The sequence below is a fragment of the Anomaloglossus baeobatrachus genome, chromosome 3 (assembly GCF_048569485.1).
Source record: "Anomaloglossus baeobatrachus isolate aAnoBae1 chromosome 3, aAnoBae1.hap1, whole genome shotgun sequence".
Taxonomy (NCBI): domain Eukaryota; kingdom Metazoa; phylum Chordata; class Amphibia; order Anura; family Aromobatidae; genus Anomaloglossus; species Anomaloglossus baeobatrachus.
Window position 1 is genome coordinate 358,525,838 of NC_134355.1, and position 72,089 is coordinate 358,597,926.

Here is a 72,089-nt window from a genome sequence, read left to right on the forward strand (position 1 = left end):
ACTGTGGGGAAAATGTGTGATCTATGTTTGGTCCTATTAGTGCTGGGATGGTTGCAGTCAGCAATTCCTGTAATGCTAATGCTAGTGTTGTCTACATTTTCACTCATATTTTTTGACTCATGCATTACCATATCAGTTAGCAACGCAACTTTTTTAATTTAACATACACTTTGGACAGAGGTAGAAAATTTACAATGTAGACAAAAGTTTTCTACTACGCTCATCCAACACTAGAAAAATATGGAGCAACCAGAAATGCTGAGTAAGGTACACATGATAGGCAAAAAAGCTAATTCAGCACCAGCTCCCCTTGGCGTGGATGTGTTTCCAATTTAATTAGGTGTTCCAAACTAAGACTAAACAGTTAAATACCTACATTTAGTGCCAAATTTATTTTTAAATTTTAGTAAACCCGATTAATTTTCTCTGCAGAATATGGGTCACGCAACAACAAATTCCAGGAAGTTGGAACACTGCATCAAAACAATGCACCTGCCCACACTATATGGTAGTTGTGGCATATATGGTTACCAAAGTGGAATTTTAAAACAGAAATGCAAAAAGGAAAAAGTGCATATAAACCTATATGTATAAAAATGTGGTTTAAAACTATATGTAATTTTTAGTGATGAATGAGTGTGCTAACCTCATTGGGGTGCTTACCTCGCTCGATAATCAGCCAAGTATTTGGCTTAAGTCCATGCTCAAGTCCCCACCACACATGACCCCGCTAAACAGTAACCATTTGGGGATTGGCTGCAAATCATGTTAATGCCACAGTGATGTTGGCTACTGTCATTGCAGTGATTATCAGGCCACATAGCGTCATTATGTCTATATAAGACCTGTTGATGCCATACTCTGCACACTGTTCCTGGATATAGCATAGGGGGAGCTTCTGCTGGAGAAGTAACAGTGTGTTACAGCATTTAATAGCCTTACAGTCATTGCTGGTGCTATTTTAAACTAAGAGTCGTTTGCAGGGCCAGATCAAATAGATTCTATTGTCTAATAATACTGCTCTTAGTATGCAATTTGGGTAGGGTTAGCTTTTTGAGGGTTTCATCAATTGCCCCAGAGTACCCATAGTGTCTTTTCACAGCAGTCTGGCATGGGCCATGCACTACACAGATAAGGCCCATCATCTACATTTTTCAAATCAAGAGGTAAGTAGATGAGTGACAGATGTAGGCCTCTTGCTCTGAGATCCCCGCCACTACAGGCAACACACAACTAGGAGACCCGGATAAGAGTCTAAATGAAAAAAATAATTAGGCTTGTAGTGACTCAAAAGGAAGGAAAAAGAGGAGGAATAGTAAGTGCTTCATACATAACAAAAAGCCAAGGTGTAAAAGTAAGAGCGATTGACACACCACTTGACCCACCAAGGCACTTGTTAGTAACATCAGCAACAAAAGCCACGACAAAGGTGTCACAGACTGTAATGACGCAATATCAATGCAGCACACTAAAAAGTACAACGTTGCCTGGTCTGCACAGTCTGCAAATGAAGTAGAAAAGTCATTGGAGATCCATGACTTGTTCATCTTTATAAAATTTAAGCGTTCTAGACTTACAGGGAACAGCCAGATGTGCTTATCCATCAGGACACCACCAAACCTCTACTGCATGTCTGGTGAGCTCAGGCCGTCTTCCATTTTTGAAATCCAAAATAAAAAAGGATCTGACCAACCCCTGATGGCATCGATATTGAGCTCGAAATACTCCTGCATAATCTTCTCCAGTCTTTCACTGTGTCAGACTTGTCCTCTGTTCTGCTGGTGCATGAGCACATGAACATAGACATCGGATGAGTGCAATGAAAGAAAATCTTCCATTGCACTCAGACCAATGTTAGTCATAAGGCAGAGCAGATCTGCAATTTTTTTTGTTATACCCTTGTAGGAGGTGGTTGTGTTATTTCCCCCCACTTACCATTCCATGCATGTGTCTGTGTTATGAAGATATTTTGTTTTTTGGTACAAAGTATGGTGCTAATGTATGTAATAAAATTACTGCTGCTGCTAGTGAAATACAGGTCTACAATGTAGCAGAGCCAGGACCATGTAGCAATCGGAGCCAACTAGTGGTCTGGTAGGATCAGTGTCAGGCTACATGTTAGATAAGATAGGAGGAAGAGGAGTGTTAGGTAGCCAGAAGGGCTGGTTCGAGAGATGGGTGTGAGGAGAGTCAGTTCGGCTAAAGGGTTTGAGGACTAAAGATGCGGCATGGAGTAAGGGCTGGTTAGGGAACCCTGAGGTTACCTCCTAAAGGTTGTCAGGGCCAGGTGGACGGGCAGACCCAGGAGGTGGATCCACTGGGCCGAACTCCTAGATGGTGGTAAGGGGTCCGGTAGCTGGAGCACTATAGGCAGCAGAACAGTCCGTGCACACGAGTATAACGGAGAAGTCCCTGGGACCACGGAGTCACTGATGGTAGTCCGGGTGACGCAGCTCAGGTTCGGAAGCCGAGAAGATGTCAGGCGGGGTCCGGAACCTTTGGAGCGAGATGACGGGTCACCGCAGGGATCCGAGATGGTACGGACTGTCAGGATGGCAGATGGACAGCGTTCGGGGTTCGGGATTCGGCAGGACCGGATGGCGAGGCAGGCACGGCTCTACAAGAGAGATAGGTGAGTATATCACAGAGACACCAGGAGACCTGACTCCTAGCTTAAGAAACACGAAGATCAGGCCCCGCCCCCTTGGACATTAAACCCCTTTATACCCTGTACCTGTTTGCATCATTTCCTGTTAATGGACGCTGGCCCTTTAAGAAAGGGTCAATGACCGCGCGCGCGGCCTAATGCGCATGCGCGCGGCCCGAGTGCCAGAAGCCAGAGCAGGAAGCTGCGAGGAGGAAGCAGCAGGGCCGGGCTGGGGCTGAGAAGCCGACGGGCGCCGGGAGCGGGGACCAGGACGCTGGGGACGCGCCGGCAAAGGGTGCTGGAGAGCGGGGAGCGGCGGTGACCGGACCGAGGAACCGGGAAGCGAGGCAGGGGAGCCGGGGAGCGTGACAGGTGAGCCGGAGGGCAGCGCAGGGGACCCGGGGAGCGTGACAAAGGTCCAGAGACTACTGGTCACTTTGACATGTTCTGGGAAGCCATCAGGCAAGACAGCTGTTGCGTCCCAGAAGTGACCAGCAATGAGACGAAGAGTGGGGAAATGGAGAAAAAGGTGCCCGGCAGGCTGAGGACTAATTCCAAGATGGCGGGGAAAGGTCGAGTGAGAGTACCCCAAATAAACAGTAATCACAGAACCATCAGGAATGAGGTCATGTCTGCCATAATTTGGAAAGAATAAATTGTTTAAATTTTCGTTTGTCAAGAATACTCTGGTGTCACATGTTTGTCTACTGCATCTATGATGGGGACCAGCTACAGGGTGAGGGACAGCAACCAAAAGAAAATAGTAAGTGTACATGCCGTCTGAAGGCATACACACACTGATTCTCTCTGGAGAAGGAATGCAGAGTCCCCGTGGCTCGGCCTCTGTAACATTCTTTGCTGTTTTGGCGTGAGAATGCTATGAGTGCCTCCACAAATCAGATCACGCGCATCCATACAAGTCTATTGGCGCGTGTGAAACATCAGACTGCACTCGGATGTCATCATACTGCAGTCCGATATACTCAGACAAACAATGGAGAAGATGGAGAAATTAATCTCTCCATATTCTCTACAACTGTGCTCCAGTTTTTGCATGTGAAAGAATCAGATCACATTTGGATCAGCCTCACAGCAGAGTTTGGGCTGAGTGTCATTAGTATCCAATTCTCTCGCTTTGAATAAAATACGCTAGTGCGACCCCAGCCTGACTTAGAGGCTACTCTTACTGGTCTCATCTGTTTTCTTTAGAGTTCTTTTCTAAAGCTCTTTATTTGTGACATGGTAGTATTTTTACATTTTCTTCTCCACTACTCCAATCATATTCTTGTCATATGTTACATTATCAGTAACCTGTTTGCAATATTTATATTTGCTGAGCTTTTAATTTTTTAGGCTTTCCAGACCAAAATCATGTTATAGATAATACTTGGGATTATTTTATACACAAAATAACATGGAAAGCAGAAAATAATCTATGAAAAATGTAAATTTTATATTATCAATGATCAATGCCTGAAACGAATGTTCAAAGAATAAATATATTTGTTATGCTTCTTCTAGTGAAGAGGTCATGGAGAGGACAAATCAAATGAAAAAAAAAATAAAGAATTGAATGTGCAATAGCATTAAAAATTCACTGAAATCTAAAGTACATTAAAAAAAATCTGTAGGGCATCAGTCTTTCATCTTATTTTATCCTGGCTCCTGAACTAATAATTAAACCGATAGAAATACTTCTTTATCCATTTCTTTGTTCTGTTTAATCCTTATGTTCTGCCCATCATATTTGGACCATCTTCAAAGAAAACATATCTAAGAAGACAAAACAGCAAAATTTTGAAATACTATTGTGTGGTACACATTATTAATTCATAATTAATTCAGAATTCATATAAACTAATGTTGGTCGAGAAATTCCCTGTGCCAAATCCCATATAGAACTAATTTGAATAATATAAAATAAACTTAAAATGCTTTATGTCATTAATGGATTGTCCTCTTTAGGTAATTTTAGTTAGAATGGCCCCTCACATTAAGCTGAACACAAGTTGTGGTGCTATTAATTCTAGCATTTGTAGTCAACCTATGCAGGTAGAGCATCGCAATATTCCTATGGAACTCAATGGGCTGTCTGTCTTTTAAATGTAAATGCTGAGACCTTAAAAATGATATAATTTTATTATAGCTGCTCACTACTATTTAGTATGCAAGAGTTTTGAACAGGATACCCCCACAACCTCCATTAATTCAAAATTATTTATTACAATGTTCAAGAATGCCTATTATAGCATTATTAAGATTGGACCCATTAATGGTATATTTACCAACATCTAAGTTTGTAAAAATGTAAGTGCCTCTCCCAGGATTGCAGCAGAAACCAGCAAAACGGATGTAAATTCCCACTTTTCGGTAGCGTTTACATAAACTCGCAGACCAGGACCTGACAGTGTTGTTTCTAAAAGTCTATGACGATCCTGGTAAATCTAATATATAAAGCTCAGTGTATGTATGTGTGTATGTGTGTATATCCGCTAAAGGAATCCACACTGTCGCATTTACAATCACAAGATTTTGCACAGATGCTCCATGTGACTCAGGGAACATCATAGACTATGTTTTGACAGGAAAAAGTAACCCCGTGCTTTACAGTTACACTCAAAAAAACATGTCTCCATTTAACCCTAGAACGCGCAAGCAATTCAATCTACCATAGAAAACAAATGACCTAGCAGACCTGCAAGGCCCCAGGTATGCGTTCTAGGGTTAACTGAATGGAGGTGGGAGCTAAATGTCATTAATAGCAACTGTCAGTGGTTGCTATAGGAACAAAATAAACTGTTAGTATAAGAGGCTTATGTGTGAGGTAATATGATGTCGGTGGGGAGATGAATAGAGAGAGACAGAGACAGACAGACAGAGACACAGATAGAGACAGACGGGGAAAGAGACAGAGAGATAGAGACAGACATAGAGACAGACAGAGACAGACGGGCAAAGAGACAGACGAGCAAAGAGACAGATGAGCAAAGAGACAGACTTGGAAAGAGACAGCCCTGGAAATAGACAGACGGGCAAAGAGACAGCCAGGCAAAGAGACAGCTGGGCAAAGAGACAGAAGGGCAAAGAAACAGCCAGGCAAAGAAACAGCCGGGCAAAGAGACAGCCGGGCAAAGAGACAGATGGGCAAAGAGACAGATGGGCAAAGAGACAGCCCTGGAAATAGACAGCCCTGGAAAGAGACAGACCTGGAAAAAGACAGATGGGAAAGAGACAGCCCTGGAAAAAGACAGACAGGCAAAGAGACAGCCCTGGAAAGAAACAGATGGGCAAAGAGACAGCCCTGGAAAGAGACAGCCCTGCAAAGAGACAGACGAGCAAAGAGACAGATAGGCAAAGAAACAGACGGGCAAAGAGACAGACCTGGAAAGAAACAGATGGGCAAAGAGACAGCCCTGGAAAGAGACAGACGAGCAAAGAGACAAATCTGGAAAGAGACAGACCTAGAAAGAGACAGCCCTGGAAAGAGACAGACCTGGAAAAAGACAGATGGGGAAAGAGACAGCCCTGGAAATAGAAAGCCCTGGAAAGAGACAGACCTGGAAAAAGACAGATGGGGAAAGAGACAGCCCTGGAAAAAGACAGACGGGCAAAGAGACAGCCCTGGAAAGAAACAGATGGGCAAAGAGACAGCCCTGGAAAGAGACAGCCCTGGAAAGAGACAGACGGGTAAAGAGACAGATGGGCAAAGAGACAGACGGGCAAAGAGACAGACCTGGAAAGAAACAGATGGGCAAAGAGACAGCCCTGGAAAGAGACAGACGAGCAAAGAGACAAACCTGGAAAGAGACAGACCTAGAAAAAGGCAGATGGGGAAAGAGACAGATGGGGAAAGAGACAGATGGGGAAAGAGACAGCCCTAGAAAGAGACAGCCCTGGAAAGAGACAGACGGGCAAATAGACAGCCCTGGAAAGAGACAGACCTGAAAAGAGACAGACGGGGAAAGAGACAGATGGGGATGTAGACAGCCCTAGATAGAGACAGCCCTGGAAAGAGACAGATGGGCAAAGGGACAGCACTGGAAAGAGACAGCTCTGGAAAGAGACAGCCCTGGAAAGAAACAGACAAAGACAGATGGGGAAAGAGACAGACTGGTAAAGAGAGTTACAGAAAGACACACATATAGAGACAGACACAGAGATAGAGACAGACAGACACAGAGATAGAGACAGATAGACTGATAGAAATACAGACAGAGAGATAGAAACAGACAGACAGAGACATAGACACAGAAAGACAAAGAAAGACACAGACAGAAAGACAGACAGACAGAGACACACAGAAAGAGACTGGGAGAGAGACAGAGAGATAATTACTATCCCGGGCAATGCCCGGGTACTACAGCTAGTATGTTTAATAAATTATGAAAATAAATTTCATTTTCTAAAATAGGTGTAGGAATGTTAACATTTGACACTTCTGGCTCAAGTTTTGTCATTACCTGTCTGTCATGGAATGCTAAGCTGGCCCTTAGACTGTGGGCCCAGCGCTCACCCTGACCCTGGAGGTACCCTTGATGGTAGGGTGGTCCAGGTCACCACCCTAGGCCCTGTCTCTTATCCAGCCTTGTTCTATTACCTCTCCCTGAACCACCAACCCAGGAATGGGCAGAACACCAAGTAACAACCTCCCAAAGACACAGGCAAAAAGATAGAACTGAGATACACTCACATCGCAAATAACCACAGAGGAGAACCAAAATGACACCGGTGGTAATAAATAAAAAAAGGGAAGTAGTAATTTCCACCGGGGAACTATCAAGCTGAGCAAACAAGGATTCGCTGGTCACCAAATAGAGGAATGCCACGGATACCGGGATTTCGCAACTGCAAGCAGAGACGATCTTCGGCAATGGTTCAAAAACTTCCCAAAATTAAGTAGGAGGAGACCAGCTGGAAATAGTGTTTAGCAAACCTGGTTTGAGAAGTCAGCCACTGCTCCAGGAGGCATTAACTCGTAAAGTGCCAGAAGCAGAGATGAATAAAACAATTGACGCCTGACAGAATAGAGCTACTTACAGAAACCAGGCTGCTTGTTGGAAGTGTGTCCAAACCAGTAGTGGTTCATAATCGTGGATCTAAACTGTGCATGACACTGTATCATTAGCTTTGTTTTATTTTTCCCTATTAGTCATCATACAGTGTTTCACTTCCTTGCAGGGCACTGAGGAAGCTGCAAGATACCTCCCTGAAAAGAACATTGGTCTTAGACATGCAATCCGTGAGCTGTCCTTAAGGCTGTCATCTGCCTAAACTGGAGTTCCCGAGATATCTTCTGGACAACAGAGCGAGACCCAATGGATGAGCTTACCAGTGCCTCTTATCATTCTGGAGCCCAGTGTTTCAGAACATAGTAAATCAGAGATGAAGTACCTCTTTCCAATATTGCTGAATGGCAACTAGTAGGTGAATATGGATAGGAAAATTTTTTCTAATCCCTTCCCAACAGCCACAGTACATGGATAGCACAGCAGGAGGTGACTTCATGCAAACTGCTAAACATGTGTCGCAGGCGGAGGAGGGGACGCTGCGCTCACCCACTGCTCGAGTCCGGCTGCTGCTGCTGCTCGCTCGGTCGGTGGCTCGAGCGGTGGGCCGGATCCCGGGGACTTGAGCGGCGCTCCTCACCCGTGAGTGAAAGGGGGGTGGTTGTTTGGGTTAGGGATATTGTCCGTGATGCCACCCACGGTTGTGGTGAGGTTGTGACACCACCGCTGCTCTGGACGGGGATCCCGGGAGCGGTGACAGGGAGCAGCTTGGATGTTGTTTTCTCCCCTCTGTGGTTAGGGGGTTGGTTGTCCCGGGGCCCGGTGAGGGAAGGATGGCAGGCGGGTTATGGGGCCTGGTGAGGTGCAGGGTCAGCCAGTAATTTACACGGAGTCTCTGGTCAAACAAACGGCTGGATGGACGGGTCCCACAGACGGCTGCGGTAGCTCTCCCGGTAGGTTGGTGGTGACTGCCTTTCCCTGCACCTGTGTTGTGTTTACGGTTCCGATGGGTTCCCACTGATAACCCACTCCCCAGCTTGGATGGATGCTGAGGGAGCCCCTTTTGCCTGCAGGCTCTGGCCCTGGGAACTGTAGCCTTGGCGGTGACTGTGTTTCCCTTCACGGTGTGAGCTGTTGCCTTCAATCGGGTCTTGACTGCTGGGAAACCCCGAATGTTCCCTTCGCAAACAGATTTGACCAGTTTTATGGCAACTCCTAGCCTGGTCGGGGTCCGTAGGCCCTGCCGAATGGTGCTGGCTTCTCTTCACTCCCCGATCCGGTACCGGTGGGCCATCGCCCATCCCCGGTCCTTACGGGTCACTCCAATCAGCCTCTCCTGCAGACGGTCACCACCGTCTGCCAACCTTGCTGTATGTGCCCGGGCCACGCACCCGGACACGGTCAGTCTCCTCTACTGCCACTTCACTCTCCAACTTCCTAACTAAAACTCAACTGATCCCTTTTCCCTCCTCCAGGACTGTGAACTCCTCGGTGGGCGAGGCCAACCGCCTGGCCCACCCCCTGGTGTGGACATCAGCCCCTGGAGGGAGGCAACAAGGATTTGTGTTTGACCTAGATGTGCCTAGCCGGGGTGTGGGGTGTGTTGTTGTAGTACCTGTGACGTCCTGGCTTGTCCAGGGCGCCACACATGTACAGCTAGATGTTGGTGCTATCTCCGAAACAGAGCTAGCATCACCATCAGCGGGTGTAATTAGCACCGATCGCGGACAATTAATAGTGCCAGCAATATCTTGAGAGTTATTTGAGGGTGGGGTCTCTCACTTTAAGCATTTCAGCACCCCATGATTTTGGGATTAAAATAGTTGACATGGTAACCCGTGGTTAAAGCATAACCATCATTTTAACTTTTATTTCGTAAATCAATAGTATATATGAAATAAAACAACTTTGTTATGTATCTTAGCAGACAAATTTTTGTTCATTCTCCCCCAGAAACGATCAGTCATTAATATTCTGAATTTTGAGGTAAAATCTGTATCCAGTGAACACAAACAGTCCTATTAATAAGATAGGCGATGGCAGTTGTTACTAATGAGATTCTATGATGATAGAAAAGGGTGGGCTTAGAGGCAAATGGAGGAGGTTAAAGAAGAGCTCTGCCCCTTTTTGACTTCATAGAATCTCATCAATAATAACTGCCATCTCCTATCTCAGTAATGGGAAAGTCTGTGTGTACTATTGATTTATGAAATAAAAATTAAAACAACCGTTAAAACTTTAAGGCTAGGGAAACATGGAATCATTATTTGATCTATGGGAAGTTACACAAAAGTAGTTTATGCTCTAAAAAGTGTATATTTTGGGGGTTGAAAGTTTCATGTGATTTCCATTTTTTACCCATTACACAGTGAAATAAATAGCTAAGTAGCTTAAGTTGTTTACATTTTCCTAAAGGGACATGTTTAATCCTAGTGAAAGGTGACAAAGGTCACCTGAAATATTGTTATGGTCCTGAAATATTTGGTCATGTACATAATAATGTAATTGAAAAACCAAGGGAAAAATTATGAACATATATACCCTGCTGTAACTGAATAAAAGCATAGTGCATATAAACATAGGGTACTTAGTAAACACTGTGTTTGATCAAAAAAAGCATAATGGCATCCCACCAACGACAAGGTATACCCAGTTGGGACAATACCCACACTCTCTAACATTAAAACCTTACCATGGGTCTAAAATAGGCCTCAATGTGAATAAGGGCTGAGTGTGTCTTTAGGTAAAATTCCTTTTGTCCTGATGAAGGAGATGGATATATCTCTGAAACGCGTTGACCTGTGAAAATAAAAATGAATGTAATCAAATCTTTTGGATCCTGTGGTTATAGCACGGCTTATACCCGTATTTCTTTTTTTCTGTCCATTTTAAAGCTACGTCATTGGGAGGGCCCGATTATTACCATGGCAACCCAAGATGACAACTTCTTAGTCAGCCAGCTATAGCAACCGTTAGACCATGCCAGGAACATGGTTTAAAAGGCTACTGTCAACGTCTCACTGACAGGTATAATGTATTGAAATGCAAGTGCATTGCAATATAATGTACCAACGATCAGATGAATAAAAGTTAATTTCCCAAATAGGGGCTAAACAAAAACATTTAAAAAGTTTAAAAAAATGTAAAAATAGTTTTACAAAATTAAAAAATAAAGTACAAAAAATTCAACTCAGCCCACAAAAACACAAGTCCCCACTCAGGTTCATCATCTGTTAATAGAAATATATGGGGCTCCCACATTACTGATAGCACAAAGGCTCTGGAAAGTGCTACGGCTCACCCCTTAAAAAAATGAAATCCAGCACTCTTAAATTAAAATCTCCCCCTCCTTTCTGAGCACCAAGATGTGTCTAAACCACAATTATTGTGCACATGTTTGGCATTGTTGTAGTGAGGATGCCCACTTAATTTATGGGGTATGTGTCTCCTGCGGCATGAGCTGAGCACAATGTACAGGCACTACAATGTACTGGGCATTACAAGGGCTTATTTGCAATATTTAATGCTGCAACAGTCACTATGTTTGACTCCATTGGACCGCAGGCCAGTTTTTTAAATTATTTATTAAAGTAATTAAAAAAGCTGCATGCAGTTCCTATTATTTTGATACACAGCCAAGATGACCACATGGCTGGGGGTTGCAGCCTGTAGCCGTATGCTTTATCTGTGATGGATATCATAATATGCGGGGACCCTATGACAATTTTGTATTTAAATTAATTTATTTTTAGACCACGATATAGACCCGCAGACAGGGACTATGATTGTAATCAGTCAGACGCTTTCACACAGGGTGGGGACGCATCTGACTGCAACCAATCACAGACACCAGGACTGCCAGTGGGTGGGGAAGCAGAGCATTGGATGGATTAGCGATAATGGGAGGCACCAGAAGAAGTTACAGCCGCACCAAAAACTCTGTAAGTATGAAGCGCTTGCTTCATTTTTATTTTTTTTATTTTTTTGTCTTTCCAGAGTTCTCGGATCTGGATCATTACCTGAGAATTCGGGTCTGGATCCGGCACTTGAGTATGATTGAAATTGTGATGATCCGTACTTCACTATAGTCCACCCATCACAACTTAATTGATTAAAAGAATACAAAAACATTTCTGCTGCATGCTACAAGCCAAATGTCAAGTAGGAAACCGGTTTTGAATCCCACCTCTTTCTACCACCTAAGTTCAAAGTAGTTTTAAAAAAAAAAAAGAAATCCAGTATATACCCAAAATAGTGCATTATATAAAAGACATTGCATTTGAAGTGCCTATCTGTTAGTTCATATAGTTTAATTTTGAAATTATGTGAATTGAATTGAATATGAATTTAAATTGAATTATCTCACTGTACAGTAATTTCCGCTTTTTCATTTTGCAGATACACTCTTTTATTCCTTTAAAGCTCATCTTAGCTAAATGACTTTTACTATTAATACTTATTAATATTTCAGTAAGGTACCCGTGCTGACAAAGGAGATCTCTTACAGCTCTTGTAAGGGCATACTTACATTCACATTAGCTTTTTAAGCTGTTCTTTTTGGATTAAAAGAAAACTTTGCACACAAAAAAATAAAATGATATTATTTTAGTATAGTAAATGCAATTTACAATATGCATGCACATTAGACATATGTTCACACATGTTTTGATTTTACTATGTTATGCATTAACTTGAATAGGTAAAAATTGCTGCAAAATTGCTAAAAAAGTTGAGATGCTGCAGTTAAAAAATATTACAACTTAATATATGCAAAGAAAAACAATACACTATGAGATTTTAAGGACTTCATTCATTTTGCTGGTATTATAAAATGCAGCAGTTTTTATACAAAAAAAATAGCTGCAAAAATGCAGCGTGTGAGCATACCTTAATAGGGATGATCAAATACTTTGATTATTCGGCTTCGCGAATATTTTCCGAATACCCCGTCGCTATTCGACTATTCGATGCGCAATGTAAGACTATGGGAAGCCCGAATAGTTCCAAATAGTTATTATTCGTGTTTCCCATAGACTTACATTGCACATTGAATATTCGCGAATAGTTCAATAGTGGCAAAGTATTCGGAAAATATTAGCAAAGCCGAATAATCGAAGTATTCGATCATCCCTATACCTTAACTGTAACAGATATTTTCTATGATAAAATCTTTTCAACCTTTGATTGAAACATTGGCAGTTCACTGAAAAAGGACAAATAATTATTAAAAATGTCACTGAAGAAAAAAACAGCCATACTCACAATGCCAGACACAAATGCCCAACAGGGCGCAGCAGACCCTCATTGCAAAAAAAAAGCAGGGGCAACAGAAGTGCAAAGATACTAATGAACAACCACTTGCTAACCCATTAAAATCTGTGGGGCAGCAGTTTAGTATTCAAGAGACACACGTCTGTCAAGGGTGCCATTAACACTATTGCAGGAGATGCGTCTCTGTCCATATCACAGCCTGTTACCAATGCCAATATTATTACATCAGGCATGCTACCAATACCATTTGTACACCCACAGGACATACACCCCACTTTATCAAGCCACCACTGAAGGACCTGGCCAGCACCCTCCATAAAAATGTGCAATAAAAATGTATATAATGAATGAGGTAATGGTCCATATTTTGGTCAAAATACATAGGCTCAAAATAATACCAATTATCTTGCAAATCCCTTTACCCAGTTCAAACATAATTTAGTAAAAAAGGACAAAAATCAATTAAAAATATCACTGAAGGAAAAAAAGCACTAATACTCACAATATCATATTTAGACACAAATTCATGCATCACTTTTCAGGAAAGATGATTCAGAAAATACTTTTTAGAATCAACTAGTCGCCAGACTCATCATACTATCAAAGCCTTCCTACTGTCATGTCTATTGGTTTGCAAGTTCATGGGCTTCATGGCGGGTCTCTGGGGGTCAGGGGGTTTATTCTTCCCATACTTCTGCAACCAAGTGGGTCCTTTGCACTCCTGGGCATACTTCGGCTCTCTGTTGGGTCACCTATCACCCCTCACTGGCCAACCTTCCTCACCTCATCCATTGCCACTCTGGGGTGAAGGTGGAGACTGGACGTTACCTCAGCAGTGTCAGCTGATCCATAATAGGGATATTTAAACCTGCAGTACTGATTATTTTCAGTTGTCCTTGGGTAGTAGTTAGTAGTACTACTACGTTAGTAGTAATTGTGTTTCTTCTGGTTTGTTCACTTGCTCTGTTTTTTGGTCCTGGTTTTGTCCCTAGCCTTACCTAACACTTGTTTAGTTTTCAGAATAAAGGAAAGAAAAAAAGAAGAGGACAACGGGGCACCAAATCTAAGTGTAGATGTATGTAAACACAGATTGCGATGATCGTACGAATTTTACACTCACCGTGCAGATTTCTTCTGTTTTCGCTAGTATGATCCATGTAGTGGATCAACTCTCTTATTAATCCTCCAGTATGCAGCACGAATCCTCGGGAAAAACAATGAGAGTCCTGAACAGGTGCTCCCACATGGGTAATGGAGTAAAGAAAAAATCCCTTTCGGCGCTTCCGGAGGATAAATGGGATTTTTTTTTTTTTCTTTACTCCACTTGTTTAGTTTTACACTGCTTCTTTTATATTGGTGCATTTGATCCAACTGTTGCCTGTGTGCCCTGCCACCGGCCACCCGTTATTGTCACCTGTGAAGGGATCTGACTTAGTCTCCCCATCTAGGACCGAAAGGCGGATGGAAATTACCCTGGACCTTTTAGCTGTACAGTTGCGTAATGACGAATACAAATGTGTCTGGCATTTTTCTAACCTGCAGTCCGACCATCCCATCACTATCCTTGCATTACACCTACATAATGAGTACACTAGGCTTATCTACTCTGATGATGAGTGAGGCAGCTGTCATCTAAAACAGACATTCTATGAGGGGGTTATGGCAAGCAATCCAACAAATCTGCTTTTGTTCAAGCCAAAATTTAATTCATGAATACTATACTTTACAAAGATAATGCTAGAAGTATAAATCCAGATTTACGTATCACTTTTTGCACTTCATTCGGTTTACAATTCTATAAACTAAAGGGTATCATTTCTAAATATTCAAAATGATATTTTACAACAAGTGATTCACAAGGATTACAGATATGTAGCTAGTAGTAATGAGCGAGCACTTCCATGCTTAGGTGATCAGTACTCATAACAAGCAGTTGGATGCTCGGATAGGTGCAACTTAAGTATCTGAGCATAATGGAAGTCAGTGGGAGACTCTATTATTTTTCCAGGAAATCTTCCAGATTAATGCTCAAGTCCTTTATTACCTTCCACTATACTCTGGTACACAAGTCCCGCCCATCCAAGCATTTAACTGTTTTTAACAAGAACCAAAAACCTGAGCATTGTAGTGCTCACGCATTACTAGTTGCCAGTAGTGATGGTTTTTGGGCAACATTCTTTACCCCAGTTTGTTGCAAACAAATTCAACATCAAAGGGATTTTTAAATGTGCTGGCAACTATTGTAATGATTTTCCTTTTACTGTCAATGGAAAATGTACAGCTTTTTTGTGTCACATGGAGGGAGCCACACCTTTAATTAATTGTGATTTGCATCATGAATTATATTGTATCAAATGCACTGTCTGCAATATGCTATATATCAGATGCACTACCCGCAAGCTCAAAAGACGCATTCACTGAGTTACTGACATCACCGCACATGAGAAATTCCGGATCTGGAGCTGACCAGGAGTTACCTATGAAGCCTCTTTCTCTGAACAAGGCTCCATGCGTTGGAGTACAGATTTAGGGGACGTTGTGGGACCACTACATAATGAATTGCAGTGGATTTTCAATTTTTTTTTTTTAATAAATTGATGAACAAAGGATACTGTATGGGGAGTCTTTATTCAAATAAACTTTTTTTTGCTGTGTGAGTGTTTTTTAACTTTACACACTGGGTTAGTAATGAGTATGTCTAATAGATGCCTGTATATTACTAACTTACTAACCCCTGGGCTTGATATCAGCTGACAACTCACAGCTGACATCAATCCTCAAAAAAATTACCCAAATTGCCACTGCATCAGGACAATCAAGAAATGCTGGGGCTAAGGGATGTGCCAATTTGGGATGGCTGAAGGGTGCTGTTTTTGGGCTGGGAAGGGCCAAACAACCATAGGCCTTCCTAGCCTGCAAATACAAGCCTGTATCTGTTCGCTTTACCTTGTCTTATCAAAAATAGGGGGGACATGCAAGACACTAAAGGGTGCAAGTGTAAAATTCTGCCTAAATGACTACTCTGATCTCTGCTTTTTTTCTTACATCAACTCTCCCTGAACTCCAGTGAGCCGAGCACTGCACCTGTGGGTCTCATATAAGACGCGATGATGTGATGCAACCAGCCAACCACAGTAACCAACATGGATATGACATTATCTGTGATTGTTAGGCAATCTACTATTACAGGTTAATGTGCTTGGTATTCACATTTAATAAAAATGTCTCTCATTATTAATTTTTGTATGTTATAACTAAGGGATTTGCTGCCAGAAACACATCTGGTTTTAACTATTTTGTTGGGATGAATCCATTAGTTTTTAACAATGTTTAAATAAACTAAAAAATTACCTGGTGGTTGTGCCATGCAACTTCCTCTTCACATATGGTATTGGTAGCCCATTAGATGTAATAGTAGGAGCATTGGTAATGGACTGCTATAAGGACAGGGATGCATCTCACGTAATGGTGTGAATGGCTCCTTATGCAGTCATGTGCATTTTGAATACCAAGCAGCCACCCATGGATATTTTGGGGGTTAATAAATGTGTGATGTTTGGTGGATGCAGTCGCACAGCACCACGAGATTGGCTTGTCCTGGTGGGGCGTATCTAAGCAAATACATTGTCTTCACCAGGGCCTCTGATGGTGAGGAGAGGTTAGGCCGCAGGTAGTCGCCAGATACCACTCCAGGGAAGTCCCCGAGTGTTCATGCATCTGAAGGACGGGTCAAGGCAGACATATTATGTACAGGTGGACAATGGCAAAAGTTATAGTTGAGCAGTCCTAGGTCAGGGCAGGCAAGACAGGTTTAGGATATAGTGCCGAGGACAGGAATGGACAGATCAGACTATATTGGTAAACAAGCCATGTCAATAACAATAAATTAGAAGAGAACACAGCCAGACAGGGCAAAATACAAAGTCAGACTAAACCTATTAACAGACAGGTAAAGGTGTGGATAGTGGAGCTATTTAATATTCCCACTAGTGGAAGGGGATATGACCAAAAAGGAACACTCACAGGAGACAGGGTATTACACTCCTACAGAGTTTGACCATGCCTTCTTACAGCCAGGCGGAGACTCTTAGGCCAAAGAAAAGAGGTATCAGTTCTGTATGTGTTGCAAGGAGGAGCTCACAAGGCTAGATAAAGGCATGAGTTTCCCCTTCTTTTATGCCCCCTCCTAAATTGGTTAGAAATCAAAGTTACAGATAATTGAACACAGGATTGCATGAGACCACTGGCAGACAGGGGCAGAGTTATAGACGAGACTGAAGACAGGCAGCAGAGTTAAAGACTGTAAAAAGGATTTCTAGAGAAAACTGGCAGACAGGTAATTATACTCCAGAGCAATAGGGAAGCCACATGGGACTGCAGGTGGACACAAACAGATGGTTCAAAGACCAAGGGCAGGGACAAAATGTCCAGAGACCAAGGACAGAGGCAAAAGGTCCAAAGACCCAGGTCAGGTAACAAGCAGGATTCCAGAGTACTGAAACCATGATACAGTGCACAAGTCAAAGTCAAAGTCTAGTCTCATAGAACTCATACAATCACAGTCAGTCTCCATAAAAAAGAGGGTCACAGAAAAAAAGAAGCCACAGCACTCCATGGGGTCTCCATCATAATGGGACAAAAGTGGAAACTGACTCTAGCAGATCTACCAGAGATTGGAGCATTTGTTGGTTCTCTCAGAGAGACATATTGACTAGAGGGTAATTGTCCAGACACAGAAGAAGCAGAAGACAGGAAGGACATTAGATTTGGGGACCAGGAGTTTTAATTTGTCAGTGGGAACCCATGGCCTGATTGTACTGTGATGTCTAGTGGATTTGAACCCACTGCGCCATGGGCAAGGCTTACTCTAGAGGGGCATAACTAATTAACTACCTGGTCTTCACTAGGGCCTCCAATTGTGAGGATAGCCTGGGCTGCAATTAGTTAGTCTTTATTGATGTTTTTGAAATCCTGATAAACAGTAAGAAATGCAGTGTTCTAAATCTCTGAGCACTGTGCCACATATTAGAGGGCTGCAGGGACAGTGGCAGGACTGGACATGCTATCTCCTCCAACAGGCAGATTCCCGATGATCCGCTCTGCTTTTCTACATAGTGGAACGTAGGCTACATCTTTCCAGTCACCGCCCCCCTTGTATTGTATTCCTTGTGTGTACATTGTCCCGTTTGCAGGTTAATCACCCCCTGTCATGCTTTTGTCCCTAAGTCTGGAGGAGGAGGGCCTGGGATCCACCTAAACTCTCTGCTTACCTGGGGGATTATTCAGTCTGGCTGGGAAGGAGAAGAGAGAAGCAGAGGGAAAAGCTGTGGCTACAGGCAGCACCCTAGAGAGCCATTGAGAAACCCTGATTTCCCTGGAAAAGGACTGCTGGAGGATTGTGACTGATGGCCGGGACATTTATCCCATTATTGGACTATTTTACCCTCTGTGTGGTGAATTATTTTATGGACCTTCTGTTTTGCTTGTAATAAATGTTCTTTTGATTATTCAATGATCTCTCGCTCTGTTGATTGTGCGATATTGGAGAAGGACCCTGTGACACCCTCTTTCACCACTTCATTAACCCCAAAATACCCCTTAAGATCTGACGTAATCCACACGAGGTCCCACTATGATTATAGCAGTTCTATATCTAAAATTACAGAGTGCAATCATGGAACATGACCAAGTGCTGTAACTGCAGGCAGAGAGTGAGAAATCATCGATGACGTCACTCAGGTTAGTGACGGTCACAGCTGGACGTTCACATGTGACCGCAGGTAACCTGAGTGATATATCAAGGTGAATCACGTCCATGTCAGCAGATCACCAGGGTTTCCTGCAGATCCACCAGCATGAACATCACCGGGTTTCCCTGCACCTATGTCTCACAGTCTTTACTGCGAGACTTTGCTGGAGGGAAGTCCAGTGACATAGGTGCCTTGGTCTGTGAGGCGATCCATAGTTCAGTAAGCCTGGGTTGTCATGGTGATGACCTGGGGATACTACGGCAGCGATCGGGCCCTTATGATCACTTTCCAGGAACCCAATCTTCCAGGTAAAGGTAAGAGATCCTTCTCCCTGCTGCGATCGCACTGATTGCAGCATTCAGGGGGTTAAATTGCCGGGAGCGGCATGAGCACCGCTATGAGCAGAGAGAGCTGCATCCTGGCTGTAACATCAGCCAGAGACCTGGCGGAGAGCACGGGATACAATGCCTGACGAAAAAAGCACAAAAAAGCATGATATAAAGCATGTGAAAAAGCATTATAAAATGCAAAAATGTATGAAAAAAAAAACATTTTTTCAGCAGCTTTTTTTTACTGCCATGACATGCTTTTTTGTGCTGAAAAAAATCACCATGGGCACATAGCCTAATGTTGTGATATCCTTATTCCCAGAAACCATATGTGAGTCAGAAATGCATGCAAGCATATTCTCCAGGCTCTCCCCATTCAGTTTCATCACTTTCCTATCCATTTCAGCCTTTTCCTCAAGCCCACAGACCTCTTTGTTGGGTCCAGCAGAAAATTACTCGCATTTCCCATTGACTTGCATTGTACTCACTATTCGGACTGAATACGCGAGTATTACAAAGTACTCGTTATGAGTATAGCGATTATGAATAAACTGGTACTCGCTCATCTCTAGTTATTAGATATACATTAAAAACTGTGCTCTGAAACAAAAAGGTCTAGAAAGGTGAAAGACAAAGGTCCGTATGATATATAGTGCATAATGATACCAGGCAATAATGGCCACTAACAATAACTTAAAGATATAAACTATAATTAGTAATGCTTGACCACGGAGGTTGGCACCCTATATGATGGACAAAATTACGGCCCCCACTCACCGTTGGCTTATGCTAGACCGCCCTATAAGTCCTTACCATATAGTATCAAAAGAAAATAAATCAATAGCTATAGATACCTCAATTGTCAATACAACCAACATACCACTGGATCTAGTTTTAGTGCATACCACAAAGGCGGTAATTGCACTATAACTAGATCATAGAAAATGTTCCTCTTGATAAGGGTGTGTGTTCGTGAATATTTATCTATCCACACTTAACGCCTCTATGATTTTTCCCCTCTGGATATGGCTCATGAAGCCAACAGGAAGAAGGAATGAAAGATGTTCATCACAGGCCAAGCAGATGATGTGATCATTTAAATAGATACTGCTGCACACAGCGATCATGGGTGTCAGTGCATTACCATTGGCCTTTTGAAGATCCCTGTCATCATCATGGTACAACTATGAAGATAAAGGAGATGTAGCGCTTTGCATAAATGAGTGCACCCCCTTTGAAAAGTAACATTTTAATCACTAAACACAAGTGTTCAAAATTTTGACAATACTGAGTTCAATAAATCATTGTATTAGTCCATAACATGAAAGAAAGGTTAATAATATAAATTTCATTAAACAAATCCTCAGTTTTGCTTAAATTAGGTAATGTAATAATAAATATTGTTTAGTGGTGAGGTGAGTACTATTGTATTTTGAAACCTTTTGCTAGCTCTCAAAAATGGGATTTCAGATAAATTTTTTCATCTCTAATTGTGAATTTCCAAAAAATCTAAAAAATTCCTCTTGTGATGAATTTTATCCACAGGTTATAAGTAGCGCTGAGAGGGCTCACAGATATCCAAAACTGGAGGGTCCCTGTTATCTTTTTTTTTAAATCCCATATATGTCTATGGGGACCAGAATCCGGGGATAAATAATGTTGGTAGAAGGGATGGAAGATAGGAGCACACGCACTGTACTTACTGAGCATCTGTCATGGCAGTACACTGCTTAAAGGGTGTGCATTCACTTCTGGTGCCGCTCATTAAGCTCATCACATATGCAGTGCTTTCCCTGCTTTTCTTACCCACCAGCCGTCCTGGCGTCTGTGATTGGTTGCAGTCAGACGTGCCCCCAGCCTGTGTGACGGCATCTGACTGCAACCACTCACAGGCGGTGTGGTGGTATAAAAATAAATAAATAAAACAATTTGGGTCTTCCCATATTATGATACCCAGCACAGAAAAAGCCCATGACTACAGGGTGCAGCCTCAAGCCCCACACTTATCTTGGCTGTGTATCAAAATAAGAGGAACTGCATGTGGCTTTTTTATAAATTGTTTAAATAAATAATTTTAAAAGACAAGTTACGGTCCCCAAAATTTTGGTACCCAGCAAAAATAAAGCCCAATGGCTGGAGGCAGATATTCTCAGACTGGAGAGGTCCATGCTTATTGGACCACCCCCTGGCCTAAAAATAGCAACCTGCAGTCATCAAAGATTGTCGCATCTATTAGATGCGACAAGCCCGGCACTTTACCCAGCTATTCCCAATTGCCCTGGTGTGGTGGCAATTGGGATATTGAGGGGGTTAATGGCAGCCCACAGCAGCCACTAAGTTCCAGATTAGTAATGGCATGCATCTTTAAAGGCCCAGTCACACTAAACAACATCGCTAGCAACATCGCTGCTAACGAACAATTTTTGTGATGTAACAGCGATGTTGCTAGTGATGTTGCTGTGTGTGACATCCAGCAACAACCCGGCCCCTGCTGTGAAGTCGTTGGTTGTTGCTGAATGTCCTGGGCTATTTTTTAGTTGTTGCTCTCCCGCTGTGAAGCACACATCGCTGTGTGTGACAGCGACAGAGCAACAACTAAATGTGCAGGCAGCAGGAGCCGGCTTCTGCGGACTCTGGTAACCACAGTAAACATCGGGTAACCAAGAAGCCCTTACCTTGGTTGCCTGATATTTACCTTCGTTACCAGCCTCCGCCGCTCTCAGCTGTCAGTGACGGCTCCTGCTCTGTGCACATGTAGTTGCAGTACACATCGGGTAATTAACCCCATGTGTACTGTAGCTAGGAGAGCAGGGAGCCAGCGCTAAGCAGTGTGCGCGGCTCCCTGCTCTCTGCACATGTAGCTGCAGTACACATTGGGTAATTAACCCCATGTGTACTGTAGCTAGGAGAGCAGGGAGCCAGCGCTAAGCGGTGTGCACTGGTAACCAAGGTAAATATCGGGTTGGTTACCCAATATTTACCTTAGTTACCAAGTGCAGCATTGCTTCCACGCGGCGCTGCTGGCTGGGGGCTCGTCACTGGTTGCTGGTAAGCTCACCAGCAACTCGTGTAGCCACGCTCCAGCGATCCCTGCCAGGTCAGGTTGCTGGTGGGATCACTGGTGTGACATCTCACCAGCGACCTCCTAGCAACTTACCAGCGATCCCTATCAGGTTGGATCGTTGTTGGGATCGCTGGTAAGTTGTTTAGTGTGACTGGGCCTTAAGACACCCCATCACTAATCTGTAAGTAAAAGTAAATAAACACAAACTCAGTAATTGTCTCTTCTGCCACATTTCACTACAGTATCTTATGTACATTTTTATTTTATAATGTAAACTATATTTATTTCCACAAAGTATAACAAGACATAACATAACATCTATGTCGAATACAAGAAGCGGATTCTGTCTTGACTCTTTAACGTAAAGAGTACCATTCAAATATTATTAATAACAACCATATGCATAACGGAGGGAAAGAGGAAAGTAGATGAGGGAAGGAGAAGAGAGGATAGAAGAAGCAAAGAGCAGAAAGGCAAAAAGTGAAGACCAGCGAAAAAAAGAAGAAAAGAAAAAAGAAACAGTACCATGAGATGAATGCAAATTAAATTTCTTACGTTCTTGTATAAGCTTACAACTGAAAAAAACATTTAGTAGGTTCTTATGCGGGCGTCATACGATATGATCTATCGTGCGATCGTACGAGCGATCGTACCCGCCCACGTCGTTTGTGCGTCACTTGCAATTAGTTGCCCGTGGCGCACAAAGTCATTAAAACCCTGTCACACGTACTTACCTGCTGAGCGACGTCCCTGTGGGCGGCGAACATCCACTTCCTGATGGGGGTGGGACTTTCGGTGTCACAGCGACGTCACACAGCCGCCGGCCAATAGAAGCGGAGGGGCGGAGATGACGTAAACATCCCGCCCACCTCCTCCCTTCCACATTGCCGGCGGGAGCCGAGGGACGCAGGTAAGCTGTGTTCATCATTCCCGGGGTGTCACACGGAGCAATGTATGCTGCCCCGGGTACAATGAACAACCAGCGCAAAGAAAAATAAACGACTTTTTAAAAATGAGCGACATGTCAACGATACACGATTTGTTACTGATTTGCGAACCTTCAGAGTCGTTTGGAGGTGTCACACGAAATGACGTCGCAAACGATGCCGGTTGTGCGTTACGAAAGCCGTGACCCCGACAACATATCGCACGATAGATCGTCTCGTGTGACGCCCGCATTAGACAATTCACAATGGAATATAGCAACTGATCCAGATACAATAAAGAAAGAAAGATAAATTAATCACAGGAGTAGTTGGATTACTGAAACCACTTTGCCCACTGAGACTTAAAATTGTTCAGACTGCCTTTACGGCTAGCAATCGTGTGTTCCATAACGCAATTGTTGTCGATTTTACATATAATTTCCTGCATTGAAAACAGTTTAGCCGATTTCCAATTAGATGCAATTTCAGATTTGGCCACCATAAGCACATGTGAAATAATCACAGTGCCTTCTGTCAGGATTTTGTCTAGATCCAGAGATAAGAGATCTGTGGCAGGATCCTACGTATTTCACGTACATTTTAATATGTAGCTACAGTAACAAAATAGATTATGTAGCTAAATAGCTAAATCTGCAATCTTTCTAACTGAAGCTTTCTTGGCTCTTTTTGTTCTGGTATTAGTCACTGTCTCACTTTCACTTGCTGGGAGTTTATATTTTAAAAATTATGTGTAGAATAGCATAAGAGTATAACTTGCTATTTTAAGCATTTTGCACCAGTTTCCCTTTTAAAGGCTCTGATTTTCTTTCACCTCTTATTTGCTTGGTGGAGACTAGCTGCTAATATATTTCCTACTCAATGCTCACAGTGTAAAGAGAAGATTATATTCCCATTCCTATGTTAAACATGAGCAAACCTGTGTGATAAAGGTTCGCCAATTTCAAATTTGGTATGAGCTTTTGCCTATTCGGTTTGTGCTCGGCAACCCAAGCACTTTACCCAAAAGTCAGTAATGTTCGGTTTTGTTCACTCACTGATTGCTGTTTTAAAAAATGCTTTTCTAATAACATGTTATGCTTTTAGATAGGGTTGTGGTGCTGTATGATGAATGGGGGATATGTTTAATGAGTAGAGGGAGAGGGGACTCAGGAGAAGCCAGACGCGTCCATTTTTTTCTTAATTTTATTTGCAGATGTTCCTGCAGCCAATCACGGTGCAGGAAACATCCACAAAGTTTAGACACAAGGGCTTGTGTCATTGGCTGCCTAAGCCACTTATCTATCTGCATATAAAAAGCGGACATGGAGCGTTGTTGCATTTTGTGAATGTAACACATTAGGAAAGTTGTTGCTGTCAATGCTGCTGGTGGGGCTGCCAGATGGTTAGCTTAGCTAGTGGTTAATATATATATATATATACAAATCGTCATTTAATGATAGAAATAGGGATAGGTACTTGTCAGTGCCTGCTATAGAGTTGCTAGTGAAGGTTCTAAATAGTTAAATAGTTATTGCTACTTATTACAGTCTGCTCCCAATTAGCCAGTCAATCAAATTTCTAGGTTTTGTTATTTAGCAGTGCCTGCTATTAATTTGGTAGTGAACTAGCTATAAAGGTCTTGGCAGTTTTCATTGTGTACTCAAAATTCTACAGTCAACCAAATTTTTAGGTATTGTTAGCTAGTACTTCCCGCTGTAAATTTGTTTGTGAACTAGGTAAAAAGGTCTTGCCACTTTTCAGTGTCTGCTCAAAATGGCGCAGTGAACCACATTTCTAGTTGTTGGTACTTTTTAGTGCCTTCGCAATACTGCCAACTCAGGCAGAAAATAAATAATTTATCTTTTGTGTCAGGTGTCTGACAGGTATGGCCATAGGGTTGCGAAACATCTATTTAAAATGGGAAGGGTACATCAACTATGATTGGTAAACCACGTCAAGGTTGTGGCGAAAGAGTGAATAGGCAGAGTGTTGTTGGTGTACGTGTACAAAGTTCTGTTAATTAAGACTTTAGTTTATACGCCAGATCATCCTATCTGAAGAGAAATGAGAACAACTTCCGTTACTGGACAGCCTACTCCACTAGATTTCTTTGGCAGCCACAGCAGCCGCATAATCGTTTCAACTTCCAAACGTGGCTGATAAACAGCATGTGCTAGAGTGGATGGCAAGCGCTGCATCAAGTGGTCTCTTCTCCTCTTCCTGCATCTCAACATCACAAATAGTTCATTTCTCAGACGTGCCACCCAAATTACACTTGTTCGCTCCATGTCACGAATCTGTGGGTAACCACACATTGGCGAGTCTGCTCAGCCATGAAATACATATTCTATCTATTTCATTATCTAAATAGTATCCATTTTGTGATTGAGCTCAAAATTGTTGTTTAATTATGTAAACAGTGGAAAATCAGTCTTCCAGATAAAATTATTTCCTTATCTAAATAGTGTTCATTCTGTGCTCCAGCTAAAAATTGCTATTTCATTATCTAAATTTTCTTCAGTACTGGATAGGAGAAATGGGGTTAATGCCAGGCTACTGCCAAATTTAAATACTGTTTATTATGATTAAACTTCTTTTATTTCATAGGTCTACGCATTTCAGGGATCCCGTTCCCTTCTTTAGGACAGGAGAGAAAAATCAACAATATCAATATTGTTGATTTTCCTTTCTTGTCTTGAAGAAGGGGACTGGATCCCTGAAATGCGTAGACCTATGAAATAAAAGAAGTTTAATAATCAGTATTTTTATTTGACAGCAACGCGGCATTAATCCCATTTCTCCTCTCCAGTGCTGAAGTTTAACCTACGTGGGGCTGCGGCAGCCGTCATTTCCTTAAGCTTTCATAGGAGTTGTGACTACCACAATCTTAATAGGTGAGTGGAATATCGTGGATTTTGCACTTTATTAATCAGTTAAGACCCTATTTGCGCTCTTTTGTCCTCAGCTTATTATCTACATATTGCAAAATCTGTGCTCCAGGTCAAAATTGTCATTTAATCACCTAAATAGTGATTGTTAATTTAGTAATAGGTGACTGACAAGTGTGGGACTAGGGCTGTGAAACAGCTGGTTAAAACAAAAAAGGGTACTTCAAACATGAGTGGCAAATACAGAGGTCATGAGGAGGCACTAAGTGTGGTGTTTGAGGTGTACGTGGGGTAGATGCTAATGTCCCTGAAAGCTCTATTCAACAAACACTGTTCATTCTAGCCAAAGACAACTGACAACTGGCTACTTACATTTTTTCACATATTCTATTCCATGGGCTTCAGAGGTCTGGTCCAAAGATTCCCAGACTTGAGAGGACGAAACATCTGCACTGATGCCCAAATTCTTTGTCAGTTGGATCCTGGACTGGATGAAGTGTTGTCCAAGCAGGAGTGAGACCCTTTGGTACCTGAGGCACACACATACTGTTATGTTATGTCAGGTCAGGAAGGGGAGGATTGGAACAACATAGAGCCTGACGATGAAGTTTTAGATCGTACTTTGTGTGAACCCAGAGGCACACAGCTGTGTAGCTCAGCAGATGAGGAAGAGGAGAGGGAGGAGGAAGACAAGGAGCTTACATTGGCAATTCCCATACAAACACAAAGTGATTCAACCATAAGAAGCACTGCATCTTCAGCCACAACTCTGGCTGTGGCCAGCAGTGGCCATGGTTCTGAAGTTCTCATGATGGGTTGCCTAACCTGCACCTTTTTGGAGAGCGCCAAGGATGACCCAATTTTTCTTCATCTGCCAACGTTGTAATCGACTCAATAGAGGCAAAAATTCAAATAATTTGACTACTACATGCATGAATCAGCACAAGCATGATGCATTACTGTCAGAATTTTACTGTGCTAAAATGCAAACTACTGGGACTAACCTCCACTTGTTTACTGGCTACAGTCGGGGTGAGTAAGAGCCCATCAGCTGTTATGGAAGTGACCATGCCTGGTGTTTTTGACTCATGTGAGACACCGAGGTCACATCCTATGTGTTCTATGCACTATACCTCCCTGCTGTGCAAACACACTATGAGGAAATGGAGGGGCAATATATGCCACTGTCCTGCTGTCTGCCTGAAAGGTTTTTAATCTCAAGACTCCAAAATGGGTCTCCAAATTCTTTTGTCTATATTGCCAGTGTTCTGGGATCAAAAGGCCTATGCCTGTCACTCATGCATCTCTTCACTTTTAAAATTAAAATGCCAGCCCACATCCTGTGTGTGGCAGGGACCACACTTCACTTGTCTGCAAACATACTATGGGGAAATGGGGAAGAGAATTGATGCCACTGTCCTGCTTTCTGGCTGCACCTTTTTAAATATCAAGACTACAATATGGGTTTCCAAGTTGTGTCTTGACTGTATTGCCCGGGTTCTGAGAGCAAGAGGCCTACACCTGTCACTCATGCATCTTTTGATTCTTAAAATGAAAATGCCAGCCCACATCCTGTTTGTTGCATGGAGCATAATTCCCTGCTGTGCAAACACACTACATGGAAATGGAGGGGGGTGGAGGGGGTGGTGGCAATAGATGCCACTTTCCTGTTATTAAATATCAAGACTCCAACATTGGTCTCCAAGTTGTGTCTTGTCTGTATTGGTAGGGGTATGGGAGCACTACACATGTCTTTCATCCACCTGTATATTTCTTATGGCAATAGTCTAGGAAGCTAATGGCTAGGCCAAAACAGTGGTGCTGCACTCTTACACTATTTTTGATGTTTTGGAAGCTTCTGCACCCCTGAAAGTGTTTTCTCGGCCTTATGTCTGGCCTGCCATTGAATTCAATGGGGTTTGAAAAGGTTAGGTAAAGTTTGGTATTTGTTCAGCCAACAGTGAATGTAGCATTTGTTCAGTAAGGCTCGGCTAAAGAAAACGTTGAAACGTTGAAAGGATCGCTCATCTCTAATCTCTATCTATCACAGCCCAGAAACTTTAGCAGCATGAAAGCTATTATACATCAATACTCAGTACTCAGCAATGTAGCTGTGAATGGATCTCTGCACTAGGATAAAACCCTTTCTTAAAAGCAGCACTACAGTATCTTTATGTATTTCTTTGCAGCTTGATTAATTAATCTACAGTTGCCTCATCCTTCTGCCACTTCATCCCCCTTCTTTATTCAGTATAAGTTTACACTATGTATTTAATTATTGTTAGAGTACGCAGGGGGTTGCTGTACCTAAGTGTTCCACTCAATATATTCATTATTAAGCTGGGACTATGTGTGGCCCAGTGTTCCTGTGTGTAATTACGTTTTACTAGGTTTTTCTTTTTATTTTAAATGTCCTTCAGCTTACTAAGTTTATTTTATAAAATTGATTAGGTATATAAAATAATAAATTATAGCGTTTATTATACTGAGTGTAGGTAGCTTAAACAAGTGACAAATAAGCAGACTATATAAGGGAGAAAAAAGAAAAATAAAACATACATTTAGCATCAAGCCCTTATTTAAACAAAAAGTAATTTCATTTTGTAATGACACATTGTATTTAAAAGTTTTTGCTGATGGAAAAAAGACTATACCATCAGAGGTCGAATCACTAATGCTTAATCATTGTATTAAAGTGGTTGTTCAAGAGAAATGGGACTTTGGTAGAAGCCAAATCCTCACCAGATTCCCTCTGGGCTATTCCCTATTGTATCTACTGTATGTAGTTAGGTCTGGGTCGAATTTTGACGAAAACTGAGAGTGTTTACAATCACAGAATACATCCCCTTTGCAGATGCTGCACCTGCTGGGCCTCAGGATTCCAGTGTGTATCTATGCGTTATTAGGATGGGACTATGTGTGCCTCTGTATTACAGGGCATAAGATAAGTCTATAGACAGCTAGATCTATAAGTAAGTAACTGAGTTTATAATAGTGAGTGTGGATAGAAAAATAAAGAGCAAATAGGCAAAATAAAAACTGTAAAAGTCATAGAATAATTAACTGCTCATAACATACAGAATTTATGAGTAATGAGTAGCTATTACCAGATTTATCATGTGTCACATAATCAACTTTTTTATTTTAATTGAATATTTAATATTCTAATATCAAGAGAACACTGAAAAGAAGTGAAATGTAAGAACATTGAACCATTTCCCTCCCCCCCACGAATAATGAAGCAGTTACAGTTGCAATAAAAAATTTTCAACCCCGCTTGTAAATCTGGTTTGTAAGCAAAATTTACAAATGTCCTGTTTTCTGCAATAAATCAATCAAATAAGAGAAATGTTAAAACATCAATGTAAGTTATAGGGTTTTTTCTAAATTCAACACAAAATATCCCTTTTTCTACAAATTAAAGGCAAAATGTCACTTTTATGCTGGGGCTTAACTATGATTTTGTCTGTGAAACCTGTCACATGGCCAAAATTCAAAGTGTATTTTGACTCTGAATACTTCTAAGTCTACAGTAATCATTGGCTGCAACACCTGAGCCATGGCCAATGTTCGCTAGATGTTGCTGCTACATTCAATAAAAAGGAATGAAATTGCATTTGTGACCCGAACGGGACTGTGAAAATCAAGTCAGAAGAAGTCCATATGAATCAGATGTACTGTAATTTGCATGTAATTGCAAGAAATTTGATTCATTTAGACTTTTTCCACCTTTAAAGTCACAGTCCCTTTGGGGTTACAAGGCAACTTCAACCACTTTTATTTAATATAGAAACAACAACTTTGGCTATGGCTGAGGTGTGGTGGCCAATTATTCTGTAGACTCAGAATTATTCATCCCCTTCATGACAAGCATCTTTATTACTTAAATAATTATTTGGTTGTTATGAAATTGCCACCCTGTACAAAAGCTATTAAGACGTAGTACAGCGTAATCCCCACTAAGTCGCAGTCGAGTAATGAAGGTGAGATAAAGAAACACTGTAATGGAAAGGCAGCTGAAGTACAGCAGAGTAACTTCAGCAGGCATTTAACATGCAAACCACCAGGGGGCAATAGAGTAGTCAAAAAGTCAGGGTCTAGCCAGGAAAGTCAAGTCACTGCAAAGGGAGGAGCAATATCAAGTCAGAAAACAGAACCGAGTCGGAAGCTTGGAGATCAGGTATGCAGAGGGAAACACAAACAACAGACAGGAGCGGGAAGTCAGGGACCGGGACAGGCAGACGAACATGGGAGGGTCAAAGTCAGAACAGAGTAGCAGGGAGGCAGAACAGATCAGGAACACTCACCAGAGCCAGTATACACTCTGCACGGCAGAAATATCACTGGCACTGAGTCATAGGTAGAGAGGCAATATATAGCGTCCTGGGATCCAGAACGAGGAAAGGGAAGTTAACCCCTGACATGACCAGGCCAGAGCTTGGTGTAACCAGCAGCAGGGAAAAAACGGCCTGGATCATGACAGAAATGCTGTAAATTTAAAGCATCACAACTATAGATATTCAAATTAATTTGATCAGAATTAAATTCAAGTAGAATTTTATTAAATCCACAGATCTAACAATAGTTCAAAGTTCAAACAATAAGCTTGCCGCCATTTTACACACTGAAGAATATCATATCAGTCTCAGAAAGCTATCATGACTTAAGACACAACCATTTGCATTTCCACAAAATGCGTTTCAGCCTTTATATCACATCATGTAGCACAGTCTATGAGAAGGGACTATCACAGCTTTTATAAAAGCCTAAACAGAGAATGCAGCAGCCATTTTAGAGTAATTTTTGGATAGTGAGAGTACATTAGAGGTCAACGCTCAGCAACTGACATAGGAAGAAGAATCCTTAAAATGTTGAACAGATGCTCAAGAAAGTAATATGTTGAATAAGTGCCACACTGAAGAAAATGAGTGTATTAACCTGTGAATAATGCAGATATACAGCATGATAAATTGAGGAAACATAGCAGCAATACCAGATTGCTCGGTGAGAAGATATACTGTAGGTGGCATCTATCATGCTGCAATTATAATTACACATTATTTTCTTAATTCTTAATACACTAAGCAGTTGCAGCAAGATAAAATACATTTTACAGAAAAGGAAATCTAAAATCAATGTCAAGTGACTGTACTGAGTATTTGCATTTTTTGTGCTTTTTGTGAATAATTGTTTTTAAAAATAAAAAGGGAAATTCTCTAAAATCCAGATATTGTACTGTGAATTACCTTACAAAGAATATATGTCATAAATAATATATATTTTTTTTGCACATTTGTTTTTTCCAGTTAAATTTTACCTCCATACAAAACAACTAGTACAACAATCTGTTGTAGGTGCTGACTTTCTAGTCATATAAATAAAGCATTACTTATGATATTTTTAGAAAGGAGACTGAATTTTGTTGACAGAAATAATGGAGATAAATATAGACATGTAATTGTCAGTGCCTGTTTTTGCACATCTGTTTTACTAGTCCAATTTGACAACCATACATGTCCGTGATCTGCTGCCACGTTTTGCTTTCTGTATTTGTACCTACCTACAATTTCTTGTTGATTGTCAAAAGTTAATCATAGTGTTGACCAAAATGTATAAAAAAAAGGTATTTTCTTGGTAGATCATGATTGTTGAGGGATATAAGAATCATCAGAGCATATTTTGCCATGAATCTGTGTCAAATCTGCAGCAAAATACCTAAATGTTATATTTTATAGTAAATCATGCTGTAAATTTGCCTTGGATTGCATTCTTTACATTACAATGCAAAGGGTCGACTGTGTAAAGCCATAGCAATCTACTATGCATTTATTGGCTCTCATAAAACTCTATTTACCAGCATTGTTAAGTAAATTTAATGCAATTGTTGAGGAATATTTAAAATTTTGATTTAGAAATATTCAAAATATACAATAAAAAGTTATAGCAAAATTACTCATGAAAGAAGCTAAAAATTGCCTTATTTTCTTATGTATCGCTTGAGATAACTTTTAGTATGAGTTATTCATTAAAACCATTTATATTAAAGAAAGTGTTATACTGAAAGACACACATAGAGAATTTAAAAAAAAAAAAAAAAGTTCTTTCTGCTATTACACTAATGAATCAGGAAGATAATTTAAGTTCACAATAGTAAAGCTGTGGAAATCAGTCAGCAGTCATTCTTTTTCCTCATTCCATAATAGGAGGATTTGGACATATTCTCTCTGTAAACTAAGTTCACAGTTGGTATTGGAAGGGCCCTTGCCCTAAAAGTGGCAACCCAATTGTCAACCAACTTTCCTCTGATAGTAAACCCTATGTAGAGATTAGCAGACTGATGGATCTTCAGTTTCGCCGGGTTCAAATGGACTTTGAAAAAAAAATTTGTTTTGGGATCCGGACTTGACCCTGGACCCTGAACCCCATTCAAGTCACTTGGGACCTAAACCTCTGTGCTGTAAGTCTCTCTCTCCTCCACCCCGCAACCTTTCAAGAAACTTTGTTAGAATATGAACAGCTCTTAAACTCAGGCAGAGACTTTTTAAAAAAAAATAAAAAATGTGTTTGGGTTCGAGTTCCAGACTCCGGTACAAACCACAAACTTTACCATTTGAGTTTGCTCATTTTTAGTCCTATATGGTGTTTCGCTTTCTATAGCTCACCAGAGAGACAGATAAATCATAGCAGAATCACCCTCAAGATGTTCTTATACTTCACTCCTTCATTTTTATTCTTTTACCATATCTGTTTCCCCAGCAAAGCACATAATTCCAAAATTCATCCAGTCTATTCACTATGCAGCAAGAACTTAGATCAAAGCTGTCAATCATACTGCCTCAGTCCCAGCCAGACCTAGATTATCACATTAAAAATTGTACAGGCAACATAACAGTGTCTAGTACAGAAATTTGAGAATTTCATTGTACAATTATCCTTCTTTTATTATATTACGACATATTTTGCATATACTCTATGTAAATAGAAAATTAAATAAAATGAAAAAGATACAAAAATAAATTAATATTTTTTTTTTAAATGAACTTTATAAAACAAAAAGGTCCGAATAAACAATTTAACAACATTTTCAAATAGTAATCCATGAAATTATAATGATTTCTTACATTTTATGATGAAAAATACCATACAAGGATTTGAAAAAAATGATTTTGTCAGTTAAAGATAATATCACAACAAATAATATATCTTCTAATTACCTTATATCCATGCATAAAACTATACTTTTATGCTTAAAAAAGGCAGAACAGCTGAACAGGTAAATGTACTGCGGAGCAGAACAAATTATAAGATATATTTCATGTTTTTTGCTTAGCAACCAATTATATTTAGGTCTACACTGTTTATTCTAGGGCTCATGGGACATTGTAATAATGACCACCATTTGTTTTACAAGAAATAATAGCTGCAAGCTTTTTATGTGCAAATATTTCTAATATGTTAATTTAATTAGGTATCTGTCAAATTTAATTAGAATATTTTATGGAAAACAACCCACTAAATCACAGAATATCAGATTACAATGGTAAGGCTTGTAGTCCAGAGGTCTACAGCATTTATGGCAATATGCTGTATAGGACATAACTGTGATAATATTGTTTTTTATGTCTTTGGGATATTTTTTATATTGTTTTTATCTTATTAGCAATGCTAGGGAATGTTGTGCTTATTCATGTTCATCTTTTCTGTTCAGTAAAAAGATAAAGCAGTGTATCAAGTGACCTATTTATTTTCACACTTGAATATGATTCATAATTTGTCATTAATTAGTCAATTAATAAACATATTTAACACATATTCACGATCCAGTATCATCCAATATATTTATCTCTCTTTCTATATATTCTCTCTCTCTATATATATATATATATATATATATATATATATATATATATATACAGTATATACATATGTGTTTGTTTATACTCGTGTGTATATATATATATATATATATATATATATATATATATATATATATATGTATATATATATATGTATATATATATAAAAAGCTGAGTGTATGTGTGTGTGTATGTATGTGTGTATGTCCGCTAAAGGAATCCTCAGCGTCGCATTTACAATCACGAAATTTTGCACAGAAAATGCATGTGACTCAGGGAACGTAATAGATTATGTTTGGGCGGGAAAATTTAACCCCGCGCTTTACAGTTACTCTCGAAAAATCCTGCATCCATTAAACTGAATGGAGCTGGGAGCTGCAGGCTTTTAGTAGTAACTGTCAGTGGTTGCTATAGGAACAAAATAAACTGTTAGTATAAGAAGCTTATGTGTGAGGTAATAAGATGTCGGTGGTGAAATGGATAGAGAAAGAGACAGAAAGAGACAGACAGACAGAGACACAGATAGAGATAGACGGGCAAAGAGACAGCCGGGCAAACAGACAGCCCTGGAAAGAGACAGACCTGGAAAGAGACAGACGGGCAGATGGGCAAAGCGACAGACGGGCAAAGCAACAGACGGGGCAAGAGACAGACTGGGAAAGAGACAGACCTGGGAAGAGACAGACCTGGAAAGAGACAGACAGGGAAAGAGACAGACGGGGAAAGAGACAGCCCTGGAAAGAGACAGCCCTGGAAAGAGACAGACGGGCAAAGAGACAGCCCTGGAAAAAGACAGCCCTGGAAAGAGACAGCCCTGGAAAGAGATAAACCTGGAAAGAGAAAGCCGGGCAAAGACACAGATGGGCAAAGAGACAAAGGGGCAAAGAGACAGACCTGGAAAGAGACAGAACAGGAAAGAGACAGAACGGGAAAGAGAAAGCCCTGGAAATAGACAGCCCTGGAAAGAGACCAACGGGTAAAGAGACAGACCTGGAAAGAAACAGACCGGGAAAGAGACAGACCGGGAAAAAGACAGTCGAGGAAAGAGACAGATGGGGAAAGAAACAGATGGGGAAAGAGACAGACGGGGAAATTGACAGATGGGGAAATTGACAGACCTGGAAAGGGACAGACCTGGAAAGAGACAGACCTGGAAAGAGACAGACGGGCAAAGAGACAGATGGGCAAAGAGACAGATGGGAAAAGAGACAGACGGGGAAAGAGACAGATGGGGAAATTGACAGATGGTGAAATTGACAGCCCTGGAAAGAGACAGAGGGGCAAAGAGATAGATGGGCAAAGAGACAGACGGGCAAAGAGAGAGACAGAAAGACACACACATAGAGACAGACACAGAGATAGAGAGAGACAGACAGATAAAGAGATTGAGGCAAACTGATACAAATACAGACAGAGAGATAGAAACAGACAGAGACATAGACACAGACAGACAAGGAAAGAGACAGACAGAGAGACAGACAGACAGCAACACACAGACAGAGACTGGGAGATAGACAGAGAGACAGTTACTATCCCGGGCAATGCCCGGGTACTACAGCTAGTGTATATATATATATATATATATATATATATATATATCAGAAAATGTGTGTGGTTGCCCGTTGAATACAAAATCACAATTTTGACCAATTTGAGTAAAATTTTGCATGGCCCGTCTTTATCACCAGGCTAAAATTACTGCGAACATTAAAACTAAAAATCTCCCCCTTCATTAGATTTGTCCCCCCCAATGTAGGTTCTATAGAAATAAAAGAGAAAATCGGTGTCTGTGTGCTAAATGCAAAACCATAGGATCTTAAAAAATTAAAGCAATGGCGCCCAAACAGTCGCTCTTAAAGGGGCAGCAACCATCTAGTCACTAAGGTGGGGCTACCTGATAACTCACCCTAAAGTCTTTAATAGAGTTCAGCAAGTACCTAACTATTTGTACTTGCTATACTCATAACGTGTAGGGATGATCGAATACTTCGATTATTCGGCTTCGCGAATATTTTCCGAATACTTTGCGGCTATTCGACTATTCGCGAATATTCGACGCACAATGTAAGTCTGTGGGAAACCCGAATAACAACTATTCAGAACTATTCGGTCTTCCCATAGAGTTACATTGTGCATCGAATAGTCGAATAGCGGCGAGGTATTCGTAAAATATTCGCAAAGCCGAATAATCGAAGTATTCAATCTTCCCTAATAACGTGTACTGTAATACTCGCATATTCGTTCTGAATAGCGTGTGCAATGCAAGTCAATGGGGAAAAACTCGCAAAGTAATGAGTAACCTGAATGCCGTATTATTCGTGTGAGTAGCGAATAGTGCAGAATTCAGGTTACTCGTTACTTTGCAAGTTTTTCCCCATTGACTTGCATTGCACATGCTATTTGGAATGAATACACAAGTATTAGACAGTACTCATTATGAGTAGAGATGAGCGAACCGGTCGCGGTTCGGCTCGAGTTCGGTTCGCCGAACGGGGGTCCCGTTCGAGTTCGGTTCGTCGAACGTTCGACGAACCAAACTCGAACCTATAGGCTATAATGGGAGGCAATCACAAACACATAAAAATGCATTATAAATGTACACAAACAGTTAATAAACATTGCCATAACACTTACCGGTCCCCGCGATCCCTTCTGCACTCTGTCTCCTGCCGCTATTCCATCCGATGATCGCTGAATGCTCCCGGTGACCGGCACTGCAGCAGTGAAGCAGGACCTATCGTGATGTCAAAATAGCCATGTGACCAGTCATGTGGCTATTATCTCATTGGCTACAGACTGGTCACATGACTATGACGCGTCATGTAGGACCTGCGAGTGCATCTCTCCAGTACACGGTGCACATATGTGTATCGCCGTGTACCGGCGACATGCTCTAGCACACGGTCGACTCCCCATTCCGTTAGGGACCGGCTGACACAGCCGGTCATTAACGGAGGTTGCCATAGCAACGCAGTTAGCGGTGACGTCACCGCTAACCGCGGCTCCGAGAGCACCGTTGCTATGGTAACGCGTCTATCAGCGTTACCGCTAGCAGCACTGATCACTCACGGAGTGAAGGCTGCACGCTGCTTCCCGATTGTAGTGAGGATTGTAGTGAGGATGGAGGTTCCTCAGCCCCAAGTGATGAGCTGGGTAAACTCATCCTCACTACAATCGTCACTACTACTACACTAGTGAGGATTGTAGTGAAGATGAGGTTCCTCAGCCCCAAGTGATGAGCTGGGTAAACTCATCCTCACTACAATCGTCACTACTACTACACTAGTGAGGATTGTAGTGAGGATGAGGTTCCTCAGCCCCAAGTGGTGAGCTGGGTAAACTCATCCTCACTACAATCGTCACTACTACTACACTAGTGAGGATTGTAGTGAGGATGAGGTTCCTCAGCCCCAAGTGATGAGCTGGTGAACCTCATCCTCACTACAATCGTCACTACTACTACACTAGTGAGGATTGTAGTGAGGATGGAGGTTCCTCAGCCCCAAGTGATGAGCTGGGTAAACTCATCCTCACTACAATCGTCACTACTACTACACTAGTGAGGATTGTAGTGAGGATGAGGTTCCTCAGCCCCAAGTGATGAGCTGGGTAAACTCATCCTCACTACAATCGTCACTACTACTACACTAGTGAGGATTGTAGTGAGGATGGAGGTTCCCCAGCCCCAAGTGATGAGCTGGGTAAACTCATCCTCACTACAATCGTCACTACTACTACACTAGTGAGGATTGTAGTGAGGATGAGGTTCCCCAGCCCCAAGTGATGAGCTGGGTAAACTCATCCTCACTACAATCGTCACTACTACTACACTAGAAAGAAAGAAGACAGAAGAGCAGGATCGTGGAGGGCTGACAGGGGGTAATAAAGATGGAGTCTCTAATGTGTCTGTGTATTTATTTCTATTAAAGTATTTTTTCTCTGTGTGGTGTTTTTTTTAACCCTTTATTGGAGATTCTTAATGGCCGGGTCAAACGTGCCTGACATTAAGAATCTCTGGCTTAATACTGGCTAGTAAAACAAAGCCAGTATTAACTCATGATTACCCAACAAGCCACCCGGCTCCAGGGCTGTTGGAAGAGTTGGATACAGCACCAGATGATGGCGCTTCTATGAGAGCGCCATTTTCTGGGATGGCTGTGGACTGAAATTCGCAGCAGAGGCGCCCAGAAACCTCGGGCTAACCTGTGCTGCGGATTCCAATCCCCAGCTGCCTAGTTGTACCCGGCTGGACACAAAAATGGGGTGAAGCCTACGTCATTTGTTTTTTAATTATTTCATGAAATAAGTGAAATAATTAAAAAAAATGGGCTTCCCTATATTTTTGGTTCCCAGCCAGGTACAAATAGGCAACTGGGGGTTGGAGGCAGCCCGTGGCTGCCTGCTGTACCTGGCTAGCATACAAAAATATGGCGAAGCCCACGTCATTTTTTTGGTGGGCAAAAAAATTCTGCATACAGTCCTGGATGGAGTATGCTGAGCCTTGTAGTTCTGCAGCTGCTGTCTGCTCTTCTTCATACAGACAGACAGCAGCTGCAGAACTACAAGGCTCAGCATACTCCATCCAGGACTGTATGCAGAAGTTTTTTGCCCCCTGAAAAAATTATGTGGGCTTCGCCATATTTTTGTATGCTAGCCAGGTACAGCAGGCAGGTACGGCTGCCCCCAACCCCCAGTTGCCTATTTGTACCCGGCTGGGAACCAAAAATAAAGGGAAGCCCTTTTTTATTATTTCATGAATTTCATGAAATAATTAGAAAACAAATGACGTAGGCTTCGCCCCATTTTTGTGTCCAGCCAGGTACAACTAGGCAGCTGGGGATTGGAATCCGCAGCACAGGTTGGCCTGAGCTTTCTGGGCCCCACTGCTGCGAATTGCAGTCTGCAGCCGCCTCAGAAAATGGCATTTTCATAGAAGCGCCATCTTCTGGCGCTGTATCCAACTCTTCCAGCACCTGCCTGCTATACCTGGCTAGCATACAAAAATATGGCGTAGCTCACGTCCTTTTTTTGTAGTTTTTTGGCAAAAAAAATAAAAAATGCTTCCCTGGATTTTCCATTGCCAGTGAAGGTAACACCAAGCAGTGGGGGTTAGCAGCCAGTAGCTGCTTGGATTACCCTTACCTAGCAATACAAAAAATGCAGCGGGAGGCCATATATATTTTTTTTAATTATTTATTTAAATAACTAAAAACAAAATGGGCTTCCCTGTATTTTGATTGCTGGACATCACAGTGCTGTAAAAATAAATCTTTAAAAAAATGACGTAGCGGTCTGCGGTATTTTTGATTTACAGCACAGATAAAGCAGACAGCTATGGGTTGCCACCCCAGTCTGCCTGCCGTTACCTTGGTTGGCAATCAAAATACAGGGAAGCCCATTAATTTTTTCTATTTAAAAAATAGTTAAAAAAAAAATGACGTTGGGTCCCCCCATTTTTGATAGCCAGCTAGGGTAAAGCAGACGGCTGTAGCCTGAAAACCACAGCTGGCAGCTTTACCGTGGTTGGGGATCCAATGTGGAGGTCCCCTCAGGCTTTTTTTTATAATTATTTTATAAATATTAATAATTACACAATAAAAGTAGGGTCCCCCCCAAATTGGATCACCAGCCAAGGTAAAGCGGACAGCTGTGGTCTGGTATTCTCAGGGTAGGAAGGTCCATAGTTATTGGGCCTTCACAGCCTAAAAATAGCAGGCCGCAGGCACCCCAGATGTGGCGCATCCACTAGATGCGCCAATCCTGGCGCTTCACCCCAGCTCATCCTGTGCCCTGGTGCAGTGGCAAACGGGGTAATAAATCGGGTTGATACTAGCTGTAAAGTCACCTGAGATCAAGCCCAGCAGTTTGTGATGTCATGGCGTCTATTAGATACCCAACATCATAAACTGTCAGTACTAACAAAAAAAAAAAAATCGACAAAAGAAATTTATTTGAAAAAACAGTCCCCAAAACATTTCCTATTTCACCAATTTATTGTAAGAAAAAAAATAAAGGGGTCCCACGACGACACTGGACCATCTAGAATATGGGGGGGAGACACTCAGGGAACGTATCAACCATTTTCTAGGAGTGCGGACCCTTCATGTGAGGAGTGTGGGTGCAATGAATCTGCACTCACTCTCCCCGGGTCCACAGCAGCAGAGTCCATGTCGTAATGGTTGCTACCAAAGCTGCAATGCCCTGCTCATGAGGTAAGGGCATGCCTAATCAGGAGAACTACTGTAGAGGAAGCTCTGCTCACTGGTATATAGGTGCTCAGAGGTAATAATAGATAAAGTTAGTGAGTAGCCTCGGCACTCTAAATCTCCCAGACTAAGTCAGTAAGTCACAACGGATAGTAATGCAAAATCACTCTTTATTGGTCCGTATTAAGAAAAAAAATTTTTTCATAAGCATATATGTTTTTGTCCAAAACAAGTTACAAATGACGTTTCGGCCTGAGCCTTCGTCAGATTGGACTTATCTGCATGTAATCATGAAAAATGACAATAATCAGTATCACATAAGACTGAGAGAACAATAACATAAACTCGAACAATGTAGAGGTACAATTGGGATGCAGCAAAAAAATTGCAACACAGCAAGAAATGAAACACATGATACAAATGTCATAATACAGTACAAGGACAATATAGTAATGACAAATATGGGGTCAGAGTAGGCTTAGACAGCTCTGGTACGAAAGAGATGTCAATCATAAAGTAACATGTGCAGTAGGTGTAGAGCTACACTATGCATGGCAGAGCTAATGGGTAGACCGACCATAGAAAAAGAACGGAGAAAAAGTGGAGAAAAAGTGGAGAAGAAGTGGAGAAGAAGTGGAGAAAAAGTGGAGAAAAAGTGGAGAAAAAGTGGAGAAAAAATGGATAAAAAGTGGATAAAAAGTGGATAAAAAGTGGATAAAAAGTGGATAAAAAGTGGATAAAAAGTGGAGAAAAAGTGGATGAAAAAGTGGAGAAAAAGTGGAGAAAAAGTGGAGAAAAAGTGGAGAAATAGTGGAGAAAAAGTGGAGAAAAAGTGGAGAAAAAGTGGAGCACCCTTTGGTGCCTTTCATGTGGCACTAAGGGGTGCTTAGCTTTGTAGTTAGCCAAAAAAATGAAAAAAAAATGACGTAGGGTTCCCCCTAGTTTTGTAGCCAGCTAGGGTAAAGCAAACGGCTGCAGCCTGCAGGCCACAGCTGGCAATCTCACCTTGGCTGGTAATCCAAAACTGAGGGCACCCCACGCTGTTATTTTAAATTAAATAAATAATTAAAAAAAAACCACGTAGGGGTCCCCCAAAATTGGATTACCAGCCAAGGTAAAGCAGACAGCTGAGGCCTGATATTCTCAGACTAGGGAGGTCCATGGTTATTGGACTCTCCCCAGCCTAAAAATAGCAGGCCGCAGCCGCCCCAGAAGTGGCGCATCCATTAGATGCGCCAATCCTGGTGCTTCGCCCCAGCTCATCCCGCGCCCTGGTGCGGTGGCAAACGGGGTAATATATGGGGTTAATACCAGATGTGTAATGTCACCTGGCATTAAGCCCTGGGGTTGGTGAGGTCAGGCGTCTATCAGATACCCGACATCACCAACCCAGTCAGTAATAAAAAAAAATAGACGACAAACACATTTTTATTTGAAAAAACACTCCCCAAAACATTCCCTCTTTAACCAATTTATTAGAATGAAAAACAAATCCAGGTCTGGTGTAATCCAAGGGGTTGCCATGACGATCCACACTGTCCCAGTCAATGAAGAGCAGGACGTTCCCCATTGGCTGGGAGAGCAGTGCAGTGACCTGAGCTAACATCAATGGGTCAGCCCAGGTCACTGCAGGGCATGACAAGTGCTGCTGTCAGCGAGGTACATTACCTGCGCTGATCTCCAGCACACTGACAGCCCCTGTCACTGAGTTCAATGACCGCCGCCTTCACAGCCAAGAATCGCGAGAGGCCCGTGACGTCACCGCTAGTCAGTCTCGGGTCGGAAGCGCGAGAAGGTGATGTGACAAGCGGCGGCCATGGAGGACAGTGACAGCGCTGAGGTCGGGATGGCGGGACTTCATCACTGCAGGCAGGGCCGGCTCCAGGTTTTTGTGGGCCCCGGGCGGAAGAGTCCCAGTGGGCCCCATAAACACACAGACACACACATACACAGATACATACACGTACATATACATATTTAAAGACAAACTCACAAAAATACATATAAACAGACAAATCTATACAGTCATATACACTGACATACATAGATACACATCATACATGCATACATACAGAGACACACACTGCTATGCTGCATACATACATACACACACATACTGCTCTGCATGCATACATACATATAGACAGACACACACACACTGCTCTGCTACATACATACATATAGACAGACACACACATACTGCTCTGCTGCATACATACATACAGACACACACACACACTGCTCTGCTGCATACATACATACAGACAGACACGCATACTGCTCTGCTGCATACATACATGCATACATACATACAGACAGACATGCATACTGCTCTTCTGCATACATACATACATACAGACAGACACGCATACTGCTCTGCATGCATACATACAGACACGCATACTGCTCTGCTGCATACATACATGCATACATACAGACACGCATACTGCTCTGCTGCATACATACATGCATACATACAGACAGACACACATACTGCTCTGCGGCATATATACATACATACATACAGACACGCATACTGCTCTGCTGCATATATACATACATACATACAGACACGTATACTGCTCTGCTGCATACATACATGCATACATACAGACACGCATACTGCTCTGCTGCATACATACATGCATACATACAGACAGACACGCATATTGCTCTGCTGCATATATATATACATACAGACACACATACTACTCTGCTACATATATACATACATACAGACACGTATACTGCTCTGCTGCATACATACATACAGACAGACACGCATATTGCTCTGCTGCATATATATATACATACATACACACATACATACAGACACGCATACTGCTCTGCTGCATATATACATACATACACGCATACTGCTCTGCTGCATATATACATACATACAAACAGACACGTATACTGCTCTGCTGCATACATACATGCATACATACAGACACGCATACTGCTCTGCTGCATACATACATGCATACATACAGACAGACACGCATATTGCTCTGCTGCATACATACATACATACAGACACGCATACTGCTCTGCTTCATATATACATACATACACGCATACTGCTCTGCTGCATATATACATACATACATACAGACACGCATACTGCTCTGCTTCATATATACATAGATACACGCATACTGCTCTGCTGCATATATACATACATACATACAGACACGCATACTGCTCTGCTGCATACATACATGCATACATACAGACAGACACGCATATTGCTCTGCTGCATATATATATATATACATACAGACACGCATACTACTCTGCTACATATATACATACATACAGACACGTATACTGCTCTGCTGCATACATACATGCATACATACAGACAGACACGCATATTGCTCTGCTGCATATATATATACATACATACAGACACGCATACTACTCTGCTACATATATACATACATACATACAGACACGCATACTGCTCTGCTGCATATATACATACATACATACATACAGACACGCATACTGCTCTGCTGCATATATACATACATACAGACACGCATACTGCTCTGCTGCATACATACATGCATACATACAGACACGCATACTACTCTGCTACATATATACATACATACAGACACGCATACTGCTCTGCTACATATATACATACATACAGACACGCATACTGCTCTGCTGCATATATACATACATACAGACACGCATACTGCTCTGCTGCATATATACATACATACAGACATGCATACTGCTCTGCTGCATATATACATACATACAGACACGCATACTGCTCTGCTGCATACATACATGCATACATACAGACACGCATACTACTCTGCTACATATATACATACATACAGATACGCATACTGCTCTGCTACATATATACATACATACAGACACGCATACTGCTCTGCTGCATATATACATACATACAGACACGCATACTGCTCTGCTGCATATATACATACATACAGACACGCATACTGCTCTGCTGCATACATACATGCATACATACAGACACGCATACTGCTCTGCTGCATATATACATACATACAGACACGCATACTACTCTGATACATATATACATACATACAGACACGCATACTGCTCTTCTGCATATATACATACATACAGACACGCATACTGCTCTGCTGCATATATACATACATACATACAGACACGCATACTGCTCTGCTGCATATAAACATACATATAGACACGCATACTGCTCAGCTGCATGCATACATACAAACACACACCTTGCTCTGCGGGGCCCACACACGCGGCTCCGGGGGTCACACACACGGCTCTGCGCGGCCCACACACACACGGGGGGACAGGGAGGGGCGGGGAGGGAGTGATGTCCCACATACTGATCAGGTCACGGTGCAGATGGGGCCCACACAGCGCCGGAGGGAAGCGATGTGCTGGGGGTCGCTGGCTGGCACTGTGACTCCTTCATCTGTGCGACCGAGCAGGACGCCGGGCGGTAGCTCCGCCCACAGATGATGCTCAATGCAGGAGAACACAGTGAGCTTTAAAGGGCCGGCAGGCACAGTTTCCAGTGCCAAGGACTGCTGCCCCCGGGCCGACCGCAGGTAAGCCGAGCGGGACCATGTGTGTGTGTGTGTGTGTGTACATGCTGCGGGCAGGAGGGGGCGGAGTGAGCTGAGCGGGGAAGTGTGGGCTTCCTGCACGTAACTAGGATAAACATCGGGTTACTAACCAAAGCGCTTTGGTTGGATACCCGATGTTTATCTTGGTTACCAGCTTCTGGCAGGCTGCCAGCGATGGCTCCTGCACACTGTAGCTGTAAAAAGCCCTGCTTTTTGCTGCTAGAACCGTTCTAGAACGTATCTAGAACTATCGAGCTTTTGCAAAAAGCTCGAGTTCTAGTTCGATCTCGAACAGCCCCCAAAATCACTCGAGCCTAGAACTGGAGAACCTCGAACCTCGAACCGCGCTCAACTCTAATTATGAGTATAGCGTGTACGAATAGTTAGGTACTTGCTCAACTCTAGTCTTTAACTATAGCAATGGCTGTCAGCATCCAGTGTACAAGTCACTGGGACCTCATTTATGAGAATTACATCAGATTAAGAGCAATCTAGTTGCCTATAGCAACTAGAGTGCAGCTTTCAGCATTGAAGTTGCTTACACAAATTTTGCCCAAAGAATCTTAAAGAATTAAAGCTACAATGCCCAAAGAGTCACTCTCAGAGGGGCAATACCCATATAATTGCTAAGGAAGGGCAAATCGGAATAGTTTCTCCAAAGTCTGTAATTATAGCAACGGCTGTCAACAACCAGTGCAGAAGTAACTGGGGCCTCATTTACGAGACTTGTCTCACAGTAATATTGCTCTGGTTACCTATAGCCACAGCCAGGGCCACCATTAGGGCATTACTACCCTTACTGGTCAACAGAAGCAACAAGGTTGTCTTGGACCAGGCCCCGATCTGGCCCTCCCTTTTCTGCTTCCACTCACTGTGCCCCAGAGGCAGAATTCAGCAAGTTTTGTATTCAACTGGACATGCAGATGGACATTTAGTTGAAATATATTGCTTCTTACCAGCCCAGGAATAGTTAACCACCGCTAGCCAATAAGAGGCTGGCAGCTGATGTCAGTGCACATGATGCCAGAGTGACTTCACTGTCATGCACCAGCGTATCTAGCACCACATATGAGGAAGAAAGAGATCATCGCTGAACCACAGCTATGTGAGAAGGAACTCTTTTTGTCATGATTGACTCCTGGCTCAGCTGGAGCTGAGCCTTTTTTTTAGTTTCCCTTCTGATGCAAGTCACGTTAGGGGTTAATCCTTTCTGCCTCGTTCTGCAGATCAGGCTGCTTTATTAGGGCACTGTTTCTCTTGGACTTCGCCAGTGATATTTCTGGCTCTGCTGTGTTCTGCTCTTGAGTGACCTGTTGTCTGCCCTGCCCCCTCCGGACCTCCGTGTTCACCTAACCTGTTAACCTCCTCTGTTGTCTGTTTCCATCAGTGGCTCTCCCGCTATCTCCCTGTTCGTTCCTTATCTGTTTACCTTTATTCTGTCTTGTCTTCCCACTCCCCCTCGCTTCTAGGCTCTGATTTCCCGGCTACTGACTATTTGCTTCCCTCTGACTACGTTTAGACTTTGCCCTTGTGTACTTACAAGACTTCATGTTGTGACACGGCTTTCTGACGATTCTACTGCCATCTGGTGGGCTTGACTAGTATTACCTCTGCTAGGGAATTCCCTGCTCATAAGTTTCCTCCACTTTTATGCCCCCTAGTGGTTTACCAGTTAACTACCTTCACAGATAGTTTCAGGAATCCTCTCAGTCCCACATTACTGCGCTGTACTGCTATTGTACATCTTAGAGTGCAGCGTGACAGGTTTTTTTGTACAAAAGGCCGCATATTGGGACAGACAAATGAGGGCAGGATGAAGAATTATATGGGGGCAGGATGAAGAAACATATGGGAGCAGGATGAAGAAACATATGAGGGAAAGATGAAGTAACATTTGGGCAGGATGAACAAACATATGGGGGCAGAATGTAGACATATGGGGCAGAATGAAGAAACATGGGGGCAGGATAAAGAAACTTATGGGGGCAGAATGAAGAAACATGGGGCAGAATGAAGAAACATATTGGGGCATAATGAATAAACATATGGAAACAGGATTAAAAAAATATGGGTGCACAATAAAGAAACATATAGGGGCAGGATGAAGACACACAGGGGTAGGATGAAGAAACATATGGGGACAGGATGAGAAAACATATGAGGACAGGATGAAGAAATGTATGAGTGCAGGATGAAGTAACATGGAGGCAGGATGGAGACATATGGGGAAGGGTGAAAAACTTGTGGAGCAGGATGAAAAAATGTATGTGGGTCCGATGGGATAACATAAATTTGTGGAGGCAGACTGAAGACATGAGGGCAGGATCAAGAAACATGTAGGGGCAGGATGAATAAACATATTTGGCAGGAGGGGAAAACATATGGGGCTAGATGAAGAAACATATGGGGGCAGAGTGAAGAAACATATGGGGCAGGATGAAGAAACAAATGGAGACAGAATGAAGAAATGTATGGTGGGCAGGATGAAAAAATGTAGGGGGGCAGGATGAAGAAGCATGGGAGAAAAATGAAACTTATGGGGGAAAGATGAAGAAACATATGGGGCAGAAAGAAACATATGAGGGCAGGATGGAGAGATATGGAGGCAGGATGAAGAAACATGGGGGCAGGATAAAGAAACATATGGGAGCAGAATGAAGAAACACGGGGCTAAGATGAAGAAACATATGGGGGCAGAGTGAAGAAACATATGGGGCAGGATGAAGAAACAAATGGAGACAGAATGAAGAAATGTATGGGGGGCAGGATGAAGAAGCATGGGAGAAAGATGAAACTTATGGGGGAAAGATGAAGAAACATATGGGGCAGAAAGAAACATATGAGGGCAGGATGGAGAGATATGGAGGCAGGATGAAGAAACATGGGGGCAGGATAAAGAAACATATGGGAGCAGAATGAAGAAACACGGGGCTAAGATGAAGAAACATATGGGGGCAGAGTGAAGAAACATATGGGGCAGGATGAAGAAACAAATGGAGACAGAATGAAGAAATGTATGGGGGGCAGGATGAAAAAATGTAGGGGGGCAGGATGAAGAAGCATGGGAGAAAGATGAAACTTATGGGGGAAAGATGAAGAAACATATGGGGCAGAAAGAAACATATGAGGGCAGGATGGAGAGATATGGAGGCAGGATGAAGAAACATGGGGGCAGGATAAAGAAACACGGGGCTAAGATGAAGAAACATATTAGAGCAGGATGAAGAAACATATGGGTGCAGAATGAAGACACATAGGGGCATGATGAAGAAACATATTGGGGCAGGATGTTGTTGAGACACAGAAGAAAAAACTGAGGTATACAGCTCAGAAGATTCAGAGACACATAAGTACTGCTCACTCCTCTCATCAAACTCAATAGTAGCCGACAGACAGGCAGGAAGCAGGACAGGTTGGCAAGAAGGAACCACAGAAGATGGGGATGGGAGGACGCCAACCAGGCAGTTCCAGTGACATCTCAGTCCCCAGTAAAGCACCTCACTGGATTTCCAGTCCAGAACTGGCTCAAGAGCACTGAGCCAAAGCAGACCTAGAAGAAACAAACAAGATAAGTTTGGAAGCACAAGGAAGGAGATCTTCTCTGAATGCATATATACCACGAGTAGTTGCACAGGCTCAGAAACAAACATATAGGTTTAGATAGGAACATTCTATCAATGTATGGCACTGACAAGGGCTTCAGAAGGTGTAGGATGAGGATCTGGTAACTGTCTACCACAGCTCACTGACCGAAACTCCCGACAGAACCGGAGTCCAGATGAGCCGACTCAGAGAACTTAACTCTTCCACAGGATATGGACCAATACTGGATCAACAAAAAAGAAGGATTGCATTCACCAAGGGTGATCTTTCCTACCAAGTCCAGGCAAGAGACTTCAAAGGACAAGTTTGGACAAGGTGCTCTGCTCCTCCACACATTGGCTCGGTGATTTTCACATTGTTGATCAGACATTTTGATACTATTTACTTACATAGGCTCAGGGACAGGAGCGAAAACTGGAACCTGGGAAGTAAAAGGCTTCTGGAGGGATGGAGCCAAGTGAATAGGTTTCTTCATACTGGAGATTTCCTTGGAACGTTCCTGGAACTTATGATCAACTCGCATGGCAAAGGAGATAAGATCATCCAGAGCAGCAGGAATATCAAGACCAGCCAGTTTGTCCTTCATTCTCCAGGATAGACCTTCCCAAAACGTGAACGCCAGTACCTGATCATTCCACCTTAATTCAGAATTGAAGGTGCAGAACTGAACTACATACATTCCCACAGTCAGAATTTCTTGACAAAAGTGCAGAAGAGAGGATGTAGCCAAAATGACCCAAGTCGGTTCCTCAAAAACTTTCCAGAAGGCCTGCAGAAATTTCAACATGTCAGTGGTAATTGGGTCATTTCTTTCCCACAGGGTATTGACCCAAGCAAGAACCTCTTTTCAGAGGTTCGACATCATAAATGCGCCCCTTTGGAATGGTCTGAAGAAAACTGATTGACCAACAGCTCAAATTGCAGGGTACACCGGTTGATGAAACCTTGGCATTGCTTAGGATCACCATCAAAGTGAGGTGGGGCAGCCAGAGGAGGACAGGATGCAGACAGACCTGGAGCATTGAGGTGGACTCACTGACTGTAGGCGGGCCAGAAGTTGATTTTGTTGATACTGCATCTGTGATACCTCACCGTACAGTAAAAAAAACAACAGAGGCGCTCCAATGGGTGACTCGATCACCTGGAAGGGGTGCAGTGATTCCTTTGTGGAAAGGCTCACCTGGGGTAGTTATGCAGTAATGCACAACTGTGTTGTTAAGCAGGATAGATATGACTGCTGCTTGATCACTCCGGGGTCTTCACAAATAGCAAGGGAGAAATAGAGAGCGATGTCACAGGTGATGTCAGTGTAAAATCCCTTTATTAAACTTCAAGCAATACTTTTCCAGGACAAAGCATCCTCTTCTTCAGGCATGTTAAAAACACAGGACTCTCTTCACATTATATAGGATTGTATACACCTGATTCCGACATCGGTCTAATCTAATGATAAGAGAGTTTCAAAATACTTCAATTCACGATACTCATAACGAGTACTGTCTAATACTCGCATATGCATTCTGAATATTGTGTGCAATGCAAGTCAATGTGGAATACTCAAATGTAACGAGTAACCCGAATTCTGCACTATTCGCTACTTGCACAAACAGTGCGGCATTCGGGTTACTCGTTACATTGCGAGTATTCCCCATTGACTTGCATTGCACACACTATTCGGAATGCATACGCGAGTATTAGATAGTACTCGTTACGAGTATCGCAAATCCGATATTTCAAAACTCGCTCATCATTAGTTTCATCAATTCCCATATTAACCCTTTAGCTTCTAAATATGCATATAATCAACTTGCATATACACACAAGCAGCTTTAGGTACAAAATACACATTTTTTTTAAAAAAATATAAAATAAATGCATATAACCTTCTTTAAACAATATTTTTCTCATTAAAATCAGAAAAATATACAAATAAACATATATAAGGACCTATAGAAGTGCCAATCTGCGCAAAATGGAGGTCGTCCAGCTCAGTGCTCTTGTCTGTACTCTCTCCCCGTTTACATGAGCACTGTGGCTGCTGATTTTATATACCTGGATCAGTTAAAGAAGAAAACTTTCACGATTGAAGTGTGCCACTGTTCTGTGTTCCTGGATCACTTATAAGTAATCTGATGAATATTATACTGATGTAACAAAAGCCAATAAACAATAACTTTTTGTCATGCATCATTTATATTTCACATGTATATACAGTATTGTTTAACCTGTATTATGGACTCAAATCAAGTAAAAAGTGGCCACTTATTGCTTTTATTTTTTTCTTACTGCTCCCAAGTATTCCATTTATTTATTTATATATTTTTAAATTGGCCATACAGTTTCAGAGATATTGGCTTTTTTACTTTATCCACCCAATATGGTACATTTTCTGATATTTCTCAAGACTGTCGCAGAATTCTCTAGGGACATGTCTTTAGAATGTTTTGCATAATTATCACATGACAAATGCCACCTTGGTAAAGTCTCAAAAAAATTGTGTATTTGTGCAAACTAACTAAAAAGGCCCATCTGGAACCATAAGGCAGATTAAAGAAAAAAAGTTCTAAATACTCAGGGGAGCAGCAGCAAAAAAAATAAAAGCAAGAGCTGACTATTTTTGACCTGGTGACAGGTACTACTTAACATATAAAATATTTTTTAGTTGTTTATACATCCTGTGAGTCTGGATAAAAGTATCTGGATAATTTACCGTATTTGTCGTTTTATAAGACGCACCGGATTATGAGATGCACCCCAAATTTAGAGATTAAAAAAGGTATAAAAATGGTCGTGTTATACTCCGGTGTTGTCTTACCAGAGGGGGGCAGCAGTGGTGGTGAAGCTGGGTCACAGGAGGCAGAGGTTTAGCTGGCAGCTGCGGAAGGTCAGTGGCAGCAGCTGCGGCGGGTCAGTGGCAGCAGCGGCGGCGGGTCAGTGGCATCAGCAGTGGCTCCAGGTCAATGGTGAAGCAAGCCGGTGCGGTGCGTGTCCCAGTCTGTCCGCGGTCCCGGTTCAAATGATGGCGCCTGGAGTGGCACATGCGCAGATGGAGCTCTCTTCCAAAGGCTCCATCTGCGTACGTGCTGACTACCGGAACGGTGCTAGCGCAGATGGAGCTCTCATCCAAGAGCTCCATCTGAGCACGCGTTGACTCCCATCACTATCATTTGAAACTGGGACCACGGACACACTGGGACATCTGCCGCACAGCCACCGCAGTCCACACTGCCACCCAATGGCACACACAGAGTGGCAGCCAGCAGGCCGCCCACCCACACAGAGAGGCAGCTGGCCTCCAGGACAGAGAGGCAGCGGCCCCGACAGGCACCCAGCTGCCCGCACACAGCCACAGGCACCTGGCTGCCCGAGCGCACCAGGTCGCTGCACAGACAGCCCCCCCCTGGTAAGCTATATTCGAATTTTAAGACGCACCCCTCATTTTCCTCCCACATTTTTGGGAGGAAAAGTGCATCTTATAATCTGAAAAAATATGGTACCTTATTTAAGAAAAGCTAAAATAAATCATGAAAAATGTTTTTTTCCTGAAATTATACATTACTGTCTTAAAAAGAGCATTATAGTCTCTATACCTTTCTGTAAGATGCATAATAAGCATATAATGAATATTAAGTTGTACGGACACCCTTGTAACTCTATTTTATTAATTACTACCTCCATGAAAAATTTCTTTAAAATTCTTTAAAAACATATTTGTCTAAATAGTGACTATAAAACCTTTGTAATCTGATCCTCTATTATCAGAACAAAAAAAAGACTCATGACTACAACATTAAAAAAGTGTAATCAATTTACCAGACAATTCTATATCTAATGAATTTGAAAATGTGGAGTCTTCTCAACTTTGTGGCTGTTGATGCATTTCTACATTATTGAAATTTAAAAGGATTTCTAGATGTGTTTAAATTGAAGCCCTAGAATGTGAAAGATTCCAGTTTAAAAATGTAGACTAATTCCAAAGAATACATTGCTCAACCATTACTGCTCAATATGCTCACTTATCATGAGAGTGGTCACCCGGGTGTCATTTATGGTCTTCTCACTTTAATAGCTTGTCTTATCCATATTCTCTCTCAGTCCTGAATCCCCTGTTATCAGAAGTATATGCCTCCGATGTGTTTCAGATTTACAGGTACATTGTTGTAATACTGATGTATGAGCATAAAGCGATGAGAAATATAATTCTAAGCTATAGACCCTGAAATCCCAGATAGGGTGGAACACAATTTTCAGTACAAAAATAAGACTTTGTAACTATGTCTTTGTTGCCAGCTGATGTTACAGGCATACAAAATTCATGAAGATATGTTTTCAAAGATCCCTTAGAGAAAGGTGGACTTTGTACAAGAATAAAGAGAGGCATTACATTCAATACAGCATAGTGCTGCAGCCATAAAAGGAGAAAAGAAATTGCTGCAATGCTAACTTTAAGCATTCCTATTTTCCCAGCTGATAAATATATGGAAAATCCAGCCTGAAAATAATGAAAAAAAAACCTTACTTCCTTCAAAATTTAAATAATTAAATATTAACATTTAGTAGATAGTTGAGATGACAATTTATTCAAATGGAATTGAATTTTCCTCAATGTTGCAAAAAAAATATTTTTTGCTATATGCCACATGTTAATTCAGCAATATGGCAACAAGTTGTGGCCATCATTTTGCTAAATCCTAAAGGGCTAGCAAAAGGTTAAAAATAATAATACTCTCCTCATTACTCACTCTTGCTGCCAGTAGACCAAAATCTGGTCCTCCAGATTTATGAGTTTCCTCTCCCCCATCAACTGCATCTTCTTCAGTCTGCCTCACTCTATGTCGCATGTTCTGGAACCATGGAGGCCTCTGGCTACATTACACTGAGTAGAAAGGTTTCCAACTTGATTTTTAATTTTTTTGGATGGCTTGTGACAAAGTCTCAGAGAAACAATTTTTTTTACGGACATATTGGAAAACTATAATACATCATTTTCACAATAATTGATGCATGTCTACAGACCATAGTACTGATCAGGAGACATCAGCTACATTAAGTATGACCTGTAAAATAATGGTTATGTCAGGATTCCACCAAGGGGCGCAGAAGCCGAGTGGACACAACTCTCCCTAAAGCAGTAGAAAGCTCACAGGACACACACACAGATAACGAGTAGTTAGTAAGTAGAGTCAGCATCAGGAGGTCTTGTCAGAACAGAGGGAATGAGCAAGCCATAAACCGGGTGGAAGCATGAGAGTTAGGAGCCGAGAGCACATAGATACCAAAGCAGGAAGCAGAGACAAGGTCAGGTAACATTACCAAAGTCAGAAGTCAGGAGATCAGTAAGAGCAATGGGGGGGGGGCAGGGACCGGGACGGAGGACGAAGGACAGGACCGGGTCAGGGATAACAGGGAAGACAAAGAAAACACAGGAGATGGAGGTCTGGGAATGGTCAGCTGGGTAGGAGGACGGATCAGGTAACTCACAAAACCAGAAGCGCACACTTAAATACAGGAGTTATCACTGGCGACGCTCCAGGGATACCATGCCAAGATAAAGCAGCGTGAGTCCCAGAGCGATGCACTACAGAGCAAGACCCACCCACCAAACTTAACCCCGCAGGGACCACCAGAAGCAGTTATGACAGGTTTTTTCAGTCAAAATAATCTGTATAAACAGGAAACTTTTTTAAGAACAGATCAAAAATGTGTCCTGGAATTTCTGGATGGTTGGCCACAAGGGACATTCAATTTGCAGCAAATAAGTTCAATGCTAATAGAATTTTCTTGTAAAATCCACACTATTATCGTATTTGAATCTTAGCAGATTTGATCATGACTATGAGTTAGGATACATTCATGTTACACAATAGCACTACTATATTCCTTGTGCTATTGATTAACATCTTATATAACTTAATATAGTAAAATGCTATCTAGTGAGGTCCTCATGCTTTGCATAACTATGATATATCAGTTATAAAAGCAATAACATGTTGGTTATTTTGAATTACAATGTCACAATCTAATGTACTCTAGCCCAATTTTCTACCTGGGAAAGACCAAAAGGACTTTATAAATTGAGAGAAAGGGAATTTGTAGAACATTTTTAGCCCTTTTTTTCTGTGAAGTTTTTGAAAAAGACAGCCTTTTGTAAAAATCTGTCTACTCAAAAGTTGGTTCCATGAAAAGACTTTGCACAAGCCCCTACACTTTAAATTGAGAATGTTGTGGCCGGCATCACACTTGTGATTGAGTCGCATGAGAGCAAGCGAGAAAATCTCGCATAGCACTCAGACCAATGTTAATCAATGAGGCAGCTTCGATCTGCTTTTTTTTCTCAGACCAAATTGGACTGAGAAAAAAACGCAGCATGCTGTGATTTCTAGAGTTTCTCGTGGGAGACTCTCCAATGCAAGTCTATCCGTGCGATAAAAAACCGAATATCACACGGACCATCCTAGTAACGTCCGTTTTTCAAAATACAATTCTATCATGTAGAAGAGAACACTGTAAATGCTTTTGTACATGACTGTAAATGAGTAACAGCTGCTGAGGAAAAAAACTGATTGCACACTGACAGCACACTGACAGCCCACGGATGAAAAGTGAGAAAAAAATCGTCCTACTCTCCTGCATGAGAATCAGACTGATTTTTCAATCATAAGTGTGACGCTGGCCTAACAAAGGTAAAAAAATATGGATGTGGTTTGATTTAGATAGTATTTTTAAAAATGTAGTTGTTGATTCCAAATACTACCGCTGGTAAATATTAGAGATGAGTGGATGTTTTAAAATTCCAATTCACCACCATTGCCAAATTTTCACAGGAACTTTGATTCACACTAAGTAAATTTGCTTAAAACTCAAAACTGGAAAGCTTGTAATTGCTTGGAAAATACTTGTGTGGAGAGGAGACAGAGAGAGAACCTCGCCGATGATAAGCAGTGACACACTATAGAAGAAAAAAAGTGAATATTACTGATCGTAAGAGCTTACATTCTATAGGAGATGACATGCTGAGTATAAAAGCTTATACTCTACAGGAGAAAAAGAGGATTCCGCTTATCATAAGAACTTATATTCTGAGTGAGAGAACCTCACTAATGATAAGAGGTGACACACTATAGAAGAAAGAGAGTGAATATTACAGATCATAAGAGCTTACACTCTATAGGAGAGGACCTGCTGAGCATAAAAGCTGATACACTACAGGAGAAAAAGAGGATTCCGCTTATCATAAGAAGTTATATTCTATAGCAGAGAGAGAGAGTACCTCACTGATGATTATAGATTACACACTATAGAAGAGAGAGAGTGTTTATCACTGATCATAAAAGCTTAGATAGACTCTATAGAAGTGAGAGGACCATAGTGATCTTAAGAGCTTAGACCCTATAATAGAGGATCTGCTGAGCATAAAAGCTTACACTTTATAGGAGAAAAAGAGGATCCGCTTATCATAAGAAATTATATTCTATAGGAGAGAGAGAACCTCACGAATGATAAGAGGTTACACACTATAGAAAAGAGAGTGTTTATCACTGGTCATAAATGCTATACGAGAGAGAGGAGTGTACTAATCATAAGAGCTTACACTCTATAGTAGATGACCTGCTGACCACAAGAGATTGCACTCTACAGGAGAAAGAGAGGATTCCTCTTCTCATGCCAACTTATATTCCATAGGAGAGAAAGAGAGTGAGAAAACCCCACTGACCAGAAACATTTACACACTATGCAAGAGAGCAAGATAAAGGATCTCACTGACCGTAAGACCTTACACTTTACAAGACAAAAAGAGAAAGGATCCCACTGATCATAAGAGCTTAAACTTTACAGAAGAGAGAGACTTACCCAGAAACTCTGGAAATGGAAAACCACTGTGCCATATAAATTGTGCTCCACTGGGGACTGCTAATCTGTGATAGCCCACATTCGAAATACCACTGTACTATGTATTTTAATACGCTAGATGTCATAGTGATTATATAGTGGAGCCTGTACCAGCCTACAAAAAGACATAATCTGGATCTCTGATGCTTCAGCAGTGTGGGAAGTGGTGCTAGGCAAGTTTTTTTTATTGAGAGCCTCAAAGTTTTCAAATTCGCGTGAAACGTGAATTTCAGGAATTTTGACTTACACTTAGTTTGCAGATCGATCTACTCATTGTTCGTGACTATATAATACCTCTATATGTACAAAAATATATAAGCAATAATTTAGCTTTTAGTGTGTAAAGTTGATTGTCTGATACATAGTTTCAAATCTCGTTAAATAAAGTAGACCTGACTCCCTTCTTGTCAGTGATATAGAAAGTTCATTGTACTGAGAATTATATGTTCAAAAAGCTTTAACACTGTATATCCATAGAGACTCCCTGATGTCAACTACAAAATCTCTATTAATTGCTTAATCAATATGCAAAGGGGAAAAGGAAAAGGGTTAACTTGCGCTGTCATGTGGAATAGGAAGATGATCACTTGAGAATAAAAACGTGATTTATTATTCAACGCGTTTCAGAGTCTTGAAAACTCCTTCAGGAGTCAAAATCACTGATGTACATTGATTGAGTGATAAACTTTGTAGAGACTGTGGAGATTGTGGGTTGGGATGTGCGAGTGGATGGGTTGACAAATCTTATTTTTAGACATTAACAGTTACCTGTTTGTAAGACTCATAAATCATAAATGGGAATAAATTAAAGCTATAAAAAAAGTAAATCTTGTATTTCCATTTGATAAGTTCATACCCAGAATATGTAGTAAAGTTTACTTTAAGAAAAAAAAATAATGGCAGATGGTAGATTGGTAGCTTTAATTCATTTATTGGAAAATTGTCATCTGCCCGAAAATATTATGAGATGCTCATAAAAGGGGTCTTTAGGTTTCATGTTTGTTTTGGCTCTCAAAGGGATCAAACTATATAATTAACATTCTGCTGATATTTAGCTGACAGATGTATGTTTTGCAATCTCTGCTGATATTTAGCTTTTAAAATAATGTGAGTTATTCATTTAACATTTCTCATATGTAAAACTATTTAACAAATAAAGAAATAGTTAAATAACACTTTGTAAGTAATATGTTAATTCCATAGTGATTAAAAAGCATCTAACATGCTATAAAACAAATATTATATAACATTGTTCACTATTCACATCTGTAGCAAAAAATATTTCTCGCTTGATTTCCTTTCTTATAAATTGCATGCTCATTTAGAAAGACTTGAGATTATGGTTATTGATTGTGTAGTCATTTTCCCGTTCTGTATAGCACTACTGCTATCAATATGATGGCATTCTATAAATACTGAATAACAATAATGAGAAATTACACAATTATCCGGCATATTCTCTTTCAGGAAGGGAAATGGTGAGGATAGATCATGTTGTATTGAAAGTTTGTAACTGCAGCTATATTGGGGCACGATTAATTTTGCCGGCAGCAGCTCATTTTCTGACAATAAAAATGTAAAGGTTTCTCTTATTATTTTAAAGCATCACAATGTATTTTATCGTTGCAGTCATGAAGTGGCTCAGCCCAGACCATTACTGAAATACGACTCTAGTAAATGATTTTTTAAAAGCGTCTTGCCATTCTATAAAGAAAGTCATATTGAAGGAGCTGTAACATCAATAGCTAATGTAAATCTATTCTTTCTAAAGTATTGTTGCTTATGGAAACATAAGTGTCTTTTCCTCACAGAAAATAGCGGCCAAGAACAAAAAAAAATCAATATAAATTTAATAAGAGACTCAGGTAATAAAATCCCAAATCTTGCAAAATCTCCTTTTAGGCGTAGATTTGTTTGTTCATCACAAATATAAATTCCAGTCTTTTTATAAATGATATATTGGCACTATAAAAATGAAAATATGGCATTTAAGCAAGTTTGATCATACATTTTCTGCTTTTAATTTATTAAATAAGAAAATGCACATATTTTATCAACTACAAAAAAGCATTTTATGCTAATATATAACCTTCGAATATAAAGGCATGAAATTGAATGAAAACTTTTTATTTAAAGGAACCATTTTGCACAGATATGTTGTGTTACTTGCCTACTGCTAGTGAAGCATTAAAAATAAGTGTAGAAATATTCTATACCACAGTATTGTAATCTCGATAGTATACATATAGTTAGCAATATGCAAATATCAATTGAAGGAGAGCTCTTTCTTGCCATTTAAGGGGTTATCCGGTCAAGGCAACACTATTCAGATTGGATCCAACCTAATGATTAGCTAGTCAGAACAGACATTGAAAGGAATGGCCGGCCACATAGTTCCTGGGCAGTAGCTGTAGTCCCCTAGAATGTTCACTGTTACTAACAAAGGTTGATTTTGCACATGTGACTGCCCACTATCAATTCTAAGTATCTAAATAAAGCTTATGAAAAAATTATCTCTATTGTAAAAATGGATCGGAAATGGATAGAATCTGCTCCTTCTCTAACAAAACTGCTGGAATTTTGTGTTGTGAATACATTTGGACTGGATTCCAGTTTGCGGCTCCCTCTTGTGATCAGTGCTGGTAGTGGAGTTGGCTTGCTGAATAGAAACCAGACAGCTGAGGATGATTGGCAATCAGGTTGTTCTGACTGGGCCTGTATAACTGAGTAGTGTTCTCTTGTATCTTGCCGGTGGTCAATGTTGTCGCCTGTGTGCTCAGGAAATTCTGAAGCCAGCCCTTCCTTCTCTGTCTACGAGAACTCCTTTCAGATAAGTTTTGTTTTTATACCTCTGCTGGTGGTTTCCATTTATTTTGTTTTGTCATGGTACTAATTTCAGTCCTTCCACTATACTAGTGTTTGTTTGGATCCCAGTAACACCAGAGTCCTAATATAGTGAGGGCAGAGTCTGTGTTGACTCAGTATTTTTCCTTATCAGGCGTGTTTGTTCTTTTTCTAGGGTATTGCACGGCTGCAGACAGTGCTCTTTTCTGTCCTTTCCTATTTAGATAGTTTGGGCCTCATCTTTGCTGAATATGTTTTCTACCTGTGTATTGTATTTTCCTACATCACCATAATCTTTATATGTGGGGGGGCTATCTATATCTTTGGGGACTGCTCCGAGGAAGATTAGTCTTTCCTGTATTTCACTCTGTAGGAATAATTTGCATATGATCCTCCTGAATTGTAATTATTCTCCGGCTGTGTCAAGGCGACCACGTCATCCTATGCACATCTCACGGCTACTTCTAGTTGTGTGTTAGTGTTAGGTCTGCAGTTCACTGAGATTCCAACCATTCTGGTAACATTCTGGGTTTCCTAGTTTTTTGTCCTTTTTCTGATCCTCCTCAGTCACTGAATCATAACAGTGTTGCTTTAAATCTTCATCCCCTGTTCCTGGTCTTATACTCGCCCTTTTCATCTGTTATTGGGGTTGCTCCACTTGGTTTTCTCCAGTTTTGACCTGCCAGCTGCTCCAATGTTTCATGGAGCATGCTAGAGATTACAATGCATTACAAGTCTATGAGACCTTTGTTCTAGCTCTCATAGACCTGTATTGGGAGCTTGTGACGAGTGATGAGCAAGCACTCGGTGCTCGGTACTTGTAACGAGCATTTGGACACTTGAACAGGCTCTAATCATGTGCCGAGTATAATATAATTCAATTGAGAACTCAAGAATTTTTTCGTAATATGTTCCGGAAAAATGCTTGAGTTCCCCATTGACTTCCATTATAGTCGGCACACAAGTCAAGTCTTTCTGAGCATCCAAATTGCTCATTGTGAGTACTGAGCAAGAGCATGGTAGTGCTTGCTAATCATTACGTTTGACATATCTTCTGACTTCAGGCTATTTAGAACATTTAGAAGTTGCGGTCACAAAATGGCACAGTAGGACCGGAGTGACGCTAAAAAAAATTAAGACACTGAGGAGTGAGTATAAAACCGGGTTGCAAGGGACTTACATTTAAAGAGAACTTGTCTGTGCCAATTTTCAAAAAGGAGTCAAGTCACTAGATAATCAGTGACCTGTACAAAGGAGGCAGGCAGAGGGGCAGAGGAAAGAAAACTCTACTGCCCAAGTCCCACACCGATGCATGGATTATGTCATCATGAAAACCAAAGATTGCATTTCTTCACTCCAGGTAACCATTTAATCAGCAACGCAGCACCATTATGGCCATGTATTTACTTTATAGTACTAATTTCTGCTGACAGTTTCTCTTTAAGGCACCACTCCAATGGTGAAATAAAAAAAACAAAACACTGGAGTGATGCTTTAAAGAGAACCAACTAGCAGGATTTTCATATATAAAGTAAAGCCAGGGATATACTGATGCTAGGAATGTAAGCATACCTTATGTTATGAGATTGGATGTTTTATTTCAGAAATATGTCTAAGTAAACTTCCAGTAATGCAGTGCTATTTGATTAATAGCAGCTATAGAATATCTAATATGTGTGCTGGGTTTTGCTATGTATTCCTGCCCCTGTCTGCTACCTGACCTTTACTCCTAAAGATATTTGCAGATGAAGATTTCCTTCCAATCGTGGACATGACTGCAGTAGTTGTATGCTCCATGGGCATATAATGGGGTAGTGACATGCACAAAGTGGTCAGATAAGCCCCCCTCTCACCATACTCTAATTTCTTTCTACATTATGTGCTCTTGTTTCTCTTTATCTATTTTCTACTGCCTGGCCTTGGTAGATGCTAGACTGTATGGGCTCCTTCCAGGTATGAGTCATTGCTGTCATGTGATAGGGGCGTGTTCAAAATGCAGCCCATACAGTCTAGCATCACCCAGGCCAGGCAGCAGACAGGCGTGAAAATAGATAGTAAAACCCGACCCACCTATTAGCTATTCTGTAGCTGCTATCAATCATACTAGCAGTGCATTACTGGAACTTTACTTGCACATATTTCTGAAATAAAACCTCTAATCTCAGAACAAAAGCTATGCTTACATCCAGCATCCTAGCACCAGTATATCACTGGCTTTATTTTATATATGAAAATCCTCTTGGTTGGTTCTCTTTAAGCAATATGATGTGCTTTTAAACAGATCAATTTTATTAAAGAAGTTATCATTGTTTTAAAAGACCATCCCTTAATATTAAGCTAAATAAAATATGCCCCTCCTAGCACCCCAATTACGCAGCTGAAATGTATGGCAAAATAATTAATGTTTAACTTTTAGTTAGTGGGAACTAAAGGCCCCTATACATATTAAATTAGTGATGGCCAGACTTGCTTATATTGGCGTGGTCAGTCATCAGCCTAATGTGTATGGGGGAAATCGACTCTAAGGACTAGGATTTTGGACTGCCAATCCTTTTGTTCTCTCAAAGATAAGCCGCTGTCAGAGATGTCTGACAGTGACTCTCTCACAAACAGAACATTAGAGCTTAGAAAAAGTGCCATGGTTATTAAACAGAAGGTCATCTAACTTGTTCAAGCTGTTTACAAATGTTGTATATATTTAGGCTATGTGCGCACAGTGCGTTTTTCGCGGCGTTTTTGCGCGTTTTTCGGGTGCGTTTTTGGCCTCAAAACTGCATGACTTTGCTTCCCCAGCAAAGTCTATGAGTTTTCAATTTTGCTGTCCGCACACAACTGTTTTATTTAAGCTGCGTTTTTGAGCTTAAGGCTAAGTTCACACACTGCGTTTTTTTGACACTGCGTTTTTGTGCGTTTTTGGACGCTAAAAACGCACAAAAACGCACCCGCGTCAAAAAAACGCGGCAAAAAACGTTTTTACCGCTATTTGGTGCGTTTTTGGCTGCGTTTTGCTGCGTTTTTGATCTCTGCATTTTTCTGCGGTTTTCCAATGCATTGCATGGGGGGAAAACGCAGAAAAACGCAGGAAAGAATTGACATGTCCATTTTTTTTTTAAGCTCAAAAACGCAGCTTAAAAAAAAAGTTGTGTGCGGACAGCAAAATTGAAAACTCATAGACTTTGCTGGGGAAGCAAAGTCATGCAGTTTTGAGGCCAAAAACGCACCCGAAAAACGCGCAAAAAAAGCAGTGTGTGAACTTAGCCATACACGGTTATTCCTAAGTTAACAACACCTGTTAGATTACATACTTTGAGACAAAAATTTGTGCAAAGTGTTATTTTTATACCACTGAGGGAACTACTGTATATATAAATTTGTGCATTTAAAAATACAATAATAAAAGGCCAGGCAATTTATTCTAATTATATTTTTGGGTGCACAGTCCATATATAGTGACACATTTTTTTTTGGTATCCTATTTACCTGTCTGCTGTGTTGAAAATACCAAATGGAGTACGCAAGTCTTTTGCTAGTCCAAATTCTATATGCACAAATGCACAAAGCCAGCCAGTAAAGTATTTAAGCTTTATGTTATCAGCTACATTCCCATTTCAGGACATACTACACTATAAGTCAAATTCTGTTTGACATCCTCTTCATTACACAAATTAAGCAGTTGGAGTGGTCGCCCTGTGACTTCTCATATGCAATTTGCACACTTAAAGTTACATGTCAACTAGTTGCTCTTCCTAATTCTCTCAAAATTCAGTGACAAACTACAGTATAGCCAATACTTCCTTAAGAGAAGCAAGAAGATAAGTTAATAGGCTTTTGACCACAAGTATGAAAATCGTACTAGTGGGTTTGTGATATCCACTTTAACAAGCAAACCGAGCCATATACTGACAGTGAGTTTATTGTATGCTGTACGTATACAATACCATTATCAGTACATACATAAATCACCAGCACCACTAACAGTACATGAATAAATTACCAGAACCACCATCAGTTCGGGAATGCATCACCAAAACCATCAACAGTACAGGAAAACATCAGCATAACCACCATCAGTAAAAAAATACCTATCTTGAACTACCATCAGTACAGTAATACATCAGCATAACCACCATTAGTAAAAGAATACATCACCATAACAACCATTACAGAAGCACATTAACAGAACCGCCATTATTTCACGATTACATCTGTAGACCAACCATCAGTAAATGAATACACAACCAGAACCACCATCAGTACATGAATACAACAACAGAACCACTATCTGTACATGAATACATCACCAAAATCACCTGCCACTCCCCTGTGGACAAGGGGATGCTCGGCGCATGGCACAACACGGAGGTTACAATGGGGTTGGAAAGGGAGAGAAAGGCACTGACAATAGGTAGAGAAAGTCAGGGCACCTCGTGACACTAACATGTGTCTGATGCATGAGCTCCCCAAACATCCCTAAACGAGTCCTTCCCCTCATTGCCATCATGTGACTAGTCCTTATCTGTCTCTCCACTCAGCCTGTATAGTGCCAAGGCTGGTGAGTCCACTATACATTACCACTATGGTAACAAAACACAGAGGAAGGAAGACAGACAGGGGGACATAAACAAAAGGATATACACCAACTGCTGCAGCCAAACACAAGGGCTGCAACAGACTACAGATTAGCAACTTCACTGCTGCAGCCTAACACCAGTGCAACAGGTGGTACGGCTCCAAGAGCTTAAACAAACCTCTTTTAACGGTTGTAAGTTCAGAATGGGATGCAATTGTATAGCTGGTCCCAGGTAATGACTATTTAAAGGGAATAAGAGTGGTAACAAGCCGGTTGCACCCGAGATGAACTAACAAGAAAGAACACCAAGCGAGGGCTGCCGAGCAAGTGACGCTGTAATTTAAATGCTAGCTCCAAAGTGCACAGCATATTTGAACACAATATCATAGTTTGATACAAGGACATAGTTTGGTGTTACCTTTCTAGTTTTCCATTGTTTTTATCTGCACTGTTTATCCCCATTTAGTATGTGCTGCATGGACAATGCTAACAAGTATGCATCTTGTGAGATGTATGCATGCCTTGAACAGCTGTTTGAGGGTGAATATGTCTGCGCTCGATGTCAGCGTGTTGCATATTTGGAAGCCCAGGTAATGGACCTAAATATTCAGCTTTCAACACTCAGGATCTTTGCAAACCTGGAGAGGAGTTTAGAACTCACAGAGCATGCTCTGTGTGGGGCCAGCAATATGGAAGAGGATAGAAGTGGAGAAGTTCAAGACCCAGAAGTAGGTATCAAGGAAGCAGTTAGAAAAGGGGGTAGGGGGAAAAGCATCAAGGAGCCTAGTCCTGATCTGGCACAACCAGTATAGATAAATATATATATATATATATATATTATATATATATATACACAGTGTATATATATTATATATATATATATATATATATATATATATATATATATATATATATACACAGTATATATATATATATATATATAAAAAAAAAAATATATATATATTTATATACTTTTTTTATTTAAATTTTTTAATTGTTTTATTTTCAATGGGGCAAAAAGAAGGTGATTTGAACTTCTAGGTCTAATTATTTTTTCATATTTTTTAAACCTTTTATTTTACTTTTTTCATTGATTTTACTTGCCACCCTAGGGAACTTTATGACGGCACAGTGTGATCATTTGTGCTGATCAGAGCAATGCTATCTGAATTTTACATGTGGCGGACGCGTTACGACCAACAGATGTCTTAATTCACAACAAAAACACCCCACAACAACACCACAAACAACGGGGACACAAGAAACACAATAACAACAGTGGTCCCTGGCACTAGTGAGAAAGTAGATGGGACACCTCCTGACTTTACCTGCCGCTGTACCCTGCACTCCTAGCCAGACCACATACAGGCTACACACCTGTCGCCGAACAGGAACCTGAAGCCCTGAAAAGTCCTTTCAATAGTCCTAGCTAGTGAGTGGGAAGGTAAGGCTCACTAGACCCACCACTGCACTAATACAACAAGAAGGTAGGTGAGACACACAGGGGAATAACAATCAAAATAGAAAAGATATGACTTCAGGTCTAATCCACAGCAGCTCCTTCCACCAAGGCGGCCAGAATACAAATGGTTTTGTATAATCAGCAAAGATTGCTGGGAAACTCTGCCATTTAAACACAAAGGGGTGTGGCTACAGAGAAGCTGCAGCTGATCTGCACTGCTGGGAAGTTGGTAGCAGCAAAAACAACATTAACTGTTTTAGCACCAAGAGAAATGAAACAACATTTAAATGTAGAGTCCCAGATGCGATAAGATGTTCCAGTACTAACGCTGTCACTGGTTTCTAGAAACAGGGAAACATCTGTGACATCTGCAGCATTTCTCTGGTCAGCAAAAATGCACTGTTCCTTTTAGTACCTGCTCTCTGTCGGCTCTCACAGGAAGTGAATCATGGTAGCATCAGGGGTCATCAGGTGACCCTGCGCTACCATGGCAACACCATAGCGCCTAGTGATCACTTCACGGGGCTGCCGCTGGCAGCAGGGAAGGGCAAATCCTCGCCATGGCCATTTATATTGCGCTGTCAGATTTTTATAGCATGATCTAAGTGGTTAGCAGACATGGGTGGATCTCTGTTCCACCCGAGCCTGTTAGCTGCACATCTGCTGATCGGTTAAGCAGACATGTACGTGGATTACAGCAGGATTGCCACTAGAGCCCGTGGTAATTGGGGAGACACTACCTTGGAAGTATTTATTCTCCAAATTGGCCACAGAGGGTAATAATATGGGGCCCATAGAAACTTTCCTTTTTTGACCAAAAAACTGTTTGTTACACATAAAACAGTTTTGGCCACAGAATATTTTTTTACTGCTTTTTGTGAGGCAGAACAAAGAAGAAAAATAGAAACACTAATTCAGGAATTGCTTTTTGGAGGATATTTTTTACACTGTTCATTGTTTTGTAAAAGTAATAAGACAGGCTTTATTTTGTGGGTCAGTATCAATACAGCGATACCACATTTATATTGAGTTTTTTATGTTTTGCGGTTTCATCACAATAAAAACAGTTTCATAGACTTTTTTTCGCATTACCTTATTCTGAAAGCTATATCTTTTTTACTTTTTCACTGACAGAGCTGTATGAGGGTTTGTTTCTTGCAGGACAAGATGATGTTTTTAGGGATACTATTTTATTTCCATATGACTTTATAATTGCGTTTTACTCTTTTACTCCACTTTTTTGTTGGATTATGATAAAAAACATAGTTTTTGCATTTTTGTTTATAGTGTTCACTGTGGAGTTAAATAGTGTAAGAGTTTTATAGAGCTGGACGTCCCGGGTGCAGCAATATAAAATATGTACTTTTTTATTTATGTTTTTTTATATAGAAATATACATATTTGCCACATTTTTTCGTTCTTCATTTGGTTTTTATATTTTTACACATTTTTATTCAATTTTTTTTGTCTAGTATCTCCATGGGACTTTAACTTTTATTACTCTGATCACTGAATTGATTGTAATACACATGTACTACAAAGCGTTAGACATGTACTGCAATGCATTAGTCAGTGTCACACTGGCAAAACTCCTTTTAGACCATGTGCTTGGCATGATCTAACAGGCCTCCTAACTGGTATACCCAGAGGTTATTATTTGACCTCAGGTTATCGTGACAGACAATTACAACACAATATTTTGATATTTTGCTATGTGAAATAGCCTAAAGGTCATGTGGCATATGTTCAATTTTGATAGATCCTTATTTACATTCCTCTAGCTTCCATGCTTTGCTAGCAGAATGTTCTGGAGTACAATGAATATGATGATGATGATGATGATGATAATAATAATATAATAAATGATTACATGTAGAGCAAAAAGCTATTTTTCAAAATTATGATGCACAGACATATACTAATATCAACTGTCCAAATGAGGTTGTGAAAAACAAGCTGTTATAGTAAAACAGCTTCAAATAAGCCCCTACGGAGGACTACAAACTTTTTTGGGAGAAGCAAAACCAGGACTGGACATTAACTCAATTGATAAGTCTAAATTTGAGATTTTTGCTACTAACCATCAAGTCTTCGTGAGATGAAGAAAACCTGAGCAGATAGTTACTACTTATTTGATACCTACTGTGAAGCATGGATAGAGAGGTGTGATAGTGTGGCTGCTTTGGTGACAATGTGGGTCATTTATTTCAAATTCAAGGTACTCTTACTCTTACCCAGCATAGCTATCTCGGCACTTTGCAAAGACATAACATCCCATCTGGTTTGCACTTTAGTGAGACTATCATTTGTGTTGCAACAGGACAATGTCCCAAAATACTCCATTGTGTAAAAGGTGTTTCAGGCTGTGTAAGCTCTATGTAAGTAAGAAGGAAAGGGATGGAATGTTATATCAGATGACATGGCCTGAGTTCACCCAACCTCAACCTAGCTAGGATAATGTTATACTATTAGATGAATTTTATGGCAGGATAAAGGCAAAGAAGCCACTAAAAATTTCTCAGGAACTAACTGCTTCAAGACTGTTTGAAAGCCATTTCAGGTGAATGAAGCTGCTGGATAGATTGCTCAAGGGTTTTTAATCTGTCATCAGAATAAAAGGAGTGTACTTTGAGGAATATATATTTTTTTAGACATGTTCCTTTACTCCCTGTATCCATATGTGTTTCTTCATGGTTTTGCTACTTTCACTGTAAATTTACAATATGTTCATATCAATAAGAATAAGGAAGACCATTGCATGAACAAATTTTGACTGTACAGCTGTGGGCTGCCTTTAATCCCTTATTAGCCTGATTGCTACTGCACCAGGGCAATCGGGAAGAGCCAGATAAAGGCTGGGATTGTCACATCTAATGGATGTGACATTTCTGGGCAACAACAGGCTATTTTTATCATGGGAGAGTGTTACGAGGGGGACCCGGGGAAGCGTGCCAAGATGGGAAATGGACAGCTTCCGCCGGTCAAGGTCCACTGTGCGGTGTAAGGGACCGCTGCTATGGTCAGGAAAGAGTGAGCGGGTTGCTGCTAGTGATCGTCTGGAACGTCACAGACGATCTATGTACACCGGTCCGCCCTAACCCATGAGGGTTGTATGGCTCGGGGCTTCTCGTACGGTGTACCTGTTGCACGGGGACGCACAGAGGTGCCTACACACGTGTGCCAGCGGGAGTCACAGGAATATGGCATGGGGGTAGCACAGAGGTGCCCACGCACGTGTGCTTCAGAAACCAAGTGAGTCCGACAGAGACTCGAGGAGCTCACCTGGGACAGGAGCACAGCCTGCTAAACGGGATACTGCCGGAGCAGCAAGGCAGGGGCAAGACCTGCAAACTAGGTGCTGCCTGAGCAGCAAGGGCAAAGCCCACAAAAGACAATAATGCCTAAGCAGTGGTGTGGCAGCACGCTGCCAGACATCCAAACATAGAAGGACGGTCGCGCACCGCCATGATGGCAGGGGGAGCTTTTAAGGAGGTGTAGCTCCACCCAAGGGCGGGCGCGAGACGGGCGTGACCCAATCAGGGTTCGTGATGTCCTGGCCCAGCCAGTCAGGATTCAGCACATCACCAGCCTCGTCACGGGGCCGTGTGATATCAGTGAGCGAATCAGAAGACGTCACGTGGAGCACATGCTCATCTTCCTGCCTCTGGGTCATAAAGGCGGGATCCCCGGTTTCACAATGTGCAGAGACATGGGAAGTCTTGCTGCTTCCCTGAGCATCTATTCTTTGCACACTGCGCAACCTCCGAGAGCCTCCATGATGCTGAGCAAGAGAGCTCGTGGCAGGCAAGGGATGGGAGACCGCTCCATTCCTTGCAAGGGGAGAACCACTAGGTGTCACCCTTCTGCTGTGTCTCTGAGAAGGCAACTCCTGCAGACTGCGCAGTCTCCCAGACCTTTGGCGCTGCTGAGCAGGAGGGCTCGTGGCCGACAAGTAATGGGGTACCACCTCATTCCTTGCAATAAGAGAGCCACGACGTGTAACATTACCCCCCCGTCTAGGGCCCCCCCCCTCGCCTGCGCCTGAAGGCCGCCACCAAACCTGGGGCGTGGACATGCTCCTCCAATTCCCAGGACCTATGCTCCGGGCCACGACCGACCCACTCCACGAGGAAGTACCTCTTGCCCTGTACACTTTTTGTTCTTACTAGCTTCGCTACTTCAGGGTCGTCGGACGAGAAGCCAACCTGGGACAGCAGAGACCCTGAGGTTTTAGGTCGTACGGGTTTCAGGAGAGATACATGAAAAGTATTAGAAATAGCCCAGCATGGAGGGAGCTGGAGTCGATATACCGCCGGGGTTACCCGCTCTATTACTGTAAACGGACCCAGGTACCTAGGAGCGAACTCGGCTGTCTGTACCGGAAGGTAGATATGTTTAGAAGACAGCCACACTAGGTCCCCAGGTGCGAAAGATGGCGCAGAGTGAAGAAGACCCGCAGGTCTCTGCCTGAACGGTTTATTATACGCATACGACATACAGACTCGCATATTCTCCTGTACATCCTGGGCTACCTCCGGCCCCCAATAATGCCTGACCGCAGGGTCTCTGGACCCGTCGACCCTGAAGTGACCCCTGCCTTTGGAGGCACGATCCCATGACAGCACATCATTCCGTGGGTCAGGGGAAATGAGGGTCTTACCAGGTGGCACCTGGTCTAGGGAAACGGAAGTGACCCTCCTTACGCTGACTGGAGGTGGAACAAGACACTGTGTTTCTTCCGATGATTTCGAACATCGGGTGTCTACATGTCCCCTCTGCCCACAGGTAAAGCAATCGACCGACGGCCGAGAACCTGTGGTAGAGGAGACCACTGTAGAGATTTCCATTGGCTCCACAGAATCGTCAATAGAGCTGGCTGGGAGACCGGTCTGGTGGGGAAGGGGAGTCAGAGGCTCTGTAGACCAGGAAGACGTGGGTGCCGAAGAGACCTCGAGCCTCCGCTCCGCGTGGCGGATGTATATGCGAGAGGCAAGCCGAATCAAGGACTCTAAGGTGGTCGGCACGTCACGCGTGGCCAGCGCGTCTTTGACGAACCCTGCCAGACGCTCCCAGAACACAGGGACCAGGACTTTATCTGGCCAGTCCAGCTCTGCGGCGAGTGTCCTGAATTGTACTGCAAAGTCCCCGACTGAAGTGAACCTTTGCCGAAGGCGTAGGAGCCGCAGCGCGGAGTCGTGGGTGACTTGAGGCCCGAGGAACACCTTTCTCATGGCCTCAAGATAAACTGGAAGGTGATTCACCACCCGATCTCCGCGCTCCCACAACGGTGTGGACCACTTTAGCGCTTTCCCTGTGAGCAGGGACTGGACGAAGGCTACCTTCGCCTTCTCAGTAGCGTAATCAGTCGCGGACAACTCCAAGTAGGTGGTAACCTGGTTTATGAAACCACGGCACTCAGAGCTGTCCCCGCTGAAGCGCTCTGGGAGCGCAAGGCGAGGCGACCTTCCGCACAATTCCACAGCCTGAGTAGCCGCCTGGGTGGCGACTGTTGCTAGAGCAGCCTTATCAGGGGAAGACCGCTCCACTGCTGCCAATCGTGACTCCAACTGCTGCACATAACGCAGCAACTGCTGCTGCTCTTCCGCCATAGCCAGACCTTTGGCGCGACCGTAATGTTACGAGGGGGACCCGGGGAAGCGTGCCAAGATGGGAAATGGACAGCTTCCACCGGTCAAGGTCCACTGTGCGGTGTAAGGGACCGCTGCTATGGTCAGGAAAGAGTGAGCGGGTTGCTGCTAGTGATCGTCTGGAATGTCACAGACGATCTATGTACACCGGTCCGCCCTAACCCGTGAGGGTTGTATGGCTCGGGGCTTCTCGTACGGTGTACCTGTTGCACGGGGACGCACAGAGGTGCCTACACACGTGTGCCAGCGGGAGTCACAGGAATATGGCATGGGGGTAGCACAGAGGTGCCCACGCACGTGTGCTTCAGAAACCAAGTGAGTCCGACAGAGACTCGAGGAGCTCACCTGGGACAGGAACACAGCCTGCTAAACGGGATACTGCCGGAGCAGCAAGGCAGGGGCAAGACCTGCAAACTAGGTGCTGCCTGAGCAGCAAGGGCAAAGCCCACAAAAGACAATAATGCCTAAGCAGTGGCGTGGCAGCACGCTGCCAGACATCCAAACATAGGACGGTCGCGCACCGCCATGATGGCAGGGGGGAGCTTTTAAGGAGGTGTAGCTCCACCCAAGGGCGGGCGCGAGACGGGTGTGACCCAATCAGGGTTCGTGACGTCCTGGCCCAGCCAGTCAGGATTCAGCACATCACCAGCCTCGTCACGGGGCCGTGTGATATCAGTGAGCGAATCAGAAGACGTCACGTGGAGCACATGCTCATCTTCCTGCCTCTGGGTCATAAAGGCGGGATCCCCGGTTTCACAATGTGCAGAGACATGGGAAGTCTTGCTGCTTCCCTGAGCATCTATTCTTTGCACACTGCGCAACCTCCCAGAGCCTCTGTGATGCTGAGCAGGAGAGCTTGTGGCAGGCAAGGGATGGGAGACCGCTCCATTCCTTGCAAGGGGAGAACCACTAGGTGTCACCCTTCTGCTGTGTCTCTGAGAAGGCAACTACTGCAGACTGCGCAGTCTCCCAGACCTTTGGCGCTGCTGAGCAGGAGGGCTCGTGGCTGACAAGGAATGGGGGACCACCTCATTCCTTGCAATAAGAGAGCCACGACGTGTAACAGGAGAGCCCAATAAGCATGAGTTTCCCAGCCTGAGAATACCAGCCTCCAGCTGTTGAGCTTTACCTTGGCTGGGTATCAAAATTGCATGCCATTTTTTTTAAATTATTTATTTAAATATTTTTTTAAAAGAAATCTGCATGCTGTTTCTGATATTTTGATACACAGCCAAGATAAGCACAAGGTAGGGGGCTGCAGCCTGAAGCCATATGCATTATCTGTGCTGGTATCAATATTTTTGGGGAACCACACAGCAATTTCTAATTTACTTATTTATTTTACACCAGTAGTATAACGCTATCAGAGAGAGTGGGGGCACGGTCTGACTGCAGCCAGAAACGTTGGTGGGCAGGGAAAGCAGTGAATATGTATGAGGGATATTTACCGACCTCAGACATAGCACTGCAGCCGTGGGGAGACTCTGTAAGTATGCACTTATCACTG